Here is a 51,787-nt window from a genome sequence, read left to right on the forward strand (position 1 = left end):
CTACATTAGCAGCGCTGTCAGGGGCTCTTTAAGTGCTGACAGCATCAGGTGGGCAGGCAGCTCTAATGGGAGTTATACTCCAAAGGCTTATTGCGACGGATTTGCTGTTTTGGGGTCCAAATCGAAGTAAATTCCATCTCAACATCCTTCATGGCGGAATTTAGAAGGTTTCTCGCCGTGGTGGCGGGGCTTTCTGCTTTAAGGTTTTACGGACTGAATATAGTATCGATACTATTATCAAAGTATCAACACTGCCTAAAATTATTTTTGGTAAAGCAGACTTTAAAACTTTTCACTATCCTTCAAAACTTGTATAAACACTATATAATCATGTTTATTACATGCCAAACATCATGCTTAAAATTAATGCATTGATTTTCAGTGTTTTAATCCGGTTAATATAAAATTTATTGATAAGTTCAATACAAATATTAAAATTTATTGATATAACAATTTACCCGAATATTAAAATCACAAAACAAAAGTACATTAATTTCCCAACAACCATATTTTGAGAAAGAAAAATAATAAACGAGTAACAAAAAGTTAAGTTAATCTAGTTTTTCATTTTAGTTCCTCTATTTTAAAATTTCAATTTTAACCTAGTCATCATATATTTAAGTGAAATTTCGTTATTAATCGTGTCGACAGTCATTTTCGTCCGAGTTTGCATATATTATTTATTATTACTATTACTACTATATTATTACTATTATTATTATTATTATTATTATTTATAAAACTCGAAGGCCCAGAAGCAGATACACAACCCGGAGGCCCAATTTACAGCAGAATCGGTCCAGGCCCAAGAACAGATAACCCAACATGCTCAAAACCCATTTAGAGTTTTCTGCTAGGGTTTTTTACACAGCTCTAGCTGTCAGATCATCACCACCGTCCGATCAAAAGAGATCCAATGGCCCAAATTTGTCCAGGAGAAACCCTAGGGTTTCATTATAACCATAGGACTATTCCGGCCGCCACCTCCAGGTGCCCCAATCCAACGCTACCATGCCACCGCCGCCTCACTAGAAGGATCCAGAAGAAGCGAGATCACCGCACACCTCACAACTCTAGGGTGAATCACCACCGTAGCTCCGGTGACACCGAATCTTCATCATTACGAGCAGTACCACGGGTCCTATAAATAAGACCGATCCTGAAAAGGAGAAATGAACAACAATAGACAGAGAGAAACAACAACGAAAAGGAAAGACAAACCGAGAGAGATATAAAAAATAGAGGCAAACAACGACCCACAACAGCTAGTAGCAAACTATAACATCCTCAATACCGGGTTAATGACTAAATTGTAAGACTTCAGAATTTGGTGATTAAATTAGAATAATTGAATAGTTCGATAACTTATTTGAAAATAATTCCTGAAGGGTTATTAGTAATTATTAAAAGAATTAAAGGGCAAAATGGTCATTTAACAAGAAAGATATTTTCCCCCTTGATAAGAATGAATCACATGGGGGAAAGAGAGATTTATTTGAAAACTCTCTTCTTCTTATTGCTTTCTTCTTCCCCTGTGTGCTCAAGCCAAGCAAAGGTGAGTTATTTGATTATTTGTTGATTTAAAGTTTGTGTTTTGATCATTAGATGATAACTAAGCTTAAGAAAAGCTTAAGTTATCTTAAAATCAAAAGATAAAGGAGTTAGGGAAGATTAAAGATTTGGAGTTCTTGAGTGAAATCTTTAAATAGAGTTTATAATAAGAATTGAAAGTTGGATTTGACTTGTATCAACCTAATTAAGGAATATGAAGTATTAGAATTGGATTTAAAACATGTTAAAAATTGGGTATGATTCTTGAAGTTCATAAAGAGGAGAGGATATTAAGGTTAAAGATAAGATAAATGGATAGAAATGAGTTTAAGCATGTATATGTAAGTTAAGAACATGAAAGGGAAGGAGACATGAAATGTTGAAGCTGAAAAGAGTGAATTTTCGTGCTTAAAATGTGATTTCTGGGCAAAGAGTATCAGTACCCATTCAATAGGTACCGATACCCCCTTGAACGAAAAATCACAGAATGAAATAAGGGTACCAATACCTTAAGGAGTGTATCGATACCCCCTAAAGGAAAAATTGAATATTGATTTATTAAATTCGTTTAAGTTAATAGCATAGAAGTATAAGGTTTAGGCTTCTGATAATTGTTTTGAAAATTATATTTATGTAGATACAGAGCCTAAACGAGTTCTAGAACAATTGACAAGTAGGATTGATTGAGGGAAAGACAAAAAGATATATGTGAGTGCATATTAGTAGTATATGATGTTTAATGGAAATAAGACTTGTTATAAGTCTATTTTAGATAGTAAAATGCATGAATTCATAAATAGAATAATGTGTTGTGATAATTTATATATGTTGACATGTTGTTGTGTATGTCACATGATTTATGTATACATATATGTTAGTGTGATGAGTCATATAGTACCAATGATCGGTATGATTATATGAAAATATGAAATAAGTTATATGATAGAGACATAAGGAGTTGTATGAACATATGATAGGTGACCATACATGCTACATGACATATGTGATCAATTATAGAAATAAGTATAATAGAATTATACGAATAAATGTAAAGTGAGATGAGTTATATGATATATATTAGGTATGTGAAGGAAGTTATGCAAATGTATGTTAGTATGATATACTTGAATTATGTGTTTATGAATGAAATAGTATGAGTTATATGAAAATAAGTAATGTGCTTACATGATCACAAGACATAAGATTTACGAAAGAGAGTATATATGTGATACGTAGAAGTGAATCATATGTTTATATGAATATGAGTTATGTGATGTGAATAGATGAATATGTGAATATGTGAAATGATAAAAGATAATGCCCATGATATGTGATATGAGAGTTAGGGGTATAGTTGGCATGCCAAGAGTCGAGAGTTTACCTATGTTCTTCGGGACATATTAACAGTTTACCTATGTTCTTCAGGACATATGGACAGTTTACCTATGTTCTTCGGGACATATGAACAGTTTACCTATGTTCTTCAGGACATATGGACAGATTATTATACGAGTTGTGGTGACAACATATGTGTACACAACCTCAATGTACTTACATACCTTGAGTTCTCAGTAATGTACATGGGCTAATAAAAAGATAATAGCAAATACAATATATATTATGTATATGCTTTTGGTGATATGAAATGTTTCACAGGAATTATATGATGTTATATGATACACAGAAATGATAAGTATAAGATCATATGATAAATGGGTTAATGATAATGATGTTGATAATGATGGTATATGTACATGTATGCATTCTGTTATGTGAAATGTTCTATGATTTCTATTATATGTTTTATATGCCTCACTAAGTCAACGACTTAGCGTATGATTGTTTCATACGTAGGTTCCGAGAAAAGGATGAGTGATAAAAGTTAAGTAAGACATGTTAGTTTCTCCTTTCCAAAGATCAGATCAAAAAAGAATTGAATAATATGTATTTTGTAATACTGATTGTGGTTGGCATGCAAATAAAGATTTGAATACGATATGCTCTGATCGAGTTTTGTAATGTTTTAAACGTATTTATGTAAATGATAACTTTATAGTAATGAAAGTTTAAGTTTTTATGAGTTTTATATATGTTTGGCCGAAATTACTGTAGCAAGGTTTAAATCACAGTAGCAGGGTATCGATACCCCTGTAGCGTTTTGGAAAATTTTTGTGCATCAGTAATGTTCACACAGTATCGATATTATTTGCACAGTATCGGTACTATTTGCACAGTGTCGGTATTATTCATACAGTATAATACTATTCATAAAAACTTTTTTCCTTAAATTTGTTATAACGAAATACAATTCAACAGTATATTATTGTATTTTCTTAATATAAGTCCAAATGTTTTGATATTTTGTAAGAATATTGTTTTAAAAGTCAATGTGACATTTCGGACTCGTATCCGGGTCGGGTACGGGTTGGTGGTGTTACACAAACCGGAAGAAAAAAGAAAAGGAAGAGAAACTTACCGAGAAAACCGTATCATCATCGGAGCATCGGGTTTTCAAAGGTCTAATCTCAGATCTAGGCCGATTAGTTGACGACAACGGAGAACGTCGGTAAATGGCGGTCGGCGGTGGCCGACTATCCCTCCGGTGGAGGTTTTTAGAGAGAGGCGAGAGAGAAATTTTGCTTCTTTCTCTTAGAGAGAGAGAAGAAAAAAAGAAAATGAAGGATAATGTCCTTAAAGGCCGGTTTAAAGGCTATATATATATATCCCTTCCCAAACAACGCCGTTTTGAGGAAGGGCTTCTGTGTAATTCGAAGATGGGTAAACTTCGCCCGCAATCCCTACAATTTGTAATCTTTGTATTTTGGTCACGAAATCAGGTTTTTGTGCATTTTAATTTTGTATTCGCATTTTACTTTATTTTATTTTAGTCACTACCCGTATATTTATGTATTTTTAGGTAAAATTGCATATTTAGTCCCTATTATTTTAACAATTTATATTTTAATCAGTATAATTATTAGGGTTACATTTTCAATACCTAGTCTTTTATGATAATTTGAATAATGACCATAGGTTTTATTATTTTTCAATTTAATCTCTTAATTTTAACACTTTTAATTTTTAATATTACTATTAGTTTATTTACACTTATAGTACCTAAAATATGAAACATTAGTAATAGTAATCTAGAATTTTGATATTTTCACGTTTTAATCATTAAATTTATTACATGTACTCGGGTTATTTTATTTTATACAATAAATCATAAAATATTTCCTTAATTGATTAGGAAAATATTTTAAAAGATTTGTTGGTATAAAATAATATCCTTAATGTTTTTTTATGGGATTATAGGTTAAATTAAATACAAATTTGTAAATTTTACTGCAAAGACATTAATTAATAAATAAATATACCAATTTAGGGTATTATGGGGTGCTAATCCTTCCCCACATGTAACCGACTCCTGAACTCATTTTCTGGTAAGGAGACAATTTTTGTGTTATTTTAATACTATTCTTATGAATTTTATTAAAATAACATATCATTTTTTGGTGACCAATCACATCTCGTTAAATGATTGGTGGCGACTACTCAAATTTGTGTTTTATCTTATACAAGAAGATAAGCACTTATTTTTTTTCGAGACAACGACACTTTGTTTTTCGCCGGGCAAATATTGTCTCGACAAATCGTTTTAGTTAAATTTGTTATCAATCTTTATATTATTAATAAGTAGTAACTTTATTTTTTTCTAATTCAATTATTTTAGAACTTATAATTTAATTATATTATCATTGTATAGTTTGTATTTTTAAAAATTTAAAATATAAAATTAAAATTGATAAAATCAAAATATAAGATTAAATCTATAATTTGTGGAGACTGACAAATAAAAAAAATACAACAGCCACCACCAAATCTCTCAATTTTTAAAGATAATCAAGTCATTAAAATTGATAATCTTACGTTTCCATAAATACTCGAGTCTCAGTGTGCAGCCATTAGTTCTCTCATAAACCAAAAGCAGAAGAAAACAAGAAAGAAGGAAAAAGAAATGGGCGCAATAGCCACCACCAAATCTCTCAATTTTTGCTCATCACAGGAGCCCCTTTCATTTCTCTCATTAACAAAATCGAAAACCCTACACCCCAATGTGAATTTCTCGAAGACCTCATTAAACCCCCATCCACGTCTTGCCGTAAGAGCTTCTTCAGCCTCCTCCACCGCTCTCAATGACTCGCCTAATCCCACTCTTAGCAATTACGATCATCAACTTCGAGTCAAAATCCTCTCTGAATCACTCCCATACATCCAGAAATTTAGGGGAAAGACCATTGTTGTCAAGTACGGCGGCGGCGCCATGACATCTGCCGAGCTCAAGGCCTCTGTTGTCAGGGATCTCGTCCTTCTCGCATGCGTTGGCCTCCGTCCCGTCTTCGTCCACGGTGGTGGTCCTGAGATCAACGTTCTGCTCAATCAGCTCAACATTCCCTCTCAGTTCCGCGATGGGCTCCGTGTGACCGACGCCAGGACCATGGAAGTTGTTTCCATGGTCCTTGTTGGAAAAGTTAACAAAGACCTTGTCTCTCGTATCAACTTCGCTGGAGCCACCGCCGTCGGCCTTTCTGGTATGGACGGCCGTCTTTTAACTGCCCGGCCCAGCCCAAATGCTGCACAGTTGGGGTTTGTCGGAGAAGTTGCGAGAGTGGACCCTACAGTCCTTCAAACGCTCGTGGCTAACGGAAGCATCCCGGTGATTGCTTCAGTGGCTGCGGATGAGTACGGGCAGCCTTACAACATCAATGCAGACACGGTTGCTGGTGAGGTCGCGGCGGCATTGGGAGCAGAGAAACTGATCCTGTTGACCGACGTCGCAGGGATTCTGAGAGACCGAGAGGACCCTGGAAGCTTGGTGAAAGAGATTGATATAAAAGGAGTGAAGAAAATGATTGAGGAAGGGAAGGTGGGTGGTGGAATGATTCCGAAAGTGAATTGTTGCATTCGATCCCTTGCTCAAGGAGTCACCACTGCTAGCATTATTGATGGTCGTGTTGAGCACTCGTTACTTCATGAGATTATGACCGATGAAGGCGCTGGAACTATGATCACCGGTTAAACATTGGCATTCTCTTATCTTTTTAGTTAGTTTTAATGTTGTAAGTCTCATTTATTGCTACAAATTTCAATGCCTTTTTTTGTATTAGTTCCTGAATAATGTTCCTTTTCGAACTCAATTGTAAGATGTTGAAATTTGCCGACTCTGGTTCGAGCATTTTTCTGCTTCAATCTCGCCTGGCAAGAATAAAATGGGTAATGGGAGCTGAGCACAATTCAATTAAGCTGCATATGTATGATACTGTCGGAGGCTGTAGCTTTATGTGTCAATTACTCTGCCTTGAATCACCTTCCTTAACTCTGCGTTCCTCTCTTTGTGTGCTTATATCTTTAATATTTTTTTCTTTGCATAAAGTTTATTTGGAACTCCGGGTTCCTCTCTTTGTGTGCTTATATCTTCTTTGCATAAAGTTTTATTTGGATTCTCCCTCTTTTCTTTGGCTATGCTATTTCTTAAATATAGGGATGTTTTAGTTGCTTTATGTTTCTGGTTTATTGGAATATCAAGTTGCTTCAGTCACCCTTGTTTGTATGGTAGATTAAGGAACTCCACAGGTTCCGCCTGTGGAGCTGTATTACCTGGATTCGGGGTGAGTTTCATATGTTAAGCACAGGTATGTTTCACCTTTTTGAAAAGGTTTCCCCCCCCAATATTTGGAGAATCATACTGCATACTCGTGTCTAAATATGTATAAAACATGTGTACTTTAGGAAAACAAATAGTCTAGGTAACTGGTAACATAGTTATAGAGTGGGTTATTTTTATTCTTTATCTACAAGCAGCATTTTCTACCCCCTTTATTTTCTTTCAAGTTGCTTTCCACTCTACCAAGCAAAGCCTTAGGGGTGCCTTTTTTGACCGAGTTATTTGCTGTGTTTCCTCATTGCATTTTAAAAGCTTGCAATATATGAGCAAGCTAAGGGAAAGAAGTTAATAATCAACGGGAAAGAGTGATAGAGAAAGGGGAACAAAAGTTCTAGTGAAATGAAATTTAGAAATTATTATTGTTAAAAAGAAAAGTGAGAAATGTAAAATTAATTTTACATTTGCCTAAGTAGATTGTTATATATATATATATATTTTGTAACCTCCTACACCAGTACGACACACAGTCGACCAATGAGAGTGCCCCATAGAACCACCGAAGTGGCTAACCAAAATCTTTTCTTAAACAAAATAGTTTATATTCGGGAGCTCCCATAAATAATTATACAAAATATACATAGCATCTCTCAAAACAAATAATGACTCGAGTATACAAAAATAGGGAAACCGAATATACATGCCCTCTAAAGGACTCGAGACGTACTCTACTTTGTTTCCGGTCTAGATCTACACTGCAAAAGGTTCTTCAAGTGCTCCACCTAAGAATTTGAGTAAGAAAACAAATTCCAAATGCTGAGCTAACTAGCCTAATGCCACACTAACAACTAAATCATACTAGCAGGGGTTCATTAATAACATGCTTTAATAACTGATAAAAATACAGTAAATCTAATCAATTCAAACATTAGTGAGTATCCTTGCGATACTTACTCTCTACGTTATGGTAGACATCATAGTGCAGCTGAGGGATTTCTGCATCTTGGAGCTGACGCACCCCTCTAGTCTACCAAGGATTTGGCCCCCGGAATCTCTACATCAAACAACACACCCCGACTAGCCCACCCCTTGAGAGGGTTGGACCTTGTGCCCTAGCTATTTAGTTTTAAGGGCCCTGCACCCTACCTAAGGATATCCGAATTGATTATATACTTTGACACCCTAAACTAAAGGAACTCAGGTGTCTGAATCGTTTCCCGAGCATCAAACAATGCTAGTTTTATTTGTCCCTATTTTATCTTGTTTCTACGTTCGAATTAATCATTATTATTGTTCCACTTGTAGTCTTATTTGAAAATAATTAAAGTTATTGGGAACCTCATTAGCCTTTTAAATTTCTCTAAATTTCTAGCCCAAAATAACTTCTTGGTATCGATATTGGACATACAATATCGATACTGCTTGTCGGGTATTTATACTCTTACCTAGGTATCGATACTCTAGCACTAAAGCACCTATTTCATTTTAAAAGGGAAAGTTTTGATACTCCTATGGGGAGTATCGATACTTGGACCTTGGGTATCGATATTCCCTTGATTACCGATACCAAAATTGCATTCTAGAATTTGAGTTTTGATATCAAGTTCACCAATTTCGATACCAACCCTCAATATCGATACTCCACCAAGGAGTATCGATACTGCCCTCATAAATTTCATAGTTTTTAAGCCTGAACATGAACAATATCGGTACTGATCCCTCCAGTACCGATACCTACACTCAAAAATGCCTTATTTGGGCACTTCAACTCACTCACATTGCTACCTAGAGGTTCCCAATTGTTCTTAGTGTCTTATGTATTCAAGTAGGATCATAAAAGAGGCTTTAAACATGCTTATGACTTCAAAACATAGAATCTACCATTAACATGCTTCCAAAGCTTTAAATCTATCTTATGCTATCATAAACTATTAATGGCCCTCTAAAAAGTATGACTATAAAATGGTTGTCCCTTTTTTCCCATATGTATGGGGTAAGGGGGAGGTAAGATAGTAGGCTGCCCCCAACACCAGGTTGAGAGCAGCTTCCGTAGGAGACCTCCAAATTATGAAATGCCCTCCGTGGGACTTGATCCCACGACCTCAAGGTTTAGAACCTTGTGCTCTACCAACTGAGCTGGAATATCGAGTAAGTCTGGTTGGTTCTTGGAGGAAAGAACTTGAATTTAGTTTCTTCCTACATGGCCATTCTACTTTCAGCTGAAAACTGATGAGTGTTTTCCCTGTCCTACAAAATCATGCTAATTAAAACATAAAACAAAAGAAATAGAAAACTCAAAAAAATGCAAATCTATGTTGCTCTAACTCTTCAATTCTGTTTAGGTAATTGTATCCGACATCCGTGTCAGACATTTTCAGAAATGGTTACAGAGATAGTTCCTCTAAGGACCCTTCAAATACATATTGAAACTTACAAAAAGATTACATACCCGTGTTTGTCATGTGCCTGTATTGGACACTCCCATGTCTGTCTAAGTAACATAGATGCAAATGATACAAACATCATTACTTATTATAAGTGCTTCAACTCAGGTATGCTAACAAGTGTGGGTCACCAAGCTTGTAGGTTTGACGGTCTGTTCCTTTAAATGTGTCGTAAAGGAAATATATATTCGGAATATGCTTGACTTTCCAATGATCCAAGCCTCCATTGGGCAACAATTTCCGAGCGAATTCCTTGGACATATCATTAATTGATAGAGCCTTAAGACATTTTAGATAGGAAATGCTAGCAGGCAATTCTTCGAATTGAGGGCTAGGTCCAAATTCTAGATGTTCTAGAAGTGTTAATGTTCCTTCATCTATTATCAGTCTGTTCAAGTCACTTAACCCGCAAAGCCCCAAGTCCTGGAGTTTCTTGAAGTGATTCTTTTGAAAATGCAGTTGAGCTCCATTGTATCCCTTATAATTATATAATAACAATAAGTTTGGTAGAGCACCAAGGATTTGAAGTGAATCATCTGATATTCTTGACCATTCCAATGTAACTTTTGTGAGGTTCCTCAGTTCAGAAATCCAATCAGGTAACTTCATTAATCTTCCTCGAAGCCTTAGATGACGAAGAAAAACCGGAGGAGATGATATCAAATTTAGCTGAAGAAGCTCTTCCTCTTTTATGGCAGAAATTCGCAATGATTGAAGGTGGGTCATCTGCTCTATTGCATCACATACATCTTTCCCATTTTCTGATTTTAGTTTGGTGATGCATAGTTTTCTCAATTGCTTCAATCTTGCTAACTCATGAAAGAAGTTACCACCACTGTAGGCCTCCAGGTCCACCTCATAGAGCTTTTCCAAGGACTCTAAGCTCCCAAAGTTACCATTTAACTTCATCGCTTTTCGAGTATTGATATTGTAGATGCTTTGTTTATCTTTGTAGTAAGCTACAAGATATTGAAGATTGACGAGCGTTTTGATTTGACCTGGTAACTCGCTTACAAGAGAACGTTTTAGATCCAATGTTTGAAGCTTATGTAATTTACCAACTGATTTAGGGAGCTTTTTCACCTTTGTATCTCTGATGCTCAAGTATTTCAAATGTAATAGATTTCCCAGTTCCTCAGGAATGGAAGTCAATGGAGCTCCTTCAAAATCCATTTCTTTCAACAATTTGAACTTTGTGAAGAATAAGACGCATAATGATTTAGGTAACTCTTCTATGTCAAAGAATATAGCTAAATGAGTTTGACAGTTACCGACCGTCACTGGGGAATTGTTTGATTTGTTGCAGATGGAAAGATATCGAGCTACTCGATTATGACTCGATAAGTTTGCTGGACATGTTTGAATGAAACTCAGTTCTTCGGCCTTGGAAAGAACAACTTCACGCATCAAATCATGGAGCTGGCAGTTCCTAACATCGCCAATAGAATCAATCATTGATACTTGAACCAAGCTTCTGTTGATCAGCTCGGTTAGGTATGTCATTGCAACTTCTTCTAAGGTCATACCGTGTTTTCCTTTTACGAAACCCTCTGCGATCCACATCCGAATCAGCCTCTTGCAATTTATGGAACAATCTTCAGGAAACATGCCAAGGAACAAGAAACAACCTTTGAGATAGTAAGGCAGATTGTAGTAACTAAATGAAAGAATCTGTTTTATATGTGAAAGATGTGGGCTACTTTCGAACTCGGCACTGAGGCTATCAAGTAAGCGTTTCCAATGAAAACCATCCTTGCCTTTGGTTGCCAGAAGTCCACCAATTGCCACAATTGCAAGGGGCAATCCTTCACATCTTTTGACTATCTCGAAAGCTAAACCTTTCAGCTCTTCAGGGCATAGTCTATCTTCATCATTCAGGAAAGCAGTTCTGCATAAAAGCTCCTGGGCTAGTTCCAATGGAAGAGGTTCTAAATTATGGACATGGACAAGTGAAGATTTCTTGCAAAAGTCAGCAGCGTTCATATTTCTTGTTGTCATCAAGATCCTACTTCCTTTGTTATTATCCAATAAAGTATGTTCCATATCTCGCCAAAAAAGTTCCTCCCATACATCATCAAACACAACGATGTACCTTTTATCATACAGATAGTCTCTGCATTTGCTTATCAACTCCACACCATCCATTGTGCCAACACTAACGGGTGGCGACTGCTTTCGAGACTCGTACATCTGCCTCAGCATGGTTCTTAACAATGCTTCAACCTTGTATGATTGAGACACCGTGATCCAAGCATGGCAGTCAAAGTGTCCTGCCACGACTTGATCATCGAAAACTCTCTTAACAAGGGTCGTCTTTCCGACCCCTCCCATCCCCACCACCGAAACAATCATGCGTCTGAGCTCTGCATCTGCCACTCTATGGGCCAACTCTTTTAGAGAAGAATCGATCCCTACGAGTGCTTCACTGTCGATAAAATGCAGCCCCATTCGAGGATTTACTTGTCGTCTGTTGTTGCTCTCGATACCATCGAATGGAACACTTGGCATGGTGTTGAATTTAAACCCATATCTTTCACTTCTTTCCTTGATTCCAACAAAGCGTGTTTTGATCTCTCTTATCTTTGACGCTGTTCGACGTTGCCGTTTCACGGTCTTGACCAGGTGAACTATTTTGGCCAAGGAAGCCGCCATTAAACCTTGCTGGCGGTGTTGAGTAACGTGATAAAGCATGTATTCATCCATGACATCTTCAATCTGGTAAGCCACTTCCCGTACATGTTTGACCCACAGTTTCAAGCCTCCATTGGTATCCTCTTTTTCTGCCATTGAATCCGCGTCTCTAAGGAAACAAGCACTATACTCCAGCTCAATCATGATGTCTTCAACTTGTTTCTTAAGCCCTCCAAAAAGTTTCACCTCTGCACCAAGGAATGAAATTAACTGCTCCAGAACCATACCCACAGCTATCTCGGCCATCTCGCTTTCAATTCAAACAGAACGTCAAGTCTTTACTTGTATACCAATACCCTGTCTAAACTCCCAAACAACCCACTAATGGCTTTTGGCATCATCAAATTATTGAATATGTGTTGGACCAGTACTATCAATTTGACTACTGTTTCACTAGTCGGAAAGTTGCTGAACAAGTGGGGCCAGATTTCTTTAATGTTAAACAAATGCCTACCAGTTTGGTCACTTTTTCACATTGGAAAATAAATGCGTGAAATTGAAGATACGATCAATGAAATTCGTATTTCCAAGTGTACCCGTCGTCTGATATCAGATCCTTCCCTTCATACCATCCAAGGGTGTGGATTGGACCAACAAACTGTTTCCATCCTTGACCCAAAATCCTCAATATTTGAAGGGATGAGCATGATACCTGAATTCAACGGTTTTGACTTGATCTTATCGTTAAAAAAAAAAAAAGTTTGGGTTCAAGTCGGGTTTGAGTCGGATTTTTTAAAAGTTATATTCGGGTCGGATCGAGTTCAGGTTTAGGGTGAAAAATACCCGACTCAACCCGACCCAAAAAAAATATAATTTTACCTTATATATTTAGATATAATTACAATAATACATCTATATATTATTTTTTTCAATTAAATTTTTATTTTTACTGAATAAAAATAATATTTTTTTATAAATATATTATTTCGGATCGTGTAGAGTTCGAATTTTATGTCAAAAAGTTAAGTCGAGTTCAGGTCGGATGGAGGAAGTAGGATTTTTGGGTCGGATTGAGTTGATTGAAACCCGACCCGACCTGGACCATCCTAAGTCGAACCATTACTTACCGTCTCTCCAGCGTGCAACCAGCGAGTATAATTTCCTTTGCCGCATGCATAAATACTCTTCCAGACAAAAATAAAAAATAAAGCATTACAACTCTCCATAGTTTCTAACAATTCAACCTGTATGAAAATATTTAACTGTAGACTCAATTTCCACAATAGTAGGGGTGTTCATTTTTTGGTTTTAACCAAATTAACCGATCGAAATTGGTTAATTAATCGAAATTAAATATTAAATATATTATATATAACATATGGGTTCAGCCTAAATCATTTAAAATCCAATTAATAATTTAAGATTCAATAACTTTTAAACCTAAATCAATATTAATTAATTAAAAAATCCATATAAAATTTTTATTTTATAATTATATATTATTTAAATTAATTGTAAATTGTTTTTTGAATTAAAAAAATATTCAATTTTTATATAAATTAAAAAAATTAAAAAATTTCGGTTAATTCAAAAATTAACCGAATTTTATTCGGTTCAGTTAATATTTTCAAAAAAAAGTTCGGTTCGATTAAATGAAAAAAAGTTTAGTTAATTAGGTTAGTGGTAATTCGGTTCGGTTGGCCACCGTTTTAACCGAATGAACACCCTTATACAATAGGTCTTGAAGCTTCTTGCTTACCAAGCATGGAAGCAATGAAGATTTCAAAAGCCTAAACCGCCAAACTTCTTAGGGACAAAAAGACGGTCCCAACAAGTCCAATGAAGAGAGAATACTAGGAAGAATGGTCTTAAGTCGATTGGCTATTACTTGTACACTGCATTGCAAATCTTGTATGCAATTTCGCTCAAGTCTTGTTCGAAATTAAAATGATATATGAGCACCATTCAGGCAACTCACAGGCAGCAAGCCAAACACATGCTTGAGAAAAATATATCTTTTCTGATCACTAAACAATTCTTTTGAAAGAAAGTTGGATCCGGTCTCGATGCCTTGTCAGTCGGTATGCATCCCATAATTGCTTCCTTAAACTCTTCCATTCGAAACGGAGCAATAAGCGCCTCATTTCCATTACAAGTTAAGGGCAGTAGGAGTATATATGACTGGCCTCCGTTCCATTTTTTATTTTATTTTTAGTAATTCACTGATTTTGATTTTTGATTTTTCTATATTAATTTTGAGTTTTGAGATTTTATTCTATTCATTTCCATCAAAGTTTTAAAATAAAATAATATATATTTTGTAATATAAAAAAATAGAAGCAAATGCTAACCTTTTATTATTATTATTATTATTATTATTATTATTATTATTATTATTATTATATAAGAAATTGAACTCTTTATATATGACAGAAAAGCAAGGTGATATTATTTGGAACAGAATATTATTAATAATTAGGGTTCCAAAGTCCAAACTTGAAGGGTAACATAAGTAGCATGGGACTCCCTTTCGACTCAACTACTGTACTTGGACGCCAGCTCATCTTGTGCTTTCTTAAACATTAAACTATCATGTTAGGTTTAAATCTTTAAATTATTTTATTTTATTTTCAATAAAATAAGTTTTTGATTAATCCAAATGTATTTTTATATTTTGACCTGTATCTTTATAAATTATTACTTTAATTCGGTGTTGATTTATTTTGACGTGTAATTTAACTATCATGATTTATTTGATAACATGTTAAAAATTTATTTGGATACAAATTAAAAATGAAAGAAAGAGACTGAAATGTAAACTAAAAATTAAGGATTTAATTAAATTTTAAAAAGTTAAAAATACTTTTTTATTTTAACTAAAAGAAAATAATTATATTGCTTGAATCATATAAAATAATAAAATTCCGACCGATCCATATTTTAAATTCTTATATAAAAAAATTATTTGAGATTAAACCTAAAATATATCAATTAAAATAAAAATAATATTATTTATCTGTGCAGTGTGCACATCAAATCTTGATCGATAAATTTGCTTTTCTAGAAGTAGTCATTGGACCGTCACCCCTCCAACGACTTGCGAACATAAGAAACTATATAAAGTAAAATTAATGGAATTGATTGAACCCACGACTTTAGCAACCCTTTCTTTTTTATGTGTACCCAACAGCCAACAGCCCAACAGAGACAGCAACAACAACCTCAGTAGATTTCCTATCAAAATCATAACCACCTTCCCTTCCTTCTACTCTAATATCTCAAATTTAATTTTTATTCTATATTTGTGTATGTACCCACGTTGTATTTCATATTAGCTTTTCGTCTTATAAATGTTTACCATATATATTATCATATTTATATATGCTCACGTATTCTCCATATTACTATTTTTGTTGTGTTTATAATAAATGTACGATCAATTATAATTAATATAATTAATAATTGTCGTTAGAGTAATAATGATGTATTTTTTTTCTTATTAATTCAACCAGTCATGTTATTTTTAGTTCTTTTAATCATGTATAATAATATTATATAGCCTATGCACATGTTATATGTATGTTAAACAAAAAAATTACAAAAGGCTTGGAATTTTTTGTAATGACCCGGAACACGGGTCAGTAGTTTCGGTTAATCCGAAATCAGTAAGTCAAGCTAATTAGACCTTTTAAGATAGTTGAACCAATTCAAAAAAGGTATTGAACTTAGGTTGACCCAATAATTAAAGGATAGTGGTGTTTTTAAAAATAAGTTAAAGGGAGAAGGACTAAAAGTATAGTTTACCCGTAGCTTGTTTTAAAGGTTAAAAAGCCCCTTATCTCTCTTATTTTTCACGGTAGTAATTCCCCAAAAATATATTCCCATTTTCTTCTTCTTCATACTCTTCTTCATTTCTTCAACTTAGCCAAGATCAAGCTCTAAAGAAACCTAAGCCTAGATTGAAGTAATCAAGGTAAGAAATCGATTCTTCATCTTCTAAGCTTCCATTAGAGCCCTTAATTTCAAGGTTTGGCTTAGTTTTTCAAAAATGAGTTTTTATGGGTTTTTAGAAATCAAGTGTTTTAATTCATTTTACGAGAGTGTTGGAGTTGTAGGGAGTGTATCTAAGCTTTATCCAACACCTAGTTAAGTAAGTAATCTATTTTTATAGCTTGATTAGTTAAAGAGGTTGAAGAGAGAGTTCAAGCCAAGGGAAAAGGAAGAGTGAACCCTAGTTGATTCAAGAAGTATTCTAGTATCCAAAGAATCCAAGTAACACACTATTAGCTTTTCCATACCAATTGTAGAATCATTTGAAAGAGGTTTAGCTTAATAGTTTAGTTTAAGCATGTTTAGTAGATTTTCATGGTAGATTTTATGTTTTATGTTTTTAGTATGTATTAAAGCCTTATTTATGCTCTTTTAATATCAAATAAGACTTTAAGAACGTTTGGGGACCTCACTAGGGTATTTGGGTTTGAAAAATAGATGTTTTCGTGCTTTTTTTATGGCTTCTACAGGTAAAGTATCGATACTATAGGGATAATATCGATACTTGTTCTTCGTTTTGGGGTAAAAATGAGTTTTTTGGGTATGAGAATCGAAAATCTTACAAGAGTATCGAAACTTTGGGTCATAGTTTCGAAACTCTGTTGAGTTAATCGATCGACGAAATAGCCAAGAGGGGGTGAATTGGCAATTAAAATTTTGGTGGAAGCTTTTGCAGAAAATAGAAAATATTTGCACAGCGATTTAGAGTGGTTCGACTTTCTCAACCAAAGTCTACGTTCACTACCTTAGCTATCCACACTAAGGATTTTCCAACAAATTCACTAATTTGTTCTTTCTTTTGAGGACAAAGAGTAACCTTACAACTCCCTCAAGAATTATACCCCAAATTCTTGAGAACACTCTCTCCCAAAGAGAAATACACAAATTTTGCAAACTTATAGAAAAAACCTCACAATGCAAGATGTTTGCACAATTCTAGAACAAGAAAAGAACACTCAAAGATGATTACAAATGAGCACAATATGTGTTCTTGAAAGCAAAATGAATCTTTCTCTCTTGTTTCTCAATAAAATCTTCTTGATCAATGGCTTCAGAACTTGTTTAAATACACCTTGGATTGATTCTAGCCGTTGTGAATCATTTGGTGTGATGTTAGAGCCGTTGTAGTGTTGAAATCCTCTTGAAAAAGGCTGCTGGGAGTGTGGGGTATCGGTACCCCTTCAAGGGGTTTCGGTACATGCAGTGTAAAATTCAAATATTTCGACCGTTAAATGACTAGGGGTATCGATACCTCTAAGGGGGTATTGGTACCCATTGAGCATTCTATTTTTCTCGGAGCCAAAATTGGCACAAGGGTATCGGTACCTCTAGGGGGTATTGATACCCATTGGGCATTCTGTTTTTCTAGTAACCAAAATTGACATAGGGGTATCGGTACCTCTAGGAGGGGTATCGATACCTCCTTATTTAAAACTTATTCTTAGCTCAATTAAGGCTTGAAATACTTTGTAAAAATTGTTTCAAAAATATTTTAAGATTGAAACACAATTTTACACTTTAGTAAGGATTGAGATTGACCTTTGAAAAACTTGGTGTAATTTTTGTGATATTCGAATAATTTAATCGAATATACTTTAAAATTCAATATAAAATCTTAAAATTCATTAACACTTTATTTGTTATATCGGAACATCAAAATGTTTTCAACAAACTCCCAGAAAGTATTGAAACTAGGCAGAACAGAATGTTTAAAAGTATAGGTACTTATATAAAGTATTGAAACTTTTGCAGTAGTATCGATACTTTCAATTTGTTTTAGGCAAAAAGGTTAGTTTTTAAGGGAATTAGACTCAAGGTACCCCAACACTTTAATATATCATCAAATAATACTACAAGTGGAACAATATTAATGTTAATTCAGACTTAGAAAACAAATAATTAGGGACAAATAAGACTAGCCTTGTTTAATGCTCGGGAAACGATTCGGACACTCGAGTTCCTTTAGAAAAGCTAGTGGAGTCGAAAGTATAGATGCAGTCCGGATATATCCTTAGGTAGGGTGCAAGACCCTTAAAATCGACTAACTAGGGTTGTGGCCTGACACTCGCAATGGGTGAGTTAGTCAGAGAGAGCTATGGTGTCTGATGCAGAATTTCGGAGGCCATATCTCAGTATAATATAGGGGTCTGTGAGCTCTGAGATTCAGAAATCCCTCAGCCGCACCATGATGTCTACAGTAGCGTAAAGAGTGAGTATTGCAAGGATATTCACTAAGCAGATCAGATCAGTAGACTTTATAGCCAGCCTTTCAGTGATATGCAGTTAGTATGTTTCATCTTTTAGTGTGTCGCTGAGCTAGTTAGCTCAGCCTTCGGATGTTTCCGTGGGCAGGTTAGTAGATCAAGCAGTTGGGAAACAATAGATAAACCAAGGTCCAAACCAGTCCAGTGCAGATCAGATGTATGTCTCAGCATTTTTGAAAGGGCATGTATATTTGTAAACATTATTATCCAGTTGAATCGTAGATTCAGTCATGTTGGTCTGTAATATTCTTGTAAAGAGTAAATATTTTAATTTTGAGCTCCTCAGTGTAAAGATTTTATTTATTTTTCAGTTTATTTTGCAGTTGTTTTGTAATTAAAGAGAGTAAGAAAAAGTTGATAAGCCACTTTAGGTTCCGTGTAGCACTCTAGATCGGTCGACTATATGTCTTACTGGTCTAGGGTGTTGCATTTTTAGTTAGTTTACAAACTGAACTAAGTTCGTTTAATTCAAAATATAATTTTTAAAAATATTTTTAATTAATTATCTAGTAAATAGCCATTTTCTGTAAGGAAAAAAAATCATAATTCCTTGTCTACTTAGTACTTACCCCATCAGCCATATACATATATTTAGTTTAAAAATTAAGCTGAAAATGTCATCAGCATCATCAACCCATATAATAACTCCAAGCTAGCCTTTTCCCTTCTGAGTTCTAACTCCATTTCTCTATACCTTTTCGTTTCACTACCAAAGAAAATTTGTGAAAGCCACGAAAAGGAATCGAAGCCAACAACAATGAGGTCCAACAGCAACAGCAACACCAACTCCAAATCTCAATCTCCTTTCAACATCAAGCTCGTCCTCATATGCGCTTCCGTTCTTCTCTTCCTCCTCCTCATCACCACCAACTCTTCCTTTTCCAAACCACAAACATCACCCATTTCAGAGTCCCACATCTCAAACTCCACAGATCCAGTCGACGAGAGCGAGTCAAAGGCAGTAGCATGCCCATCACTTCCTTTGACGCCAACATGCAACAAAACCCCACCGTCTCTGGCCAATGCCCTCATCCACTACGCCACCACAAACATCACCCCACAACAAACCCTCAAGGAGATCTCTGTTTCAGCCAGGGTTTTAGACAAGAGATCGCCTTGCAACTTCTTGGTGTTCGGGTTAGGACACGATAGTCTGATGTGGACATCTCTCAACCACGGCGGTCGAACCGTTTTCCTCGAAGAAGACAAGGCCTGGATCGAACAGATCAAGGGGAAACTTCCGAGCCTAGAGTCTTACCACGTGGAGTACGTGACCAAAGTTCAGCAAGCAGATGACCTGATGGAGACGGGGATGAAGGAGGAGGAATGTAAAGTGGTGGGAGACCCTAGATTCTCCAAGTGTGAGCTTGCTCTCAAAGGGTTCCCCAATGAGATTTACGACGTGGAATGGAATGTGATCATGGTGGATGCCCCGACGGGGTTCCACGACGAAGCCCCCGGGAGAATGAATGCCATTTACACGGCGGGGTTGATGGCTAGGAACCGAGAAGAAGGGGACACCGATGTGTTCGTTCACGACGTGGACAGGGTGGTGGAGGATAAATTCTCCAAGGCTTTTCTTTGTGAAGGATACTTGAGGGAGCAACAGGGAAGGATCAGGCATTTCAACATTCCTAGTCACAGGGCTCGCTCCGGCAGGCCCTTTTGCCCTTGAATTCATTACAGACACAGGGATCTGTGTTCCTTTTTTATTTCTCTTCTTCTTAGTATTCTATTTTTTGTAATAACAAGGGTGAAATGAATGGATTCAGTTTACTAGTTTTTTTTTACTCGAGTTAATCATGGATGAATTATGAAAGAGTGTTCCGATGTGAAAACACTTCCTAAATTCTATAATTTTTTATCTCTTAATTTTTAATATAATTTTAAAAATTTATATCTTGACATAAAATTTTGTATTGATATCTGAAATTAACTATTCGAATTTAGTTTGGAAAATGAATCCAGCTGATTAGCCCCTAAGCTGATCTTTCCATTCAATTAAATCCTTATTTGAACAAAAAATGTCCAGTGAATGGTTACTCTCGTTTCCAGTTGAGCCACCATTGTCTTGTTTAATTTTATGTTTCTATTGAGGGAGAAAGAATTAATAAATTTAATAATACTTTAATTGAGCCAAATTAAAATAAAATGCACGTGGCTATGGTACTTCGATTATGTACTATTTATATTGTAGAATCAACAAATTACACCACTAAAATATCAAATAATCATTTTTTATATTACAAATATGTTTTTAAGTATAAATTTGCCAAAATGATCATATAAAGAGATTAGTTTCCAGTTGATAAATGGATAGTTTTAACTGTTTTAATCACCATATTTCGACATGACTGCAAACCACGTCAAAGCTGCCAAAAAGCCAAATGGTTGAGACTGAACCCACAAGTAAAGGCCCAGCAAAAAAAACGTGCAAAGCAAGGCAAAATCACTATAGCTCTGTACAGGTATCTCAGAGGTGGATTCAGGTCCAGTCAGGGACCAGGAGAAGCATCCCGCCAATATCCAAAATCAGTAATGCCACATTCTGAAAGAAATTTCTGATAATCATGTTCAAGTCTACCATAATCGTCAGGTGCCTCCTCATACTGGATGTATGCTTCATCTTCTGAAGGACCCTGCACAAAAGTTCAAAATTAACTTCGCATCCGACCCCAATTTTAGCAGATACCTTTTGGCTATCAAACAAATAAAGAAACAATAACTATATTATGATTGCTAATGCTCTTTATGTGCACTGCTATTGTGTCTATTGTTTAATTTTCTTTGATCTCTAGCAAGCTCATTCAGTAGGGCTTGTCATTGCTGATTGGCAGGTTCGGGCTTCTCCATACTGAATGATTTTAACAACAGGAGGTGCAAAACAATGCAGCAGACCTGGTGTTTCTGGTTTTGCAGACTTTTTTTTTTTAACTTCCTATGGGTTACTTACCTGCTCTGCTTGCAATTCAAAGTTATAGTTTTGAGGGTTCTAAGCCACATTATATGGATGCTATCCTTTTTCATGGTCACTCATGTCAACATAAGATCATATGGTCACCTTAGCAAGCACATCAAAACAGGCTTTCTTTTTGAAACAGTTGTAATCTCAAAGGGGCAGCAGTATGAAGCTATACCAGTAATCAGTTATAGCAATATAAACCCGTGCACATCTACTACATGTTGAACTGAGTACTTACTATAGAATCAAGACCTGATTTGGAATCGAAAACATTTCCTTCCACAGTGTCACTGAGGGCAGACTTCCATCGCATGCCTTTTGCCCCATGATGAAGTGTTAGAGACTTATCAACAGCTTGCTGTCTTATGCCTCTGGAAACTCTTGTGAGAAAGGTACTGATTACACATCCGATGCAAAACGCTATAAGAGGAACCGCAACTAGAAAATAACCAGTGGATTTAGCCTGCTAATAGAGTGGGAAAGCCTGTTGAGCTTGCATAATCATGGAATACCACTGTGATGGTTTTTATAAACAGACTTACTTTAGATAGACGATGTGAAGTTAGCACGGTGAACAATGTTTTCCCTGAAGGAGCTTTAAGTGCACGGATGGAATGCAACAACCTATTTTTCTTGACTCGGTCCTGATTAGCCGAAAAGAAAACATACACGACCAAGGTAAATTTCAACAAAAATCTGATTGAAATCCAAGCGTTACTCAACACAATTCAGGCTACAAGCTTTAAATTAAGTCCAAACTACAATGCTGCCTTGTTAATTCGCTAGAGCATTACAATTTTTGAAACAGGAAAGAATATGCTAATAGCTCAACAAAATCGAATAATGGTACTTACAAGTTCAGTGTCTAGAAGGGAAGGAGCAGGGATGTTAAGGAGCTGGCCTTGGAAGACGAGGTCAATATGCATTATGTTCTTATTAGCAGCTGCAATTGAATGGACAGACACCCCATACATCTTTGAAATGGAAGACAAATTTTCACCCCTGCAGTTGAGATTACAAACTTTTCACCTTTGAATTCTAAAAAATGACCAAAAGCCAGAGTTTAAGGAAAAGGGGCTAAAGGAGTTTCGTTTAACCCTTTCACTGCATGAGCGCAGGAATAGTCCTTTGTCTCGTTCTGTAATCTCCATTTCTGCCACCAAGAAACCAAATCATCCGCTTGAGCAAAGCCTACAAAAAGACATCCTACTAGTAAAGTAACTATATTTCTTACGGAAACGGTGGTGCGGGAAGAGAAAGAAAAACCTTCACCAGGCCTTGAAACCGTTGGATTTCAGCAGCTGCCCAGGGTTTAAACTGCAAGGTGCGAGGAGGGAAGCTTGCTTTTGTATGGTCCGAAAGAGGAGATTTTGAGAGCAAGAAATGTCTTTTATGGCTGAGCTTCACTTCCATGACAGAGAGAAAACAACGAAAATGGAGAAGGAAACAAGGGAGAACAATCAGGATTTTTGAGACAATTCCAGCCCTTCATTTATGGTGGGTCGAAAGCGAGAAATGGGCACCGAAGGAAACAACTCTTTTGTATTTACGTGCTAGATTCCTTGGGCCCTTACACAGTTAGTGAATAGTGACTGGAATTTCCCATAAATTCTAAATTAAGAGTTGATGAATGAAAATGAACTTGTTTTAACGGCATATCAGCTGCAATTAACCAAATCACAATTCAAACATTGAGGAGCAATGGAAATGTTAAACCAAGTTTGGGGCGTGATTATAGAATTGTGTTAAACTAGATAACACGATTAGAACATCAAATCTTTTTATTTTTCGTATCCATGTAATACATGTACAAAATATATCCATCACACCACCATACAAATTCTTCACATGCTCTGTTAATATTGTATCTCCTAGTCATATCCCATTTTGACTTGTACATTCTTAATTCAACGTGTTATAACAACTCTGAAAATACCAATATTAAAAAATATATGAAACGTGTTATAAAAAAATTTAAAATTTAGTGTATACCAGACAACTCTGAATCTGAATAAAACAGTCTACGAATAAAATAGTCTACTAATACAGTGAACACACTGTCTATTCTATCTAAATAGTAAGTTACAGAACAAAGAAATAGTGTGTTCCCAAAGGGAACCCGACTTGATTACGACAGCTTTACGGAAATTCGATAATCATAACTAAATTTCAAGCCTTCCATAATTTCATGGTGCAATCTTCAGCATAGGTAGCTACAAGGTTCCTGTGAGGATGGTGTGTGATGCCTATTACATCCTTTTCATGGACCTGTCAATGCCATTCACATCAGAAACACACACACAATGTTATTAACTAATATACAGTAAATCTTATATTTCAACATGAAGCAAAACTCTAAAACTACCCATATGCTACATGGATATCCCATTTTCATGTGACCAATCGTGAAATCCAACATTGTTTACAATTGAATTCTGCCTACAGTACTTGGCTTTGAGACGGGTGCTGTATGCAGGTACATGTCTGACAAGCGTATACTCCAATTTTTTAAAAGTTTTTTCAAATATTTGAAGAATCATTCCCTCATGCCCATGTTAATATATGCGTCCAATGAGAACATTTTAAGAAAAAAGAAATTGAAAGTTCGAATAACAGAGAATTGTAGACAAGTTTGTTTGAGATTTAGGTAGAAGGATGGAAGAAAACAACCGCTTTTAGAATTTTAAAGGAGGAAGATAATACTTTAAAAAGTGTGGAGAAGGTGAACATAGCCTCAAATAGAGAGCTTACCGTCATTAGATGCTCTAATTTTCCAGTTTGATAGCTGAAGCAGTACATATTCCTGCAGGCATTATTACAAATAAAATAAAAAGGAAAAAGAAATTGAAAAAATACATAATTCTTAAAGCCATCGTTAATCAAGTAATTTACATAACATTAATAGCAAGAAGGTACAAATCTTGTTAATCAGGTGGCAGCCAATTATATGTTTCCAATAGAAGACACCAATGATTGAATGTTATAACTGCACCCGGACTTCACAACCAAGATATTGCTCTTATCAATATGGGTGCACATTTTACTTGATAAATGGAAAAATCATATCCACCGATAGATAGATTAGTTAAGTGCAATCATAAGTCTTGAATATGTTGCTCCAACTCATAATTTATCTTGAAGAACCCATGTCTGATATTTGTATCTAACACATATCTAGACATCAGCATGGAGATAAGACGATCCTACAGATACAGGAAAGACTTATGAAAAGTGAAGACACACATGTCGAACACACCCGACTCTGACATGGGTACTTTCAATTTTCTTTTGTCATTTACCAAAATAAGCTGTGACAAAATCTACATTAATAATAAACACATCAAGTTCCGGAGCTAAAACTCCATAGTCGTGTTCTTATCAAGCAAAATAACAGGTGGTTGAAGATATCCCCTTCCCCTGGAGGTTTTACAGGTTGATTAGGCCTGTAATCTTTACAATCTAAAACTTATATTTCATAAAAAGGATTTTTTTCAAGTAGTACCTGTCCTCGCCCACGCAATATATCCATTCACCTTTTGGTGAGACACAGGCAGCCACAAAATCTCCACCCTCCTTTTTACCAGATGAGAAACTTTTCACAACCTGCAACACAATAAAGTATGATTATACGAGTTCATTTCCATTCCACTGGACAGATTATGAGTTTCCTTTGATGAGAAGAAAGATGGGGCAATCATAAATGTAATAACAAGAGAAATATACTTAAGTGAAATCATAACAACGTAAAATCAAGTTAACAGGAGCAAAATCCCTAAAGAACTTACCTGTCCTTGAAGTGTCATGATGTATATTGACGATGTCTTGTTGCAAACAATAATATGATCTGTGTTCTTTGGGAAAAGATGAACTGAATTCACTGAAGCATCACCACCCTACCAATAAAAGGTATAAAGCAAAGGTATCAAGGGAAAAGCAACATAAATGATATAATAATACAAGCCAATTTTATTGAGAAAGAATACCCTTAAAGTAGGCGGTGGTTTATATGTTTGCAGGCAGTCTGTTGTTTTTACATCCCACACCTATAATAGGCAGCATGATCAGTTATACATCAAAGAAACGATTAAAAGAGGGGTGACTGAAAATACATGTACAGAGTATTTACCTTCACAGTGCAGTCACTGGAGGCAGTAATAACACGACTTCCATCAGCTGTAAATATTGCATCATTCACATAAGATGTATGCCCACGGAATTCTTTGAGCAACTTTCCAGATTTCAATCCATGGATTCTGCACCGCAAAAAGAAAAAGTAATAAAGAATAAAGGGTGGGTAGAAAGAAGCAATCAGAGAAGGTCGGATTTGGCATATAACATTAATATGTCACAACTAAGGATGAGGAGAAACATTCAGGTAACTGATGGACATGAGAATTTCAGAATGATACAGTTAACTAAATACAAACAAATGAAAAACAATTGGTGGTAATGGATTACAAAAAACAAATAGTTCTATTAACTGCTTGCTTTGTATGCAAATACTTAAATTTGACATAAAAGAGTATCTGTAAGGGAGGTGCCCATTTATTAGAACCTTGCAGTACTATCAAAAGATGTACTTAGTAACTGGCTTCCATCACGAGAGAAGACAAGACTTGTCACACCTTGAGAGTGTGCACGTTCAAGACGGCGCAAGCATTGACCTGTTCTTATGCGCCAAACCTGAAAAATAAAAAGTTACAAATCAGATCTTACCTGCATGACTTTTATTAAGTTCCAACTGTAAACCAATGGCAATCAATTTTAGAAAGAAAGAATGCCGCAACATTGACAAAAACTGGAATGCCGACACGTAATTCAACTAGCTTCAATAAAAGGTATAGCATCAGGTACATCTGATAAACTCGCAATAATTAATGTATTGTTCCCTCTAGAATTTGGTGAAAATGGTGAATTAAATGTGAAAACCTTCCTTAAAACAGTAATTTAAGTATCTTTAATTAGTGCCTATAGGCATCTGTTAACTGGGCCAAGAATGAAAACCAAAGTTTCAAAATTCTTTTCAGCTACTGATGTTCTTGGCATGGTAGCAGAGTTCCCATTGTTTAGTGTTTGTCATCCAGTAGCTAACAGTCACTCTAGCTGTGGTGTTGTCACTAACTCATTGCAAAAGGAGTTGCAATATTACATTTTGAACCATTACAAGAGTTGAAATCCCCTTAATACAAATCATTCTTAGCATTGCACACAAGTGTTTTAAGCAAATGAAAACACTATAAAACAAGGGAAACATGGAAAGCAGAGGAAGCAACACTTAAAGATCAGAAAGTACTAAAACCATCAAAAGATAAGATTCATTGGACCCAAAGTTGACTGAATAATGTCAAGCAACCATTAAAATACCAAGTAGAACTGATATTATACAATCGGAGAAACTACTAATTCTTTCAGACTTCTTACAAAATTTTTCATTAGACAACATGCATTTCAAAAGAAGTGACAGATGATTAACAAAGATCGCAAAGAATTAGGAACAGACTCTTCATTACCCAAAGGAAAAATGACTAAGAATATATATTAAAGCATATGCAACTAAGATTACCTTTATTTTTCCATCTTGTGACCCAGATGCAATCATCTCTGAATCTCTGCTAAAATCAACACAGAGTACAGGATCATCATGCATCATGAAAGTTTCCTGTGATGGTATGCCAGTAATAGCACAAATGTTAAAAAAATGACCTAACATAAAAAATAAGTACACTCTACATAATCATATATAAGATGCTTTTTTGCTAATATCAGTGGTAGATATAAATGAAAACATATATGCATAATTTAACTTATTAATCAGAATATATCAAGATACTGCAATCGCACAAAAGTAATCATTCCATAAAGTAACAAGAAGAAAGACCGACCTACAGATGAATACCTTTTCTATTGACCAAGAAATAAATGACAGACAAAACACAAGTGGAAGAAAATGGGAAAAGGTAATCCTTCCATAATGTACCAACAACAAACACAGAAATCAGTATAACCATCACAGGCTCACAGCTAGAAACTGGAATTGGTTGTTTTCAGTGAGTAGTCTTTCCGGTCAGTAACACTAATCAAAGAAAAAATGAAATAATCTATATAAACAAAGTACTTACATCAGCTTGGTATTGAAGATCCTTCTTGAGCTTCCCACTTATGTAATCCCAGACCTTTTAACAACAAAAAAGTAAACACAATGAAGGTTCATCAATATAATTCTCATTATTGGATAAGCTTTTCCTTTTCGAAGATATCAAACCTCAATAAAACCATCAACAGAAGAAGAAACAAGAAATTGCCCATCTGGTGAGAATCGAGCACATTCTGCATGACATTTCTTCCCAAACTGGAGGAGGAAAAAACAGGGCCAGGAATTAATCGTTTTATAAGAAAAATATGGCAGAAAAATGTATCAAAAGACTAGTTACAAAAAGAAATGCAACCATTCACGGTCCAAGAAATCTATAGCAAAAGCATTCAACTTCCTGAATCAGAACAAAGCTCGTATTTATGGATAATTAAAAATGTTCAATTGTTATATATAAATACTTTAGAATGTCCAATTAGGTACTCAACTTTTCTTTGATTTAAAAAAAGCTAACAACCAAAATAAAACGACATCAAGAAAAACCAATAAAAGCAAGTAGCAAACAAGCTTCAAACATGGGACCATAACGCTTACCTTGATTGTATGTGATAAGGTTGTTGGATGCATGTCATCTATGTCTTGTTTCATAGCAGCTGTTCCTCTAAATAAGTCAAATTGTGTTCCTGGAGGAAGCAAACCTGGAAAGGACAGGATGAATGATGAACCAACAAACAACATAAAACATATGCTGTGAGTTGTAAATAAGATAAGGTTGTTACAGTTTGTTATTTCCAGTAGATAAATCTAATTAGTTTAAATTATCCTTATTTTAAAATGATAGGATTTGTATAGTTATAGGACATTTTTCAAGAGTAAACCTCTTTGTACTGGAGTCTATTTAAAGACTCATTCTTGTAGAATTTTTTAATATAGAAAAATAGAAAACGAATCTGTTTTCATCAGATTCAACATATGCCCAAATCAAACATGCTAAAAAAGAATAACTAGGCTATTACACTTGTTAGAAACCCGAAAGTAAACACCTTTTTCCTCCAATTTAACATGATCTTTTCAAAATCTTTTCTCCCCAACTTTCTTTAACTTTCCTTTTTATATTCAGTTCAATTTCAAGTTTGCTTTCTAGCACCTCGTACGTGAATGAAATATTTCTATTTCTCATACCACTCTCTTTGGTTTTAAGTTCCATTTCTTTACAAATCTTCAAGCTCGTACCTCTAGGCATCTTCTATTTATTTTTCACTTTTCTATCCTTTTCCCCTTGCACTATGATGAATCTTTCTGTTCTATTTCAAACTAGAAAAATTTTGGATGAATAAAGTATCCGGTAGCCATGGTTACTTTCTGAATCTTTCTTATGTTTGAATACTTTGCACAGTTTGTCTTTAGTGCAAGTATAGCATTCACACTCTAGTTAAAACGGCACATGCCTCTAATGTGCATAATCATTTTATAAACCCTCCCAACAATCTTTTAGCACTTTATCTTGAGCAATCCCTGAATGTGCACACACTCCTAAACATATGTGCAAAACACTAAATACATGATACATATGTGTGTATCTACCAGCATTGTAACTCTTAACTTCAATAAGTTTTGAATATCTACAAATAAAACTTCTAGGGCATATTTGGTTAAAATAAAATTACTATTTAGTGCACGATTGAGTTGTTGAGTACGACTTCAAAACTCAGACACTACAGATGTCCAAATGACTAATAAAGAACTAAATAGATGAGAAAGAGAAATTATATGTATCAAATCAACAATAAACTAACAAGTAAGGCTTATTTCTATTCAACAAAAAATACCTTGATGTTGCTGCCACTTTAAAGCTTGACCAATCAAAGCCATTAAACGAGAAGGTGGCACAACGCTCACTTCGGCAGCAATGGCTGAAATTCAAAAGGATAAATCATCAACTCAACTGTAAAGTCCATTCAAGCATACTGAAAATGAATTTAAATTAAGATGTAAATCTGCAAATCTATTAACAATTGTACAATACAAGTCCAGTTCATATGTTATATCCCTTCCATTGACAATGATCCACTTGCTATATTCAATCCTAACTGTATAATGACTTGATTTTAACATCTCCAGGACTGAGACTGAATTTAGTAGATCCCAAATGTACGGAAGCACGAAGATATTTTACAACAAAAAAAATCAATGGAGTTCAAATACTAAAGGACATTTCCTTCTGCCATTTTTCCCTATATATCACTGGAGTTTTTTTTGAATGGAATTGGACTAAAAATTATATCCTTAAGAATTTCCAAGATTTAAAGTTGCAATGAAAGGGATATGCTTGCCTCAATAACCATTAATCAAAACTTAAAGGTATGCTCATCCACTAGGTTAATAGATGCAGCAATTAAACAATGGACTGATAGTAGCAACACCATCACACTGTTGCAATTCACAAAGATTTAAAATCCTCTTCTTTGAAAATCAGTAGGTACTACAAAAGGTCATCTATTGCCTCAATTACTACATGTTCTGAGAAAGACATGCGTATCATTTTAAATTACTTTCAGAAATTATCCTAAAAATAATCAATTAATGGATATGTAAAGAAAAAAGCAACCTTGGGCAATTTGTGCACGACGTTTCTCCTTTGTTGAATCCTGGTAAGCCTGTTACATAACACAGAAGACAAAAACCTTGTTACAAATGGAAATGAAGGTTGAATTAAGTTTCATTAGTCTATTTGAACAATTGGATTTAATACAACTATAGCTTCAAATTCATAAGATTTTTAGCTCTATACCTATTCGCAAACCTTGAGTTAAAAATAATTTTCTTACTAAAAAGGCAGAAATCATAAGAGTAAATTGTAAGTTCATTCTTTCAATAACTTACATTGAAAGAAAACCACACTGCATGTTCCAAAAATGAGAGTGGAGCATATCATAAAAATAAAAACGAAACAACAGGTAAGGACACAAAACTAGCTTTTTTCTACCTCATTTGGATCAAAATAAGTTCTGACAAGGAGGTGCTCAAGCCTCAAGTATCTTTCAGGTTGCTCCTGTTTCATAACCCCCATTGCCTGGGTTTGCCTCAATATAGCACGTGCAGTGTCCAACTCTCTTAGTTCAATCATTTCTAATACAATCTGCAGAAGTCAAAGCAAAAAATGCAAAATATAAAACGGAATGTCAACACAATGATATTGAAAAAGGATGACCGCAATGTAATAGGTCCTAATGATTTTAAAGGTGTCCGCCTCACTTGTGACTTCAACAAAATAGTTATGGCTGAACACGGCCATATTCTTTTTCCATTGGGTTTTGCTAGTTATATTTTACATCCCAAGAAGCTACTATATGAAGCTAAAAACAAGATTGAGCACAGATAAACTGTTACCTTTACAACTTACTTTTTGCTATATACATTTTAGTTCTTAAATGCTGTTGTAACTTATAAAGATAGACAACTAAATTGTAGCTCAGATGGCATCTTGCAGCTGAAAGACTCCTGAGGGTTACGAGTACAAGAGGGATTACGCAAATAATGTCTTCATCATGTGAGTTAATTTAGTTAGGGATTGGGTGCATTATGGGTATAAGAGAAACTTAAAAAAAAAACATAATCTTATAAAAAGCAACCGATTCAATTCTGAAGAAACTGTTCTATAGAAACAAAAATCATGCACACAAAAAAACCCGTAAGCCATAGACATCTTTTTGCATTGCTTGTGGAAGAAAAACGCAAGTAGCCAAAGAAACACCCCAATTTCATTCATATAAAGAATTACAAAGCAATGAGCATGAAAAACTAGTTTACAAAGTAATGACAAATAAGGGCCCAAACCTGCTCATATAAGTCCTCCAATTTGTTCCTTGGGAGCTTAAGTTGAGCCACTTGAGGCAATATGGCATCCCATCTTCCACTGTTAATATCAGCAACAAACGTTTCGATGCTGTCTACAGTATTCAGAGAAACCTGGCACTCGTTTTGTAGCGTTTGAAACGTTTGATGCAACGAATTTTCTTTGCAAAATTGGAGCACAATCTTAATAACGCTGACCAAAAAGAAAGAGAGAAATTGAAACAAACAAGACAAGTAGTAGAAATTCAAGTCAGTTTCTAGCGCATTACCCAAATCCCAAAAAAACGAGAAAACAACATAAAAAGAGAAGGGAAACGTACTCTCGAGCTTCGATTTCTAGAGTCATGGTGGGTGCTTGCCCGAGGGAAAGTATGGATTGAAACAAAACGAAGAAAACTTTAATTCCTTGCTTTATTTACATATTGTAATGTAATAATTTGGACTGGCTTGAAGAGTTAGGGTTGAACTCTCTTGGGCTTTGTGTTTGGTGCTTTAAGTCCAAGTTTATACTTTTAAGTTCCCTAAACCCAAAAGGCCCAATTATTCATATCATTGTAATTGTACCGAGGAAAACCCTTTTCCTGCGCGCTTTCAATTTTCCTCGTTGTAGCAGCAGAAGCTATTTTAAGCTTGGAAGAAAGTTGAAAATTTGAAGAAGATCGATGAAGAAGACGAGTAAAGAGAAGGCTAATGCTGTTGGTGTTTCCGAAGATGTTCAAATGGGTAAATATCAATGAAATTTTTTCTACTGCTTTGTCATTGAATGATCTTTGTATATATGTAATTTAACTTTTCTGCTTTTTTTTGGTTCGTTGATTTCAGTGGTCAATTTAGTTGCATACAAAAGAGAGAGAAAAAGATAAATTAAGCAAGAAGAAAAGAAAAAGTAAAGAGAAAATCAACGCTAGCGTTGGAACTGATGATAGTCTTGTTAATGAGAACGAAGTTCATGTTCAAGGTTAGACTAATCCTTTTATTTGTTTCTTTTGTGAAAAAGGAAAATTAGATGATGAGAGTAAGGACGAAGACTCAATGGTTGATGCTTCAGAAAGTTGAAGACTGCAACTTGTAAATAATTGATAGGCTTTGTTTGATTTACGTAGAATTTCATCAATTAGCATTGCATTTGCAGACTCCATTATGAAAGCAAGAATAAAAGTTGTAAACGAGTGATGGGTGTTTTGTTTGGTTTATTTAGAATTTCATCAACTCTAATTTTGCAATTGCTCTTTGATGTTACAATACATTTTTCTTTCCTTGTAGACAAACCTAGAAATGATAGAAATAAGAAGTCAAATGGGCAGTTGGTGGAAAAGTGTAAAGCAGCTCACGAGGATGAAGTTTATGAAATACCGTCCGGAGAGACGATTGCTCAAAAGGAATGAAAAGTATGAAACTGGTGAATTTTCTTTAAATATTTTGAGCCTTTGGTAAATGCAGTAGAAATAAAGTTCCAAAGCATTACTGTTCTTTGTCAAATTCAGGCATATGTATTCTGAATTTTGCTTTAAAACTTATTTCAGTTTTGTTTCCATCTTCATTTAGTATATGCGTCGTAGAAGGCAATATTGCAATTGTCAAACTTGTAGCTAAAATTAGCCCCCAAAGTTTATCCTAAATGAAGGTATGCCTTTTGCTCTAAAACAAAATGTTGGTGGCCAAAATGCCCCCAAAAAAAGAATAGGGGCCAAAATGACCATTTTGGTAAACGTTGGGGGCTAATTTTGGCATTATTCCTTTTGTTATCTGGATTATAGTTTGACCGTGTATGCTCCATTATCAGTTGATAGACAAGTTTATCGTTTCATAAACATTTGATAGGCGAGTTTTCTTAAACTGTAGAATGGCTTACAGACACCAAAGTAGGCCTGTCTTGAAAGTATTGCAACAAAGGATTGATGAGTTTGTAGTTGCGCACGAGGAAAAACTTGAACATGTATTTTTCTTCTTGGCATCCCATGTCGAATCATTGCAATACCAGTTTTGTCAAGGAGTTTGCCCCACCATTACACAACAAAAACACACCTAAAGCCCTTTTAGGCAAGGTGCGTTTGACCAGGCATGCACTGGTTTGCATAGGTGCTTTTTAAGATTTTGGTATATTCAATGAAAAACTAAAGACTATCAGACAATCATGCATATTGGCCAACAAAAGAAGGAAATTTATTATTTTGGTTGTTATGGTGATATAGGAAAGAAAAGAAAAAGAATCTCGATTTACGGAAGGAGGATGCATACTATCAGACAATCATGCATATTGGCCAACAAAAGAAGGAAATTTATTATTTTGGTTGTTATGGTGATATAGGAAAGAAAAGAAAAAGAAGCTCGATTTACGGAAGGAGGATGCATATATTGATTATCTTTCTTTGATTCTTTTCGAGGGTGTATTAAGGGTCGGTTGATAATTGAAAGTGATAGTAAGGTGGCAGTGGAATGGGTTAAGAATGTTGAAAAATGTCCAGATGTGTATGTTATAATTGTCGAGGATATTGCTGATAGGCTAAAAGATTTGGAGGGTGTAATTAGATGGGTTGCTAGGACAGCTAATATAGAGGCAGATGGCTTAGCTAAGGTTGGAATTGGCTAATTAGAGTGTTGATGTTAGGGGTATTTGTTTATGGTTTTCGGGTTGTTTTGTAAGGGGGTTATTCTTGATGTTTTTAAACTTTGTGTATCCATTTTATTATTAATGAATTCTAAGGCACTCTTTTCCTCCTTCCGCTGATTAAGGAGCTTCTCTACGACCTCTATTAATCATGAAGGAGGTTTTTAACGAGGCATTCCCTTCTTATCAAAAAAAATAAAGGAAGGAAAAAGACCACGGACACTGAAAGTGGAACTACAGTAGGCTCTGTTTCTCAGGATGCCGTGGAGGATAAATTAGCTAAGAAGAAGAGCAAAGAGGTCTGATTTCTACCGCTTTTAAAAAGGAGAAGCCCAGAGGAATGGTATGAATGATTTTCAAGTTGGTTTTTTTTTTTACCAATATGTCACTACTGAGTTTATTATGAACATTATCTGGGGGTTTCAGTTAAGTTGTGATTAATTATGTTGTAGGGTGTTGATGTTAGGATTAGCTGCTTCTCGTTGCACATATTTTTACACTTCTTAATAAACCATACGCAGTATAGTTGATCAATATCATGTATGCTAGGTAACTGGCGAGCTATGTTTATCTGGACTTCATTTTACGTGAAATTCTTGTACCCAGCACATATTTAGACGTGTATAGGTATGACCTTTGAAAGGCCTTCCTAAATCACGGAAAAACTTGAGCATACCTTTGTTGGACATATACCGTATGGGTACTGCTTGCTCAAAATGGAGTTGAGATTTTGTCCATTATTTATTTTCCAATACACTGATTATCATCATTCACATTTATAGGACCCATGTATAAATGTTGGAAGCAATCCTCGCGGATAGTGATTAAATTATATTGAATAGTGATGAAGGGGATCCAGATCCCCCATTGTGATTTATGATCTTTTATTCAATGCAATGTCTATGATGTAAGAATGTTCTTTGTTATATGCGCATATTTGGTAGCTTGTAGAAGTGCAGTCTTTTCTTTTGCTTTTTTCGAGCCGACACGACGGATTTACGTAACTTTTCCCTCTTGCAGAACTTTTGACACTCCAAAGCAAATTCGAGCAGGATAAAAAGCGGATTCAACAGATGAGAGCTGCTCGGAAGTTCCGACCTTACTGTGTGCAATTGATGCTTAGTCAAGAGGTGAACCTATCTCCCTTGATGGTAACCTGATCTTATCTTTGATGGTTTCATCATTGCTTCATTTGAGTAAGATGAAACCCTTACTAAATGCCACTGGCTACCCATTTTGTGCAATTTGTGGTTTCATAGTATACTGGAAAACCGGCTGGGATTGTAATGAGAAAATGCACGTTTTGAATGTAATTCCAAAATCCAATTTTCCCAGTGACTTCTAAAATAAATAAATAAATAAAACTAAAAACAACACAATAATTTCCAAAGACATCAAGTATGAACTCCCTTGCACACTTTATTTCATCACAAGGGGAACAAAAACAGGACCAAGTACACTTGATGGTTCACTTATATACAGTAGAAACAACCCTTAACATTCATATATGCATGCATATGAAATGATACATAATATCCTAATGTCAAAAGATGTTATTTCCTATGGTTAGTGGATGCATCTGCATACAAGTGTTCATTGTAGTAAAATCAGAGTGGCTGACATTCTCCTCCATCTGTAAAAGAAAAATACGATCAATATTGTAGTATATCGGTGATTATAAAATTTTAAATATAATATAACTCTTGAACAGAATATAAATTTATATGTATCCAAATATTAATCATTATTATAATCCTATAAGTACTCTTAAAATTGAGGCATTGCTATTACCGTTTCAAGAAGACATCTATTTGCAGCTTTCATTATTGCTTCCTTTAACCAAGAAAAAGAAAGAAAAACAGTCATTACACTATCAATTAAATATTTATAATTAATACAACCGCTTCACCACCTTCCTATCTATCCCGGCATCGATTGCATGCATCAACAACTATCATCAACGCCAATATTCCTGATCGCTACTGGGTAATTATTAAAGAATTTTCTTAGCGGTTAACAATTAACAACTTTTGGGGCATGCTAACTTACCCAGAATTCTAACAACATTTCGTATTGGTTCGTTGAGTAGGAAGAATCTGATTCAACACCACTTTGCTGATAACATTATATTGATGATATAGTGTTTCTTGTAATAAAGTTTCATTTTTGGTATGAATGTATGAGTCTTGTGATGAGTTGTTATGAATGGTTAGGCTGATATTCATCACCTATCCTAGCTGTTAGAGTTGTTAGGGTTTTCTGTTAGACAGCTCAGACCTCATGACTAGCCTCTATTCTTTGTATAAATTCCCTCAGGTCTCTCTTGAGATATTACTGGTTAATTTCAATAAAATATAGTGAGAGTGTTGCCTCTCTTTCTTACTATAGAATGATAACAATTTTGATCTCGAAACTCTTATTATTATTAGAGAATATTTAAAAATAATAATTATCAAATTAACATAAATTGCACACAAAAATATCTCATGTCACAGCGACAAATAACAAGAGATATTTAATAAACTAATTTTTAAATCAAAAAATATATATTTATTAATACTCGAACTGACAACTTAAAAAGTAATAATATCAATACTGAATCAGCTCGTCCATATGATATTTTTTTAATTAATCACTAGTATTTTATTTATTGACCGACTAATTCAAATCGGGTACTGCAGACGTGAGTGCGACCCTCCCAACTCAGTTTGCTTCATTCGTAAACACATGATTCAAACCTGTGACCTTGCTTAAAGAACCTAGTGCCTCATCCCACTAGACCAACTCGTTATTGCTCATCCATATGCTATTTGATTGTATGTAACTTGGTAAAGAAATATATATTTATGAAACGTGCGTAGACATATATATATACGACTTACCATAGGTTCCACCATGGGTTCGTCAGGCAGCTGAGGTCCTCCAGTGTAGTGGCCATACCTCTCAATCAGCTCTTGCATGGTCCTTAATTCCCAAAAACAAACAAAAAGAGATTATTTCAAACCTTCACTTCAAGTATGAGACGTAAAAAGAATGAAGGGAAGAAGAAGATACCCTTTAGTGGCTAGTTCATAGAGCTTTCCATGAGCAGAGAAAATGACAAGTCCAATTGCAGCATCGCAGAGCACAGAGAGCTCCTTAGCCTTCTTAAGGAGGCCAGCTCGACGCTTGCAGAAGGTAACCTGCCTGTGCACTGGGTTCTCAATGCGCTTCATCGCAACTCTTCCCCGGCCCATCCTTTGATTTCGTCTTCTTCTTCTTCTTCTTCTTCTTCTTCTTCTTCGGATTTTGATCAGATCTCCTGTCCTCTGCACACAACCTCCCACTAGTTTGAACTAGCTTCGAGGTTGTTGCAATTCTATCGGATTTGGCCCTTTCTCCAAAGAACTTGTCTACCACTTGCTTCTCTTTGGTTTAGCTGCTTCAACCCTTATATTGTCCCCTTAAATTCTCCTCGGTCACTTTCCCTCTTTATTTATCAGTTTTGGTCGACACCCTTTTTTTCACACTCCACCTTTTCTTTTCTTTAATTCCTCCTATATACTCTCTCTCCTGACACTTACGTTCCTGCTTAAATCTCTCTCACTCTAGAATTAAATTTTGATTTTCAAATTTTATTTTAAATTATATTGTATTTACTGTAATTGTAAATATGTTAAATAGTATCGTAACATTTTATTATAATAATTATATTATCTAAATATCAATACGATAAATATTATAAATTTTCTTAAATATATTTTATTATATATAGCGTAAACTAAAAAATAAGAACTTAAACTATGTTATTTTTTATTTTAGGTACTTAAACAATTTTTTTATTGAACTATGTAGTCAAACTATTATATATAATAACTTTAAGTATTTCAACAATTTTTTGGTCAAAATAAGTTCCTAAACTATATTCATTTTTTGCTCTAAGTCCCTAAAATATTTTTTAGTCAAAATAAATATTTAACTTTGTATGACGTGTCAATATCTTATTGATAAAAAAATAATTTTCTAATTAAAAAAATATTTTGACTTAAAATAATTAAATATGATAACTTAAGTATCTACTTTGACAAAAAAAATAACTTACCTAAAGTAAAAAAATATAATTTAAGTACTTATTTTTAATTTAGGTATATGTATATGTGTGTGTAATTTTGTACAGAAAAGTTTAGAATTATGTTAAAAAATCAACCTTTAGGCATCGAGTTAAATGGGAGATTCACCCACTAAAACTAAGTGTGCGACATGGGTCGGCACAGATTAGTTAGGACTAAACATTGAAACCGGAGGATAACAAAAAAAAACATAAAAAACGTACTTAAAGCATATGAATTTTAATATTACTTAGACAAGACTCGACTTTGAATCTTATGGACGTAAAAAGCAATATTGAGAGAGTTTTACCTCTAGTTTAAAGTATCTAATTTGCTTGACTCTAGATATAATCAAAATACGTGTGTAGTGAACATATTTTATCTTTAATTTAAAATACATAATCCGACTTGATTCCAAATAGAATCAAAGTACGTGTGGCTATCTATAAAAAAGATAGTAATGAAAACCGTGTCATATTAACTAATTATCTATGTAAGTTGCTTAGGTCTTCATTGAATTTAGTGTCATGGGTTAATCTATAAACCAAATAAATTAATATAATATAACCAATAATATGTCAAATATTATTATATTCTAAAAATCTTATTTCAAAAAATTGTTTTAACTTCGTGTTCTAAGTCGTTGATGCCCTCAAACATATATTCTTTCTTGTTTTCATTTGTCTATATTATTTGTGAAATATCCATGATTTGTCTAGTTGAAGTAGAGAATTTGGTAATGCTTCCTCTTTGAAAAAGCACAGCTCCATTATCATTTATCAGGAGAATTATAATTGCTGTAGTTATGGTAGGACAAGTTAACAAATAGCTTTCGCCAATTCATGAGCTAAGCGCAACAAGTCCCTGACCAGGGCAGCCAGTGAGTCGCCTCAACAAGATTCCACGCCATTTCCCCCATCACTCTCTCTGCATATCTTGCCCTTCACTCGTCCCCCACTGGTTTATTTATTTATTTTAAGTGGGTTCATACCAATTCTTTTATATAAATATTGACATTTATTTTTAGCACGAACCAACTTACTTCAATAGTTAAAGAAATTGTTATTCTTCCTAGAAATCACGAGTTCGAGCATCAGCGGCTGTAGCAAGGTGATTGAGCGTTCATTGTAAAATGGTTAAGAGTAATTATAATATATAATACTTTATAATCACCTTATTTTAATAACAAAATGTTGACATTTAAATTTTATTTTCAAAATGTATATTTTTTTTATCTTTATTTAAATTGTATCATATATAAATATTATTTCTATTCCTTAAATTTAAGACTCAAAATATCAAATTATAAATTTAATCTTATTTTTAACGGTTAATTATAATTATAAGATTTTAAATATAATAAATAGTTTTTCAATATAGATAATACTTTTCTCCTTCATAATTATAGGATCAAGTCACTTTAGGATATTTTTTTAATTAAGAGGGACAAATTGTTACACCTCCAGAGAATAATCTTCAGGTAGAAATTTTCAAGTCATCTACAGTGAACAGATAATACTTTTAGACATGATTTTTGACAAACCCACATGATCTATTGAAGGAAAATTCAAAGTCTCACTACTAGATTTTTCTAGTTTGTTTATCTATGAATAACTATAATAATCATATGATTGACATATAATCTAAAATCACTATAGATATTTCTCAACACGATCGAAAAACGGACTAATACCTTCTACAATAAACACCCATTTTCTTTCTTCTTCTTCTCCGTGATTCACTCTCTCTTATATAATTACAACGATTAACAATCGTTTATGCTCCAATCATGACCCTCCCCTCAAATCAGAATAAATTAACCGTCATCGATATACCAAAACCACTTATTCCCCTAAAAAATATTAAACATTAATTTATAAAGATAATTGCATAATATAATCGTGTAATGTTCTAAGTGGATGTCAAGTTTAAGGTGCTTAAAGCGGCGGCTTCTTTTCTCACTACTAGCTTTTGTCATTTCATGTGCTAAGTGCTAACCCAAGTATTTATATTGGATTATTATCTATGGAGTATTTATATTGGATTTATAGGTGGACAAAATTATTATTATAATTATATATTTAATAAATATATATATATATATATCAATTTATATAGGTATGGAATATTTTTAAAAGATAACTATTTAAAGATAGATGCCTCGTAATTATATTTAAGGTTGACTACATGATTGATCACTTATATTTGTATCTTATCTACTTTTTCTCATTGATTTTAAAAAATATAATATATGATTACTTTTATTTTTATTTAATTAAGATGTAGTTACCATGAGTTAACTCCGGTTGATAGTTAACAGATTAGATGATGTGACAGTTAAATATTTTAGTATAATCACATATTTGATCCCTATTATTTACATATCCTCTTAATTTAGTCATATTTTTAATAAATTAAAATAAATTTAATCTTTAAATTGAATGACTTCACACCATTTAATCTATTATTTTAACATAATATATATATATATATATATAATTTATTAAAAATAAGAGTAAATTAAAAAAAAATATGTAAATAGCAGTGACCAAATGTGTGATTATACCAAAACATTTAACTACCACATCATTTAATATGTTAACTGTTAATGACAGTTAACTCGTGGTTACTACATTTTAATTAAATAAAAACGAAAATGATCATATATTATAATATTTTTAAATCAATGAAAAAAAGTAAACAAAACACATACATAAATAATAAATCATGTAATTGGCCCTTATATGTAGTATCATTTGAATTCATCGTACTTACTCAAAACATCATATTTGAATGAGTATAATTAACATGACATAACATAGTATCAAGGTTTATTTTATGAGTAATTCTGTCCTTGTATCTTCGGCTTCACGCGTGGGGCAGGGCAGAGTGAGAAATTCTATCGCAAAAGCAATGGCTGCTTTTCCTCGACAAAATTTAGCAACGCCCACCCACGACCATATTTTAATGATAGCAAAGGACGAAGAATCTTGTCAAATCAAATTACATACAAAATAGAATCTCTCTTTTGCTCGAGATCTAAGCTTGCATAAGATTGGTCTAATCATGCGACACACGGATGCCCTCCCCAATGCTGTCTCGTGCATTTTCTCATTGCGATGTAAAGTTTTGATTCCGGTTCGATAATCAACTTTTAGCATTGAACATATCCGTGGCTTAGTTTAGTAGTAGCGGTCTACTTTTATTATATAATATTAATATTTAATTTGTTCATAACTTGTTGGATCGTCTCTTGTAACAAATAATTCATGATCTTCCTAAAGGAATAATAACAGTATTACTAACTTCCAAAAATAATGCAATGGTCACGATTTGCATCTCCAAGATCCAAGGGCTTGCATGTAGCTAACATTGCCGACTATCATTCCAACGTGTCCTAATTATCATATAAGGCCCTCATATTACATACTTACATTCGTTTTACTTATTGTCCAGTTAATTCATTTGATTGTCGATTAAAATTATCTATAGATCAAGTTGAAGAAAACATTGATAGGGTACAAAATCCCAAATATTTTTATGAAAAGATAATCAAATTCAGATAAATTTCAATTTTTAGAATCGAAGAATTTACAACCCAACTCAAAGCTCTTTGTTTAACCCAATTCTAATCTAATCACCTCAAACCTTGGCCCAACTGATCCAAGTGAGGTCACTACTTGATTTGTCATGGTTCTAACCAACATTTGAATCTTGACCACAAAATTTGTGCTGTTACAAATTCGATCAAAATTAAAATGTTGAAGGACAAAGTATTTAAAAAAATAATTATTTAGTTAAACTTTATAAGGGTTTGTTTTCGTTTTGGTATTTAGAATATCGTGAGAAAAATTCCTCTGTTAATTCATAAAACCCTAATCTATTTCTTGTGGCCTAAGCTTATTCAGAAATAGAAATAGCGATGATGGGATAAAATTTCCAAACCATAGAAAACTCGTTCCACGTAACTCAGAAGAAAGCAACAAAGCTAGACTAGTCATTTTCTTATAATAAAAAGCTCATCCCCACTCCTGAGTCGACAGCTAATAATAGGTAGGGTCAAAATGAAATAAGTGTGTATAAGCCAGGGGTAGGGACAGAAAAGCGCGTCAAATGTGCTTGTGATATGGTCCTTTCTATTGCATATCACCCCACACGGCAACTGTGATGTACGAATGGAATTCGTCTGCCCCTTTTACTTTTATACGCCGCCTAACATCAGTAACAGTTATTTGGGTAAACTATACCAGAGACCACTCGACTATAGACCCTTTTCATTTTGACCACTATTTTTAAATTTTTGTCAATCAGACCACCCAACTATTTAAATGCATTCAATAAGAACACGAGCCGTTAACAGAAGTGCTGACGTGACAGTTAATAAAATTAGTATAATTACACATTTGATCACTGCTACTTATATATTATATCAATTTAGTCATAATTTTAAAAAATTAAAATAAATTTAATCTTAGAATCAGATGATGACACTTGTTGTCACCCGATTGAATGATTTAATTTATTTTAATTTAAATATTTAGTTTATATCAATCAAAGTTGTCACGTGTCACTCTCGGGGAATGAAAATTAAAGGCGTCAAATGAGGGTAATGGGATTCCACCTTGGGTTGTGTGGGTTGCGAAGAATAGCTTCAACCACCGGGACAAAGCTGATTCTTTGCCATAAAGTGAACTACATGTAATATATAACTTGTATCTTAGTTTAATTTTAAATTCTTAATGTCATATATATCTTAACTTAAATTCACACCTAATAAAATTGAATATATATTTTATTCTTAACTAAAATAAAAAAATATTTACCTTAACTTAAATATTTAAATTTTATTCTTATAATATTTTACAATTAAGATAAAAAAATATAGTTAAGATAAAAATAAAATATATTTTTAAATTAAAATAAGAATAAAATATATATTTTTAATTAAAATATAATATATTTTTAAGTTAATATAAGAATAAATAATATTTAATAATTTACGATAAAAATATAATATATTCAATAATTTAATAAATTATAAGTTATGATAAGATTAAAATATATATTTTTTAGTTAAGATAAAGAATAAAATATATTGAATAAGTTAAGAAAAAAATAAAATATATTTTTATTGTTAAGATGTGATTTTAAGTTAAGATACATTTAATATTAAGAATGTATTTAAATAGTTGAGTGGTCTGATTGACAAGAATTCAAAAATGGAGCTCAAAATGAAAAGGGATATAGTTGGGTGGTCTCTGTATAGTTTACCCTAATTACTGGAATTTATTTTTAGGTTCTTTTTGGCCATCATTTTTCTTTTATGTTTATGTTGAATTTTCATAAAATTTATTTGTTTATTATTAGTGAACACTACATTAAATTAAATTCTATTTAATAATCATTTTTGGTTAAATTTGTTACTATTATAAAAAATAGTATGTTATTAATTCATAATTAAATATAGAATTTAAATTGATCAAAAATTAATATATATCGTGTAAATTTTAGAAATATTTTTTATTGAATGAATCATATACAAATATAGAGTTCATCTGAAATTATATATGTATATGTATGTATACCATCTTCAAATATATTACTTAAATAAATAAAAATAAAGTAATTACGATTTATGTTGCATTAATATAATTATTTTAATATTTTTCATATTCATGGGTGTTTATTCTTAGGTTCTTTTTGGTTATAATTTATCTTTTTATGCTTATATTGCATTTTCATATAATTTATTTATTTATTTATTTATTATTAGTGGAAATTATTTTAAATTAAGTTTAATTTAATAATAATTTCTTGTTAATTTTGTTACTAGTGTAAAAAAATTGTGTTATTAATTCATAGTTAAATATAGAATTTAAATTGGTTAAAAAAGTAATATGTATAGTGTAAATTTTAAAAATATGTTTTGAATGAATTATATACAAATATTGAGTTCATCTGAAATTATATATATGTATTGTATCTTCAAATATACTACTTAAATAAAACTAAAGTAATTCTAATTTTAACTTAATCATTAAATAAATATATGATTTACACCATGATAGTTAATTATGTATTAATATGAGTTCAATCGGTCTTAAACTAGTATTAAGTAGTTTAAGTTATATTTCTATAAAAGTTTTAGTGTGCTGTGTTCTAGTTTTCATTCTTTATTGGTGTCCCATTCTTTACAGTGATAAACCCATGATTTTATGTTAGGGAATAAACCTCTAAAATTTTAAGAGATTGTGAATTTACAAAATTTCAGGGAGACGAAAACATAATTTAATAGAAAATATATAAGAAAAAAATATAAAATATATAATAATTTTAAAATTTAAGGGGCGCCTATCCCCACCCTCCCCCTCAACCCATCGAGGACTCTATGATCCTTTCACTAAATAACGTCATGTGATTATAGTATTTATCGATTTCATATTTATGTTTGGTGTGTTATATGTTAATGTATTTATTCGATTTTATGTACTTATACAATATAATATTAACCAAAATAAATTAAAACACATAAAACGATCAAAACACTCGAACATACTAAAATTTGATCAAAACATAATTCAAACTACTTATTTAAGAACAATTGAGCTCATATTAGTACAAAATTAACTATCATGGTTAGAACCATATATATTTATTTAATGATTTAGTTAAAATTGTAATTACTTTATTTTTATTTATTTAAGTAATATATTTGAAGATGTTATATATATATATATATATATAATTTCATATGAACTTGATATTTGTATATGATTCATTCAAAAATATTTTTAAGATTTACAAGATATATATTCATTGTTAATCAATTTAAAATTCTATATTTAATTATGAATTAATAACATAATATTTTTTATAATAGTAATAAAATTAACCAAAAATTATTATTAAATATAATTTAATTTAAAGTAGTGTCCACTAATAATAGACAAATAAATTATATGAAAATTCAACATAAACATAAAAGAAAATTAACGGTAAAAAAAGCCTAAAAATAAATATCGATAAATATAAAAAAATAGTAAAATAATTATTACTAAAGCTACGCGGCGTGTAAAAGTAAAGAGGCATGCAGCGGGCATTAAAAGGAGTTGACGAATTCGGACAAATAATTAATAATAACGTGCTTAACGGTCAACAAAATGTAAACTCCCAAGTCTCAAGAGTACTTGGTGCGAAGCTTCACCCATAAATGTAAATTTCTCTGCTCTTCATACACGACTATTTATGTGTGAACATACAGTGGCAATCTATTGAACAAAAAAGGAGGCAATCCTTTACGTAGATTGAGAGAGATGGCCACATTATCGAATGAAACCGTACAACATTTCACCCTTTGTTGCCATCCGTTAACAGAAGTATCGGCCGACACGGAGTTCCTCTGCGGAGGTTGCCGGACTCTCGGTTCCGGGACAAGGTTTAGATGTGAACCATGCGGTTTAGATCTCCATCATCACTGTGCCGACTGCCCTACGGAAATCTCTTCTTTTATGCACCAGCATAGTCTCCAACTAGTCGGTTGCAAGACAGACCGTGTGTGCGACTTGTGTGACGACCCTGTGGAAGGACTTTTCTATAGGTGCGAGCTATGTGATTTCAATGTGCATCCTATTTGTACACAATTGCCTCAATATACAAGGCATGCAATGCACAATAAGGATCATCTTCTGTGGCTGGAAATATCGGTGCCCATCGGGTGCATGGTCTGTAAAGAAATGTGTTCGTCGTGGCGTTATAGATGTAAGGATTGCAGCTTCCATCTTCACCTTGACTGTATTTTAGCACCTTGCGAGGAGGAAAGGACTCGATCGTTGGGAACAATAGCTCCACCACCACCATCAGCTTGGCCGCCTGCTTATAATTGTGGTTACGGCTATGGCGGTATACCTCCTCCTCCTCAGAACATTGTACATCCTCCATTTCCTCCTCATGTTCATGGTTATGGGGGCATACCTCTTCCTCCCCAGCACTTTGCACATCCTTCATTTCCTCCTCATGTTCATGGTTATGGGGGCATTCCTCCTCCTCCCCAGTACTTTTCACATCCTTCATCTACTCCTCATGTTCATGGTTATTGGGGCATAGCTCCTCCTCCTCAGTACTTTGCTCAAACTTCATTTCCTCCTCATGATCATGGCAATGGAAGCATAGCTCCTCCTCCTCAGCACTTTGCACAAACTTCATTTCCTCCTCAAGGTCATGGCTATGGAGCCCCCTATAGCAATCATGCTCAAAGTAGTGGCGATCAAGTTGGGGGACATGGTGGAAAGGTTCTGAAGCGAATCTACGCTATTGTTCAGAGTCTGGCTCTTGGTGTGTCTTGCAACTTGATAGCTGGAATCTTGGTCTCATGATCATTGGGCTCAAGGTAGCTTACGGTTTTCAGTTGTTTTTCTTTGTGGTTTACTTTTCTTTCAAGGTCAAAAAAATAAGGCTATCAGACAAAAAAAAAAAAGAAGTCGGCGGTAGAGAGTTATGTGATCTGTTAAAGAAGTATTCAACATTTTAATACCAGAAATTAGGGATAAAATTCAAATAACCATCAACTTAAGTTATTTAATCCTGTCTTGACAATGCAATGCATGGTGTGTCTCAATTGTTTAGCAGTATAATATCAATTCAAGTGGATTTTCCTTTTTCCGATTAGTTTTCCTCAAATTATTTTCAATGTCGATATTTAATTTCTATAGTTTAATTCAGTTAAAACATTGACACGCCGACTTATTCTTATTAAGTAAATATTTAAAAAATTAAATACCATTCCATAATTATCCATTTTAAGAACTTAATTTTAGTTATAATTTTAATGTCATGACATCTCAATTATATATATATATTATTTTTTACATCATCTTTCTCTTTCTCCCCATTTTTAATTAATTTTATTCCATCTTAAACTTACGAGGATAAAATAAAATTGAACCTAAGTCTCTTGCATTACACTCAACCTTTGAGTTAGCACGAACCAACTTACCACAGTGGTTTACAGAATCTTTGTTGTTTATAGATGATATGAGTTCGAGCATTAGTGACTGCAGTAAGATGATTGAGCGTTCATTATCAAATGGTTGAGAGTATTTAGAACATATATCACTTTGTAATCACCTCAGTTTAATAAAAAATGATTGAGAGTATTTAGAATATATACCACTTTGTAATTACCTTAGTTTACTAAAAAAACCATTGAGTTATGCTAGACATTTGAGTTAATTTCACCATATTTTATAATTAACTTTTATAATGGTATTACCACGAAATTAATATTTTATGGTGATTATAAAATTTGAATGTGAGAAATTTTAAATTAATGATCGAAAGCATAGCCACTCAATTATATCACGAATCTATTTTTATTATATTGAAATTAATACTTGCTTATATAATTAAGTACTAAATTAAATAATATCTTTTACTTTATTTAAAAATTAAATAATTAAATAATTATGTACACATTTTTATAAAATTTATATTAAATCATTCTTAAAAGTATATTTTTAATATTATAAAAATATTTATTTAATTTTTAAAATTATATTATTTATTTATTTATTTTAAATACTATTATTTTAAATTATTTATTTAATTTTAAATAATATTATACAAAACCAAAGTGATAGATGAATACTAAACGTATAGTCTAACCTAAATTTTCAAAAATTTAATATATAATATTATTTCAAGTAAATAAATAATAAATTAATTTTTTTTAATTTAGTAATGATATAAGTATTAAGTTTTGTATAATAAAAAAAATCATACTATAGTTGAATGGTTAAGCTTTCGATCATTAATTTAAAGTCTCTCGTATTTGAATCTTATAATCATAGTTGAGTGGCTAAGTTTTGTATAATTATAGTGAATTCCGCCCGCTTAAGCCCTAATTTGTCCTAATTTATAATATTAAATAAGTATTAATAAATAATTTATTAGCAATATTATTTCAAGTAAATAAATAACGTGATTCAAAAATTAAATAAATATTCTAAAATATTTTTGTAATATTATAATTATAATTTTTAGAATGATTTAATACAAATTTTATAAAATACATAATTATTTTTATTTCTAAATAAAATAAAATATTTTTTTTTTTAAATTTAGTAATGATATAAGTAAGTATTAAGTTTTGTATAATAAAAAAAATCACACTATAGTTGAGTGGCTAAGCTTTCGATCATTAATTTAAAGTCTCTCGTATTTGAATCTTATAATCATCGAAAAATATTTATTTGTGGCAATGTCTTTATATAAATTAAATATAAAATGTGATAATTAAATTTAAAGGACAAACTTTGGCCAATGATTAGTGTCATGCAACGCATGAAAGAGATAGGTTCAATTTATATTGCGAGTAAGAATGAAAATGTCGACAGGTAGGATCTCTCGAAGACCAACCACAAGGTACTCTAACTTCTCCACCTGATTTCCCGTCAGCAGTTGCAACTTTGAAGTCAGGAGAGGATCAAAGTTTGTTAATTTTTTCTTATTTAAATATTTGAATTGTAAATAAATTTAAAAGACATTTGTCAATGTGTTGGGTATAAAAAAGATTTGATCGTTGAGTGTATATTAAAAACAGTGTTAACAATCTGTTTAAATATGAAATCGTTATATACATAGCTAGTTTGAGTAGAGGCATCGAAGAAATCAAAAATTAGGATCGTTGATGGGAATATTATATTATGAAGATTTCCACTAAAAAACTGAGCCTAGATTCCCAACTTTGATGGGGGTTTGACAAAAGCAGGGAGCAACTGATTTTGATGAGTATAAATATACGCGGCCGCCAAATGTCGCATGTATATCCATTAACAGTTTGCAGAACATCATAGGAAGACGAAGGTTGCAGCCATGGACGCCATTGATTCTTTCATGCCATACTTTCTCCACTTGGTAGTTCTGTACGTGTCCGTCGTCGTCATTTACTTGCTTTACAAATACAAATCCAACGGCGGCGGGGCCACCCCCAAACCCAATCTTCCTCCTGGTAGAAAGGGTCTTCCATACATCGGTGAAACCTTGGATTATGTGTTGGCGTCCAGATGGGGCACTCCTGAGAAATTCATAACCGATAGAACTTCCAAATATTCACCCGATGTGTTCCGCAATCGTTGCTCTGAGAAAACACGGCCATCTTTTGCGGCGCGCCCAAAACAAATACGTCACTTCATGGTGGCCCGATTCCATCAAGAAAGCTCTCATGGATCCGGCTAGTGTCGACAATTCTTCCAAGGAAGAATTCACCAAACTTCGAGCCTATCTACCTCCTTTTCTCAAGCCCGAGTCCTTACAACATTATATACCAGTGATAGATACAATGGCGAAAGAGCACCTGAATCAACACTGGTTCCCTTATAATGAAGTCAGTTTTCCCGCTCTCAAAGAAGTACACATTTGCAATTGCCTGTCGTCTTTTCACGAGCGTCACTGATCCAGACGAGATCGAGAACTTCTCAAAGCCGTTTGCACTTGCAACACCCGGTCTCATATCGGTGCCCATTGATGTTCCGGGTACAACATTCAACCGCGCGGTGAAAGCCGGGAGGCAGATTCGGCAACAGCTCTTAGCCCTCATCACGAAGAAGAAAAAGGAGATAATAGAGAAGGGAAAAATAGAGGCATCAGACTTGGTTGATAGCATGTTGATGGATGGAATGACGGAGGCAACAAGATTTTTGGCTTCTTCATTGCCAGCCATGACACCACAAGCACTGCCATCACCTTCCTTGTCAGCTGTCTCTCGGATCATCCCGACGTATATAACAGTGTCCTTCCATGTCGATGAATTTTAATTGTTAAGCACCAACAATTAGGTGGATAAATTAGGTTGTAAACTGCAGAGCAAATGGTGTTTTAAGAGGGAAAGAGGGAGGGGATGAGGCGTTGAGATGGGAAGATATACAGAAGATGAAGTATACGTGGTGCGTTGCATGCGAAGTAATGAGGCTGGCTCCACCTGCTAGTGGTTCTCTTAGAGAGGCCATTTCCGACTACACTTATGCTGGATATACCATTCCAAAGGGCTGGAAGGTAATTAATGCCCATATATGCTGGATATACCTTTTAAATTAATTATGTAATAAATCTTTTTAAGTTTTGCTGTTTTGTGACACGTGTGATAATAAATTCCGAAGATAAGTTGAAGAGCAATACATTTCTATGTTTTGTATTCACATACTCGATTGAAATTTCAACATTACATGGTCCTGTCAATGGATTTAGATCAATTAATTGGGGCAACCAATGTGGGTATAGCCATAGGCTAATAATTTCGAATGTTGTTTAAACTTATTTTAACAAAAGAAATGATCCTAAACCAATCACAAAGCCAAATGATGAAATGGAGAAGAGAGCATAGGGTACCAAAAAAGGCCAAAACTTTGGTGTCTCCTTGGAACCGACTGATCCATTTACGAATGGGGCACTCCATTTCAATTCACGCCATGCATTATACGGCTCTACCCCACTCCCATGTGAGACCATCCCCTTCGGCTTTCATGTCCCCTTTTTGAAAGGAATCGCATATATTTTCACTGAATGCATTGTCAAGCCACTAACCTAGTAAATAACCCCTCTCAATGGGGGTAGAGGTGGATACAACGAACTCCGTATCTCTTTTTACATGAAATAAATCTAAATCGTTTCACCAATTTTATAGTCGTCCATGTTGAATGGGTGCATTTTCTTAGAAGGGATGGCGTAAAACGATTATTGATTAAAGTTTGCTCGAATTCGTCCTCTATTCACTTTTGATTTTTTTTACTCCTTTTGTTAATGTTTTATGTAGCATGTTTATATTTTAATATATGTGCGACAAACATATCTTAAATGGAATGTTTTTCAAGAGAGAACTATCAACAGATTTAAACTCAAGATAAAAATAGATTCAAAAAGATGAATTTAAGAATTTTGATCGTCGTCGATAACATACGATAATAGTTAATAATGACCTATTTGGTCAAGTTGATGAAGTTCAACCTTGCCTCACTTGGATGAATGATGAAGTCAATGTTGTACCTTTGATTGTTCGATCTAGGAAAACAACAAGGATCCTGCACAAGCAAGAAAATAAGTAATTAATAAAGCATTGGATGTGTTCACAAATCATAATGAGTAAATATATGAATATTCAAACATAGTTTAGAATATATGAATATTCGAGCATAGTTTAGAATGTCAAAGCATGGTTATAACACATATAAAGCAAAAGTGAGTAAATAAGTAATAAAATAAGGAAAAACTCCCTTAGAATTATCTTGGAAGAACTTCAAAGTTGTGAGTATGTTTTGTTTGTACTTGGTGCTCAGCAGGATCACATCACAAATACAATAACATGGGCACGACACACCACCAACTTGTCAATCTTCTAAAATTATAAACATAATATAAAATTATAACATAATAATATTGTCAATAGTTTAAAGTTTTCATATACAAATTTAGGGTCAAATGAGTATTTTATCTAAAATTAAGGGTTAAATTAAAAATTAATTCTTTTTCTTATCAACGTCACATGAATCTAATTAACAGGAGTTAATGACTCAGTGATAAAAATGTAATAAT

The 51,787-nt window shown here is 33.6% G+C and overlaps 6 protein-coding genes, 2 long non-coding RNA genes and 1 pseudogene across 11 annotated transcripts; 5 read left to right on the forward strand and 4 right to left on the reverse strand.

Moving 5' to 3' along the window:
• Positions 1–5,513: 5,513 nt before the first annotated feature.
• On the forward strand, positions 5,514–6,682 carry LOC120141516 (acetylglutamate kinase, chloroplastic-like). Its single transcript, XM_039156360.1, has one exon. The coding sequence runs from the start codon at positions 5,570–5,572 to the stop codon at positions 6,629–6,631; it is 1,062 nt and encodes a 353-aa protein (XP_039012291.1). The 5' UTR covers positions 5,514–5,569; the 3' UTR covers positions 6,632–6,682.
• Positions 6,683–9,480: 2,798 nt separating this feature from the next.
• On the reverse strand, positions 9,481–12,594 carry LOC120141515 (disease resistance protein RPM1-like). Its single transcript, XM_039156359.1, has one exon. It carries the CDS (start codon positions 12,592–12,594, stop codon positions 9,757–9,759), a length of 2,838 nt encoding a protein of 945 aa, XP_039012290.1. The 3' UTR covers positions 9,481–9,756.
• Positions 12,595–19,344: 6,750 nt separating this feature from the next.
• On the forward strand, positions 19,345–20,294 carry LOC120141517 (glucuronoxylan 4-O-methyltransferase 3-like). The gene has a single exon (XM_039156361.1). The coding sequence runs from the start codon at positions 19,360–19,362 to the stop codon at positions 20,275–20,277; it is 918 nt and encodes a 305-aa protein (XP_039012292.1). The 5' UTR covers positions 19,345–19,359; the 3' UTR covers positions 20,278–20,294.
• A 765-nt stretch (positions 20,295–21,059) lies between these two features.
• LOC120141519 lies at positions 21,060–23,044 on the reverse strand. 4 transcript variants are annotated; one of them, XM_039156365.1, is made up of 6 exons: positions 22,799–23,044; positions 22,670–22,717; positions 22,419–22,566; positions 22,107–22,208; positions 21,803–22,030; positions 21,060–21,241 (listed from the first exon to the last, which is right to left on the reverse strand). In XM_039156365.1, exons 1-6 carry the CDS (start codon positions 22,975–22,977, stop codon positions 21,098–21,100), a joined length of 849 nt encoding a protein of 282 aa, XP_039012296.1. In that variant the 5' UTR covers positions 22,978–23,044; the 3' UTR covers positions 21,060–21,097. The 4 variants fall into 4 exon arrangements, with proteins under 4 accessions (XP_039012296.1, XP_039012297.1, XP_039012295.1 ...); XM_039156366.1 differs by having other exon boundaries at positions 21,060–21,236; positions 21,802–22,030; positions 22,662–22,717; positions 22,831–23,043; XM_039156364.1 differs by having other exon boundaries at positions 21,060–21,236; positions 21,802–22,027; positions 22,799–23,043.
• Positions 23,045–23,595: 551 nt separating this feature from the next.
• On the reverse strand, positions 23,596–32,001 carry LOC120141518 (suppressor of mec-8 and unc-52 protein homolog 1). Its single transcript, XM_039156362.1, has 16 exons — positions 31,831–32,001; positions 31,493–31,703; positions 30,642–30,794; positions 30,264–30,312; positions 29,485–29,568; positions 28,250–28,353; positions 27,827–27,913; positions 27,684–27,737; positions 27,128–27,223; positions 26,120–26,247; positions 25,691–25,817; positions 25,548–25,607; positions 25,350–25,457; positions 25,067–25,167; positions 24,316–24,367; positions 23,596–23,832 (listed from the first exon to the last, which is right to left on the reverse strand). Exons 1-16 carry the CDS (start codon positions 31,854–31,856, stop codon positions 23,734–23,736), a joined length of 1,539 nt encoding a protein of 512 aa, XP_039012293.1. The 5' UTR covers positions 31,857–32,001; the 3' UTR covers positions 23,596–23,733.
• Positions 32,002–32,082: 81 nt separating this feature from the next.
• On the forward strand, positions 32,083–33,099 carry LOC120141520. Its single transcript, XR_005517773.1, has 3 exons — positions 32,083–32,233; positions 32,333–32,468; positions 32,774–33,099. It is a non-coding gene; the product is annotated as an uncharacterized LOC120141520 (long non-coding RNA).
• Positions 33,100–34,319: 1,220 nt separating this feature from the next.
• On the forward strand, positions 34,320–35,451 carry LOC120141459. Its single transcript, XR_005517768.1, has 2 exons — positions 34,320–34,461; positions 35,139–35,451. It is a non-coding gene; the product is annotated as an uncharacterized LOC120141459 (long non-coding RNA).
• A 210-nt stretch (positions 35,452–35,661) lies between these two features.
• LOC120141409 (MADS-box transcription factor 26-like) lies at positions 35,662–37,354 on the reverse strand. Its single transcript, XM_039156291.1, has 4 exons — positions 37,173–37,354; positions 37,001–37,082; positions 35,910–35,951; positions 35,662–35,751 (listed from the first exon to the last, which is right to left on the reverse strand). Exons 1-4 carry the CDS (start codon positions 37,352–37,354, stop codon positions 35,662–35,664), a joined length of 396 nt encoding a protein of 131 aa, XP_039012222.1.
• Positions 37,355–49,034: 11,680 nt separating this feature from the next.
• LOC120141410 lies at positions 49,035–50,455 on the forward strand (annotated as a pseudogene).
• The last annotated feature ends 1,332 nt before the right edge of the window (positions 50,456–51,787 follow it).

This window comes from Hibiscus syriacus, unplaced genomic scaffold (assembly GCF_006381635.1).
Source record: "Hibiscus syriacus cultivar Baekdansim isolate YM2019G1 unplaced genomic scaffold, ASM638163v2 tig00110809_pilon, whole genome shotgun sequence".
Lineage (NCBI taxonomy): Eukaryota > Viridiplantae > Streptophyta > Magnoliopsida > Malvales > Malvaceae > Hibiscus > Hibiscus syriacus.

Bases quoted from the DNA above. Each gene is read 5' to 3' on its own strand.
- LOC120141516 (XM_039156360.1), top strand. From the start codon at position 5,570: ATGGGCGCAATAGCCACCACCAAATCTCTCAATTTTTGCTCATCACAG.
- LOC120141515 (XM_039156359.1), bottom strand. From the start codon at position 12,594: ATGGCCGAGATAGCTGTGGGTATGGTTCTGGAGCAGTTAATTTCATTC.
- LOC120141517 (XM_039156361.1), top strand. From the start codon at position 19,360: ATGAGGTCCAACAGCAACAGCAACACCAACTCCAAATCTCAATCTCCT.
- LOC120141519 (XM_039156363.1), bottom strand. From the start codon at position 22,977: ATGGAAGTGAAGCTCAGCCATAAAAGACATTTCTTGCTCTCAAAATCT. The intron at 22,567-22,669 runs GTGAAAGGGTTA...TCTCAACTGCAG, and splicing joins ACTATTCCTGCGCTCATGCA to GGGTGAAAATTTGTCTTCCA. The intron at 22,209-22,418 runs GTAAGTACCATT...TCGGCTAATCAG, and splicing joins CCCTTCTAGACACTGAACTT to GACCGAGTCAAGAAAAATAG.
- LOC120141518 (XM_039156362.1), bottom strand. From the start codon at position 31,856: ATGACTCTAGAAATCGAAGCTCGAGA. The intron at 30,795-31,492 runs GTTTGGGCCCTT...TGACTTCTGCAG, and splicing joins TGGAGGACTTATATGAGCAG to ATTGTATTAGAAATGATTGA. The intron at 25,608-25,690 runs GTAAATACTCTG...TGCCTATTATAG, and splicing joins CCAGTGACTGCACTGTGAAG to GTGTGGGATGTAAAAACAAC.
- LOC120141409 (XM_039156291.1), bottom strand. From the start codon at position 37,354: ATGGGCCGGGGAAGAGTTGCGATGAAGCGCATTGAGAACCCAGTGCAC. The intron at 37,083-37,172 runs GTATCTTCTTCT...TTGGGAATTAAG, and splicing joins TATGAACTAGCCACTAAAGG to GACCATGCAAGAGCTGATTG. The intron at 35,752-35,909 runs GTAATAGCAATG...TTTCTTTTACAG, and splicing joins ATAGATGTCTTCTTGAAACG to ATGGAGGAGAATGTCAGCCA.